Source organism: Schistocerca serialis, chromosome 4, assembly GCF_023864345.2.
Source record: "Schistocerca serialis cubense isolate TAMUIC-IGC-003099 chromosome 4, iqSchSeri2.2, whole genome shotgun sequence".
NCBI classification, from domain to species: domain Eukaryota; kingdom Metazoa; phylum Arthropoda; class Insecta; order Orthoptera; family Acrididae; genus Schistocerca; species Schistocerca serialis.
The window spans coordinates 701,764,587-701,836,675 of record NC_064641.1 but is presented as its reverse complement, the minus strand read 5'-3'; the positions used below and the strand labels follow the sequence as shown (position 1 = coordinate 701,836,675).

General features: G+C 40.5%; 1 protein-coding gene across 1 annotated transcript; it reads right to left on the bottom strand.

Moving 5' to 3' along the window:
- Positions 1-12,175: 12,175 nt before the first annotated feature.
- Positions 12,176-71,804, bottom strand: LOC126474703 (ketohexokinase-like). Its single transcript, XM_050102180.1, has 5 exons — positions 71,686-71,804; positions 32,404-32,523; positions 30,201-30,408; positions 29,838-30,067; positions 12,176-12,452 (listed from the first exon to the last, which is right to left on the bottom strand). The coding sequence occupies exons 1-5, from the start codon at positions 71,775-71,777 to the stop codon at positions 12,176-12,178; spliced, it is 927 nt and encodes a 308-aa protein (XP_049958137.1). The 5' UTR covers positions 71,778-71,804.
- Positions 71,805-72,089: the final 285 nt, after the last annotated feature.

Below are 72,089 nucleotides of genomic sequence, written 5' to 3'. Positions count from 1 at the left end.
CCTTCGGAATGAACGAAAGAGGATGCAATACCTCGTGATGAAAAGTAAATGGATCAGAATTAACAAGCATTGACAAGAATATTCTATACACATCGTATAATAGCAGTCTTAACTAATTTTTTCTTTCAGAATACGAGGCGATTGATGCAGGCTGTCAGACAGAACTACACTTCTTAGTTTTAGTGATGAAATATGCTAAAAATAAGGAATAGTTGTATAATGAACAATGAAGTGACTTTTTTGCAGATGATAATGAATGGTGATGAATAACGATGATGAATGTGCTACTATGGATAATGAAGTTTTTTCTTTACAGGTGATGATAATAATGGAGTTATGGTGATATGGATAATGAAGTTTTTTCTTTGCAGATGAAAATAATGATGAAGTTTATATATTTGCTGTTAGTTAAGAGATGCTATGTAGTTATTTAAGTATTTGTTGCAGTTCGTTTTGACAGTATGTCTTATATCGCATGGTATGATGACTGAAGGTTTTGGAAAGGACAGCTAGAGAACATATATATTTTTATACACATTTCACTACCTGTTAATTCGAAGTTCACTATTTTTCAGCATAATATGCGTTTCTTCTTTCAGTTTCATAATACATTTTGTATATTTTGCAGGAGAAATTATTCATGAAATTAATGTGGTATAAATAGTTGTTTATTAAACCTATGTCGTTTATGAATGTGATCACATATACTCTACTTGTTTCATAACCTTGCTACAACTGACGAATGACGTTACACATCTTCATTTGCAGCAATAACTCAAAAGCAAACAAAGTAATTACCAGTCCCAAATAATGCTACTAGTTTAAGAGAGTTCTGAGTAATACTGATCAGCTCTGAATAGTATGTCACTTCAATAATGACTTCTGAACAATACAAAAAAAATGCTTTGTAGCTGGCCAATGAATGCCACTGATTATTGTAATAAGATGACCTATGATGCTGATTATTACTATAATTAGATTAATTATGTATAAATGGTTTGCCAATAATTAACTCATTTTGAATAATGACCTCTGAAGAATACAAAAAAAATTGCTTTGTAACTGGCCAATGAATGCCACTGATTACTGTAATAAGATGACCTATGATGCCAATGATTACTATAATGAAGTGAATTATGTTAATACTATGCCATTCATTAGCTTCTGTTTTAAATGATGAATTCTGATGGTTTGTAACTGGGCAATGAGTGCCAATAATTACTATATTCAGTTAATTTATGAACATTATTCTGTAATACTATATACATGGTACAGAAATGTTCAGTAACTGGGCGATGAGTGCCACCAATTACTCAAATCAGTTGTTAGACTAGTGCAATTCTCGATGAAGACTACTATGTGACTTAATGTCCTTCACCTTCTGACCTAATTACCAGAAATTACTGTAATATCCATTTGTCCTGTCTATCCTCATGATCATGGAGCACTATATTTGGTTTTTGCACTAATTCTACGTTGGTCTACTTGACAAGAACATGGTGTTGACATGACATGCTGTCCACCATCTTGAGCGATGGAGATGTTATTATGGTCCCACTGTTTGGTGTACCTAGCGTACTACCAAAATGATAGCATGGAATATTATTACGACATTTCAGTGTCTTGGCTACAGTGATTAATACTTCAAGGGAAAGAGCTTCAGATTGTCTTACTTGGTGTTGTGCGCTTCTGTAGAAAGATATGGACTTTCAGTGCAGCTGCATGCAACCTAAAGTGCTACAACCATGACGCAATCCTTCCCATTCCTTTCCTAATTCTTGTAAAATGATAAAGACATATACAGTGCGTGTGCACTCTATGCCATTTGTTAATATGATTTGTACTCATTACGTATACATTTTTTTTGTGATTCCCAGATATGTTCTGTATTACAGTGCGTGTGCACTTTCGTCATTTTGTTAACATGATTTGTATGCATTACATATACATTTTTGTGATTTGCTGATATGTTTTGAACTTCAGTGCGTGTGCACTTTTGTCATTTGTCAATATGATTTGTACTCATTATGTTTATTTGTTGTAAAAAAAATGCTAAAGAGTTTTACAGTGCATGTACACTTTTGCCATTTGTTAATATGTTTTGTACTCATTGTGTATACATTTTGTCTTTACTTGATATGTCCTGAACTTCAGTGCATGTGCACTTTTGTCATTTGTCAATATGATTTGTACTCATTATGTTTATTTGTTGTAAAAATATTAGAGAGTTTTACAGTGCATGCGTACTTTATGCCATTTGTACTCATTACGTATACATTTTTTTGTGATTCCCAGATATGTTCTGTATTATAGTGCATGTGCACTTTCGTCATTTTGTTAACATGATTTGTATTCATTGTATATACATTTTGTGATTGGCTGATATGTTCTGTACTCAGTGCGCATGCACTATATTTTATTTCATGTTCTACACCTATATATATGTAAATATTTTGTGATTGTAAACTTAGTTAATTATGAAAAATTTGTTGCTTATGGCAAGTCTAATTGACTCACCATCGCTGCCAAATTTTTGCCCCCCCAGTGGAAGGTTATGTAAGGTGTATGCTTCGCCGGCGATGGGCGAAGCATGACAGAATCTCTGACCAGAGAGTAGTTTATTGTTAGTTGTTGCTTGTCACGAGTCTGCACTAGTCTGCGAGAGTCGACAGTAGTAGTCAGTCGGATACAGTAGTAGTCGATCGGCTTTAGTAGCGAGTGGACGGTAGTAGTCTGCGGGAGTCGGCATGCATCGGCTGTGCGCTCTGCTCGCGACTCTGGTCAGGACTCTGGACGATGAGTATTGTTGTAGAAGGTAAAGAAGCAGCATTGCACATATCTAATAATATATGTTAATTGTAATTAATTTGTTCAAAAAATGCCCCAATAATAATTTTTTTTATAAAGTAACTCTTTTAAAGAAAAACATTCATTTCAATTTAAAGAATATTTCCTATGCATTCCCTCCAAGAATCAAATATATATATATATATATATATATATATATATATATATATACGCCAGCATTGCACGAAGCTGTGTCGAAGAATGTATAATTAAGAGCAGATATAGATGCAGTTTTTATTGAGGTAAGAATTTTTGCTTTTTATTCAGAATACAGGGCCGAAGGTCAGCACTGCTGTCCTTATAAAATTTACCCAGATATTATTATTTCTGTTGAGAGGTTACATTTGGTTCATGGTTCATTATCTAATTATTATTATTATGGGCTCATGGTCAATTTTCATTCATTAATTTTTGTGTGGGGAGTTTACGCTTGACTCCATTCCCATTAATATTTAATATTTTCTCTTGTTGGGAGGTTACACTGTTCTCATGGGAAGGTTGTCGAATCAAAATATTATACTTCTGATTTTCAGGCATACAGAACTGACACTATGTAAATAACTCCCATTTCTCTTATGATGAGCTGAATCAAATAGGATATTGGCCTCAAGAGTAACTTGTAAAGTAAAAATTGAACTAAAAGAGATGACAGCATTATGATGTTTGGCTCAGTGAGCTTCCTTTCCGAATTCGTTCGTTTATGTTAGTTGTAAGATTACCAATTTCGTTCTTCATTTTTCTGCAATAATACGAGATCTCTTTGGCAAGTAAGTTCCGATGCTGTATAGTGTGCGAAGAAGTGGGGGTAGTACGTAATAAGGTTACTGAACTGTTGTTTGTGCCGCCAACTGTGAATCAAAATGGCCGCTATCATCGAAAGTCCCACCGCCTTTGAATTACATGTTGTTTTGCATTACGTGTGGGAAACACATGAAAGCTGTAATCATTCATCTCGTACTTTGTGCAATGTACGCAGAGAACATTATGAGTAAATGGTTCAAATGGCTCTGAGCACTATGGTACTTAACATCTATGGTCATCAGTCTCCTAGAACTTAGAACTACTTAAACCTAACTAACCTAAGGACATAACACAACACCCAGTCATCACGAGGCAGGGAAAGTCCCTGACCCCGCCGGGAATCGAACCCGTGAACCCGGCATTATGAGTAACAGCAATGTTCAAAAAATTGGTAACATTCTTTAGGAAGGTCACATGAACGCCCATGATGAAGAAAGAAGTGGACCGCCATCTGATGTAACAAATGAATTTGTTGCAAAGATTAATGACAGCACCGAAGAAAATTGTCGATTCACGATTACAAAATTGCATCTTCGTGTGGACAATCCCGTCTTCCAATAAGACAACAGCCTTGTTAACAGGATTTCACGCTTGTATTTCTTGTTGACGACCGACCATTCACTCACTATATTACTCTTCGACTAGTCCGCTAAATCACTTGACTTTAATCCCACATAAAATGTCTGGAACAGTAGACGAATCTTAGCAAATCAACGTCATCGCAATTTGATTTCTCTATGGGATCTAATCATCAGTGATTGGCTTCAGACGGATGTAGCAGAACTGAATAAAAAGGTGGACTATCTTTCTCGCGGAATTAAGACCATCATCGGGTTTTGAGATGATGCTACACGGCCTTAGAGTGAGGTCTGCTGAGGGCGACCAATTATATTTGTACAGTGTAGTTATGTATGATTTTCCCATGGGCTTCGTCGTGGCACCTAATAGATCACGGATACTAACAGATGCTGACACCTCAAACGAATGCGCCAGCGTTAACCTACAGACTCATAGTTCTCGCGTTGGGAAACTGTCCGTTACTGCATTGGGAGAGTCTTTGATAAAGATGCTTGCGAGTTACCACTGTCAAACTTTTCTGCTGTCAGCCGACGTCCGTTAATCACGTACAAATTACGTAGCGACTGTCACTGATTAACAGCTCCCAGAAAAATGCAGATACGAAGAACTCCACCAGTTAAGTCCAGAGTACGGTGGGACCGACATTAAGATCCAGAAAGTAATATATGGGTTTTTTGTCTGATGGCTAATAATATAAAATTTCTTGACACCATTTTATAACATGATCCAACCCTTCGATCGGCACTGGAATTAAGAGCCGACCAATGAAATGACACAGATATGCTTGTGGACCTGTGATGCATTTTCTTGACATTGGACAGTCCCCGTTTGTACGATCTACAGTACTTTTCATTTGTTCAAATAACTTAGACTAATGCAACCGGCTGACATCTACGACAATCGCCGATATTTCGGCAGGAGCCCACCCTGCCATTTTCAATGCATTAAGTAGGGCAAGTAAGCGCTGTGCAAGCCCGCCCGGCTAGCCGTGCAGTCTAACGCACTGCTTCCCGAGCGGGAAAGCGTGCCGGTCCCCGGCACGAATCCGCCCGGTGGATTAGTGTCGAGGTCCGGTGTTCCGGCCAGCCTGTGGATGGTTTCTAAGGTGGTTTTCCATCTGCCTCGGCGAATGCGGACTGGTTCCCCTTATTCCGCCTCAGTTACGCTACGTCGGCGATTGCTGTGCAAACACTGCCTTCACGTACTCGTACACCATAATTACTCTACCACGTAAACACTGGGGATACACTCATCTGGCATGACACGTTCCCGGGGGGATCCACTGGGAGCCGAACCACACAGTAACCCTGGGTTCGGTGTGGGGCGGCGGTGGGGCAGTGGACTACTGTAGCCTGTTGTGGGGTTGTGTGCCACTGAGGGCTACGGCGGGCGACGAACCCTCTCCATCGTTTCTAGGTCCCCAGTTCAATACATACATACATACATATATACATACAAGTGCTGTGCAGTCATGCCTTGAAAATGGCAGGGCGTGGTCCTGTCAAAATACCGGCGATTGTTGACGATTCCTGTAAGTTATTTGAACATTGCTTACGCCAGAAGAAACTTACGTCTCACATTACTTGCTATTTGCCCTTCCTGTCTTTACGATGCTGACAGACTTTGGCTATTCCCACTATATGTCTGGCTCTGTTGTTTACTTAAGCACTTACAGTGTTCATATTGAACTTGCTTGACTATTTACGTTCGAAACGAGGCTCTTTTATTTGCCGTGATAATTTTCAGCTAGTTTTGGCCATAAATGTTAATGAAGTTGTGAATTTGTTAAATATACTCAATCCCTGTAGAATCGATACAACCATCTATGATAGATGGTATGGGTGTAAACAAGTCATAACATTGATTAACAATGAAGTTTTTTCCTCAAGGACAAGAGGTTTTTCTGGGGTATTTTTGGGAGCTGATTTCAGGTAAAGTACTTAGCATGTTCAGTCCATGTAGTTTTGACGCAAATTTAGAATTTATCTCAGACTTTGACAAACGCTGTGGATCAGGACAAGCCATGGGCCCCACATCGAGTGTCTTACAATCGATTTCTAAACAAATTGCGTGCCTACGGAGTATCCCCTCAGCTGTGAGATTGGATTCGTGATTTCCTATCAAAAATGTCACAGTTCGTAGTAATTGAAAAAAGTCATCGAGTAAAACAGAAGTATCAGCTGGCGTTCCCCAACGAAGTGGTACAAGTACTCTGCTGATCGTGATCTATACAAACGAGTTAGGAGACAATCTCAGCAGCCCTCTTAGTTTGTTTGCCGATTATACTTTCTTTTATAGTCTTGTAAAGACATCAGATGATCAAACCCAATTGAAAAATGATTTATACAAGATATATGTATGGTGAGAAGAGTGCCAATTGACTAAATAACGAAAAGCGTCAAATTGTCCACGTGAGTACTAAAAGGAATAAATTTCGGTTACACGATAGATTACACTAATTTAAAGGTTGTCAGTTCAACTAAATGCCTAGGAATCACAGTTACGAATAACTCAAATTGGAATGATCACATATATAATATGGGGAAAGAGACTCAAAGACCGCCCTTAATTGACAGAACACTTAGAAAATGCAACAGGTCTACTAAAAAGACTGCCTACACTTCTCTTGTCTGTCCTCTTCTGGAGTTTGGCTGCACGGTTTTGGATTAGTATCAGATGGTATTGACGAAAAATTTTAAAGAAGGGCAGCTCGTTTTGTATTATCGCGAAACAGCAGGGAAAGTGCCACGGACACGATATGCGAACTGGAGTGGTAATCATTTAAAAAAGGAGTTTTTCTTTGCGGTAGGATCTTGTCATGAAATTTCGATCACTTACTTTTTCCTCTGAATGCGAAAATATTTTGTTCGCGCCCACCTACAAATCGAGAAATGTCATCATAATAAATTAATTAGAGTTCGCACAGAAAGATTTAAGTGATTGTCTTTTACGCTCGTTGTTCCGGATTGGAACGGTAGAGGAATAGCTTGAAGGTGTTTCGATGAACCCTCTGCCAGGCATTTAATCGTGAATTACAGAGCAATCATGTAGATGTAGATAAAGATGTAGTTGAATATGAAGGTTGCTGGTATCTCCATTCAATATGTATCCCCTAATTAATGGTAAATGCCTTTTCTGATCTTAGTAATTTCTATCTCAATAATTTGTATAACTGTTGTTCTCGTTCGACGCATATGTAAATTTCTACTAGGAAATCGTCTTCTTTTCCGCTTTTTTTTCGTTTACTTATCTCATCTTGTTTCTCCTCCCTCTTCAAAATTTCCATTTCGCTGTTTTTGCACGGTCCCCTATCTTTCTTCTATCGTGTTCATTCCCTCCACACCATACAATGTAAATCTATCTACTTCAATAAAATCCCTTTTCATTCTCTCTTCACATTTAAACGTAAACTGTAGCTGTTTATAGTACAGCTAATACTGTTATTATCTTTCTGTATTTCAGTCCTTAATAAAAATAACAACTATTCTAACATTTGTGCCGTAAAACATGAATAATGTGCGATTCTTTATTAGAAAAGGACTCACGGTCCTAATCATGATAAATAAATTCAAAATGCGTCAAGTTACATAATGTGAAAAAGTACGAAATCTACTAGGTGTTATCCAGTGTCAACAAAATTCACACCAATAAACAGGTTATTTGTTAGTTCTCTGAATAGACTGCACAAGACATATTTTCTCACGGGAAGTAAACACACACTGGAATTTTGTATTCCTTGCTTGAGAGACACTTGTGCCGAATAGGTTGCATCAGTGCTAGACCGCTTTCGAGGCAAAAATCGGAGTAGTGGTGCCTTCGGGGAATAGTAATCTGCTGTCCGTACTAGCTATTTTGTCGATTAATATAACTATCTAAGGCAAGCCTAGAATCATTTATAGTTTTAAAATTTCACTGTATGTTAAGCCCACATGCATAAAGGGAGAAGAAAACATCTTTCTGAGCTGTAACAAAGCATTAGCACGTACCATTGTAATCTCTGGGTTCTACGCACAGTGCTAAGTAGACAGGGGCACATACAACTCGATATGCCCTGGAATCCAACTTGCACAACGAGCAGGGGCAAATTCACGGGGGAGAGCACATTTTCCTAAAAGCAATAATATTATCACATATACCAATTCCAGTATTTCTCAGATAAATATGGCAGAATAACGTAGCACGAAAACGTCTAGTCCCTAAAAATGGCAAGGATTCTGAACAATTATAAGCTTTTTTTTACACAGGCTTTCCTGAGGGCTCAGCCAACGATTCCATACTCGCGGGCTGACATGCTGTAGAAAGTATTCTATCCAGATTACGGAGACCATTACGTACTCACTGTCCTCGCTGACAACAAGAAATCCGAGATGGTTTGTGAGTCCACAAATAGTTCAGAAAGCCGAGGCAGAAAAAGAGAATATTAAACAAAGAAAAAATAACAGGAAGACTGACTTTCCCAAAGGTAGGTGCAAATGACGTACACAACAAACATATCCCCCTTTTAAATACTCACATAACTACAATCTGCAAACCAGACAAGCTGTGGAAGTAAGAATGTGTGAGAAAATCTTCAACCGTGACAGCGGATATAATCGTAGCAGTACTTGGAAGCGAGCTCTCGACGTAGAAAAGAGCCATATCTATTCGTCAGAATGTTCACGCTACGGCAGGACCGGTGGCATCACCAGCGCAGACGTTGACACCTTCTGCGGTAGCTTTACGTAATTACTGACCAATCAGAAGCCGTCTCTGGGCTAGATAAAGCCACCACAGCAGCATTTTTGGCGGTCAATTGTTCCTGACGAAGGCGATGGAAGTAATCGTCGAAACCTCGAGGTTTTACTCTGAACTGACGTGGAAGAAGTCCGAGAAAGTTTTATAGAACTTTGATTACGACCATTGTTCGACTGAAATGATGATAACGGTAGGTGCTTGCTACAATTTTATACCGTCTAAACTGTACACTGATCAAAGCTGATAGATTTGGTTGCTTAGCGTGTTGTTCCCTTTTCAAACATAATACAACAGAGGTTCTACTTGGCAAGGATATTACAAGTCCTTGACAGGATTCTAGTAGTATGTGGCCCCAGATGTCTACGCACAGGTCAAGCAAATCCCTCAAATTACAGGATGGTGGTTTATGGACACGCAGGTGGCGCTCGACGTCTTCTCCAATGACTACAGACCAGACACATTTGCTAGCCAAGACATGAGTTCACTATAATGCCCCTCACACCACTGCAGCACGGTTCTGACCTTGCAACACGTACTGTTTATCCTGCTGGAAGATGTCGTCGCCGTAGAGGATTCAAGCGGTCAGCAATAATGTTCACGTAGATCACTGCTACCTAGATGCCTTCGATTACCACCACAGATCCCATGGAAGCCCAACTCAATATACCTCATAGCATAATTCTGCCCTCGCCGGCCTGCGTCTGTGGCACTGTGAATGTTTCTTGCAGCCATTCGCCTGGATAACGGCGTGTTACGTCGCAGCCATCGACCTGGTGTAACAAGAGACGCGATTCTTTCGACAGGCGACACGTTGCTGTTGATCCACGATGAAAACTCAGTCATGCCTCACCCACTGTAATCATAACTGACGATATTTTTGGGTAAACACAGGAGCACGTAGGGGGTCGTGTGATGAGGAGCTGCATGTTCAACGATGGCCTTTGAACAGAGTGTTCCGAAGCATTTTTGCCTACACCAGCATTGTACTCTGTCCTCAGATCTGCTACAGATCGCTGTCTATCCTGGATTACACAGTGGGGGATCCTCAGCCCTCTACGTTTTGTGATAAGACGTGGTCGTCCAATACCATACGTCCTACTCGTTATTTCCCCATCGTTCAATCACTTTCCATAGCTGCTCACGACAGTAGTACGCCAACAGGTGACCAGCTTCGCCGTTTCGGAGATTCTTCTTTGTCAAATCCCCTTATGTCGATGGATTTCCGCATTTGCGGTCCGTATGTTCGCTATGATTGCCCATTCGTCTCTCTTACATTGTTTCCTTACTGCATCATGTGCCCGCAGCACCACCGGTAGGCGTTCAACCTAGCGGTGGGCAGTGGTCATAATGTTTTGGAAATATTAAAGTGCAATGTATGTATGTGTGTGTGTGTGTGTGTGTGTGTTTGTGTGTGTACACTCACATTATTTTAATAGATCAGCATAAAGTGTGATTAAATATTTCAATACATTCTCATCATCCTTCAAATTGATGACATTTATTTCTATTCCTTATTTTTAAAAAATGGACATAAGAAACTATGTGATACGTGTAATACCACAAGTGTTTATTCAGGTCTGAACATGTTCATTACCGACCGAAGCTAACAGCCTGATTACGAATAAACATGGTGATCTAAGTCTAGAATTATAGTAAAGAAAATAGGAAATTATTATTACATAGGACACATTAGTGTTATTTCTTCACTGAAGCTACTGTTCAACTTATATAAGTAGTCTGTCAGCTGTCTTGAAGCTCAAAGTTTGATTGTAGTTCATTTATGTATGATTCTTTCATAATAACTCTGTTTTTGTATGATTTACTTTTGTTACTTGAATGCATTCACACTTACATGTTCTAAAAGTTTTTATGTGATGGTATTAAAACAATTTAATTTGGTGACTAATCACTATCTAACGAAGAAATAATTAATGTAAAGTCTCATTCCTGCGGTGGTTTATCAAATTTTAGAGCAATATGGCGTCAGGGGTACGTTATTGGTTAGAATATAACTACAGTGAAAATGTTTTACTATCTAGGCCTGTAAAATAAGACCTTTGGGCAGTTACAACAGTAGACAAGGCACTAGTGTAGCTCTAAGTACGATGATAGTTTACACTGGAAGATAGAAGCACATGATTACTTGTATCATAAGTTACACCAAAGCGGAGCATTTCAATATTATAATTAATTATTGCAGATGTGGAACGTACAGTTTAATATATCTTTTGTGTGTATATCGCAATGTCACCTCAGAAGGCTTTAAATAGCGGAGCTCAGCGCGTACTCGCCAGTACTACTACAGTGGCATTCACCTGAAGATGGCCAGAAGACTCTGCGGCGAAATATCGTGGCAGAACGTTACTGATATCCGGCAGTTCTCCCGTGTTTTTATGGAACCCTACTGCTGTCCTCGATCAAAGCTGCACATTGAGACCAATCTTCTTCTGTAATTGTGTAACATGGTGATGTACTGAGATATGTTGTGTGGCTCCCAGCCTGGTACCAGTCTTTCTTGAGTGTCAGATTTGCTGTTTCTTCATTTGAAGCTGTTCCTCAGCTGGTCTTTCGAAGGTGGGTGGACCCTTCCCAGACGTTTTCAACTCAGGTCTGAGAAGGTTAGCGGGAACGGAACCAGAGATCTCTGCATCAGTATCCAGCAGTCCTATCTACCAGATGACAGAGGTGGAAATGGTGCACATGCTCTCACTCTTCTGTCTCGGGCACAGTAAACCAAGTTCTATATAGATGACTGTAATGAGTCCCTAGTATCATTTTTATATTATCATTGATAGGTTTGGAATGAGAGGATGTGAGCTGGTTAATGGTGGGTCCCAGATAAGAGTTACACAAAGTTAACGTTCTCCATCCAGCAGAGGAGGAACCACAAAGACTGCCATATGTCATCACATTATGATACATTGTAGAAATACCCAGAATTTAGCTCAAGGCATTGGTGCATGACCCAGTGATCGTGGACCAGATTCCACCATTCCCTCTAACCTTCCGGCGAAATATCGGTGACGATTATTTCTTGCCATCGAAACCATCTGGTTTTGAACTTTCTGACCCTGGATCGGTCGATGTTGCAACGTCATCTGTTCAGTACTTCAGCTATGAACACCAAAAAGTTCTACACCCGTAGCTAATGATTTCATGTCGCAAAAACTGTAAAAGAGCGTCTCGTGTCACCGACTTCCAAATAAAAGTCTATCTAGCTTTCACAACGTACACCGCGTTCCCTGAGGACGTCCCGAAGTCCACGGAAGCCGTGCATTCCGACCTTGGCGCCAGCAACCTGGCAGGCGTATCGCAGGCTGTGTTGCAGGGGGCATCCGCTAGACAGCGCTGACAGCAGCGCGGCGCAGAAGGCGTCTCCAGCGCCCAGCGTGTCCAAGACGCGCTCTGGAGGATAGGCGGGGGCCAAGAAGACGCCCTCAGGACCTTTTGCAGCCGCTCCTTGCTCTCCCCACGGCACCACCAAGGTCGCTCTGTAACAGGAAAGCACATCCATAAATCAGGGGAAAATCATACAACTGGTAATATTTCTAATATTTCGAAGGATCAGCCTCAGTTGCGCAATTTTTCAGGTCTTTACCAGGTTTCAGCTTAATTAATCCAGCCTTCTTCAGAAGCATAAAATTACTATAACATGTCAAAGTAAGGCACAGTCAACATTAAAATTAAAACCTTTAGTACCGTGGTACCATGTCGAATTAAAATTACTTAACTGAAGTCCGGCACTGGCATCTCTTCACCACGCGGTCGGTTGGCAGCGGCAACTACGTTGGCACTGACCGTTGCACGCGGACTTGCACTGAGCACATAGCAACTCGTGCGCGGTCCTAAAGGTTTTAATTTTAATGTTGACTGTGCCTTACCCTGGCATATTATAGTAGTTTTATGTTTCTGAAGAAGGCTAAATTAATTTAGCCGAAACCTGGTAAAGACCAGAATATTTGCGCAACTGAGGCTGATCCTTCAAAATATTAGTCTTTCACAGTAGATTAGATTAGATTACATTAATACTTGTTCCATAGATCATGAATACGACACTTCGTAATGATGTGGAACGTGTCAGGTTAATAAAAGATGTCTGTACAAGATATTACATTACACAAAATATTGCGTGACACTAATGTTTAAGTTGTTGTTTTTTTCCCTTAATTTATATCTAAAAATTCAGCCAATGAGTAGAAGTGGAGTTGTCATCTAGAAATTCTCTTAATTTATTTTTAAATGTTAGTTGGCTATCTGTCAGGCTTTTGATGCTGTTAGGTAGGTGACCAAAGACAGTTGCTGACGGGGCTGCAATATGCTAAAAATTCTTGAGAATATTCCAACTATTTATTTATCAAATTCTAATAAATTGATATTAACATGTAGAAAACATAACTGCATAAATAAAACCGTGAAACTCCATTGCAAGGCAAAACTATTGTGTCCGAAATTGCGACATACGAGGGCGTGCTGAAAAGTAATGCCTCCGAACTTTTTATGTGAAAACTCTTAAAGGTTTTTAAATCGTTATTAACGCTCTACATCTTTATTCTTCAAGTCTACATATTTGCTGCCCTCTATCGGTAGAGGGCTCCGAATTGTAGCGTGTAACATAATTATGTCGATGCGTGAGAAACATCGTGCTGTAATCGAGATTAGAATTCGAAGGGTTCGTTAACACGTGGAGCAGTTACACCTGCTGCACGGCGATGCCAGACCACACACGAGGGCTGCGACATCTGCAACAGTTCCACACCTTGGATTTCCTGTCATCGATCATCGTTTACACAATCCCAAATTGGCCACATCCGATTTCCATGTGTTTCTGAAACTTAAAGGACACCCTTGAAGACTTCACTTTAAGAGTGATGAAGCGGTGGAAGCAGAGGTGAGATTGTGATTACGTCAACTTAGTCAAACATTATGCAGTATACATTACATTAATACACTACTGGCCATTAAAAGTGCTACACCACGATGATGACGTGCTACAGACGCGAATTTAACCGACAGGAAGAAGATGCTGTGATATGCAAATGATTAGCTTTTCAGAGCATTCACACAAGGTTGGCGCCGGTGGCGACACCTACAGCGTGCTGACATGAGGAAAGTTTCCAACCGATTTCTCATACACAAGCAGCAGCTGACCGGCGTTGCTTGGTGAAACGTTGTTGTGATGCCTCGTGTAAGGAGGAGAAATGCGTACCATCACGTTTCCGACTTTGATAAAGGTCGGATTGTAGCCAATCGCGATTTCGGTTCATCGTATCGAGACACTGCTGCTCGCGTTGGTCGAGATCCAATGGCTGTTAGCAGAATATGGAATCGGTGGGTTCAGGGTGGTAATACGGAACGCCGTGCTGGATCCCAACGGCCTCGTACCACTAGCAGTCGAGATGACAGGCATCTTATCCGCATGGCTGTAACGGATCGTGCAGCCACGTCTCGATGCCTGAGTCAACAGATGGGGACGTTTGCAAGACAACAACCATCTGCACGGACAGTTGCAGCAGCATGGACTAGCTCGGAGACCATGGCTGCGGTTACCCTTGAAACTGGATCACAGACAGGAGCGCCTGCGATGGTGTACTCAACGACGAACCTGGGTGCACGAATGGCAAAACGTCATTTTTCGGATGAATCCAGGTTCTGTTTACAGCATCATGATGGTCGCGTCCGTGTTTGGCGACATCGCGGTGAACGCACATTGGAAGCGGGTGTTCGTCATCGCCATACTGGCGTATGGGGTGCCATTGGTTACACGTCTCGGTCAGCTCTTGTTCGCATTGACGGCACTTTGAACAGTGGATGTTACATTTCAGATGTGTTACGACCCGTGGCTCTACCCTTCATTCGATCCCTGCGAAACCCTACATTTCAGCAGGATAATGCACGACCGCATGTTGCAGGTCCTGTGCGGGCCTTTCTGGATAGAGAAAATGTTCGACTGCTGCCCTGGCCAGCACATTCTCCAGATCTCTCACCAACGGAAAACGTCTGGTCAATGGTGGCCGAGCAACTGGCCCGTCACAATACGACAGTCACTACTCCTGTTGAACTGTGGTATCGTGTTGAAGCTGCATGGGCAGCTGTACCTGTACACGCCATCAAAGCTCTGTTTGACTCACTGCCCAGGCGTATCAAGACCGTTATTAAGGCCAGAGGTGGTTGTTCTGGGTACTGATTTCTCAGGATCTATGCACCCAAATTGCGTTAAAATGTAATCACATGTCAGTTCTAGTACAATATCGTTGTCCAACGAATACCCGTTTATCACCTGCATCTCTTCATGGTGTAGCAGTTTTAATGGCCAGTAGTGTACTTGTTCCATAGATCATGAAGACGACATTTCGCAGTGATGTGGAACGTGTCAATGATGGTATCAGCAAACGAGTCTCTCGTTGGGATAACCGTGTTTGTCGTCACGGCGACTATGTTAAGAAATAGATATGTAGACATAAAGAGTAAAGATGTAGAATGTTAATAACGTTTGTTTCGTTTAAAAAGCTTTAAGAATTTCCACATAAAAATTTGAAGGTATTACTTTTCAGAACACCACTGTATGTACTATGAGATGCACATGCAAGGACGTCCGCAGCTCGTGGCCTAGTCGCCTAGCGTTGCTGTCTCTGGATCATGTGGGTCCCGGGTTCGATTCTGCCCGGGGGCTGGGTGTTTGTGTTGTCCTCATTATTTCATCATCATTCGTGTAAGTGGCTAGATTGAACTGTGTAAAGATTGGGACCGCTGATGACCGCGCAACTGAGTGCCCACAAACCAAACATCGTCACGTGCAAGGACATAAGAGATCTGTAGTTCACGTTTTAGTAATTAGTGTTCCCGCTCTAGTAAGATGTGTGGTAGTTTCCCCCACTCGACCTCACTTTCCAGTGGCGCACCACTGGACAGTACATTAGCATACTGTCTTCGCTCCGTTGTCTCTTTCCAGTCATCTGTTAATCTTGGGTGACGACAGGAGATGAGAGAGAGGTTGCTATAGACGAACAGACAAAATGGTTCAAATGGCTCTGAGCACTATGGGACTTAACATCTGTGGTCATCAGTCCCCTAGAACTTAGAACTACTTAAACCTAACTAACCTAAGGACATCACACACATCCATGCCCGAGGCAGGATTCGAACCTGCGACCGTAACGGTAACGCGGTTCCAGACTGAAGCGCCTAGAACCGCACGACCACACCGGCCGGCGACGAATAGACAAACCGACCTTCTTGACAATTGGTTGATGTACCGTTCATCGGCCAGTGTCGGTGGCAATTTTTCACGCTCCTTATTACTTCACAAGTGAACACTCCACAAGCGAGAAAACATAAGCCACCTACCTTATGTTTACCTCTGCCCACTGCGTATCACAGCGTAAAGAGATTAGCCCGCCACTGGCCACACAAAACGCATCAAAAGGTATCGCCCGGAATGATGAGTATGAGTGCGCGTTGTTTCACCCAGTGGCAGGGTATGAGTATTATGTCGCAAACAATATGAAGATATACGACTAGATTTGACAACGATATACCGATACATCAGTTATTTTGTAGACTTAATACATTAACATTATACCGAAGGTACATTGAGAACACGATGCATTTCCCCAATATATGTACCTTATAGTTTAGTACTGAGTATATATTTTTACCTGATACTGAATGGAAGTAATTACTGTTTTTTACATATTCTCTGTGACAATATCTTATAAGAGAATCCTTACGGGACTGCATCAAAACTATTGGCAGAATGCATATTTTACATATTAGACCACGATATGTGTACAAAAATGGTGTAACCGTCACATTTATAACAGAGAAATGCACCTTCCATAGAAATAAAAAAAAGCTGCTCAATTTTAAAAGTGAATTACCACTATTTCTGACACATTAATATTTGGGAAGAACGAGTACTGTTTTGAACTGAAATTTTTTTGTTAGTATCTAAACTGACATCACTGTTTTATATTATTCCTTTGAGCTAACTGTAAGATGCTGAGCGAACTTAATAAATGTTGTTGCTGATTTCCAAACCATATTTTGACTTCAAAAGAACTTCGCTTTACTAGTGACGAAGCGGTGCAAGCAGAGGTGAGAGTGTGGCTACGTCAACATCGTCAAAGATCCTACAGGTTACATTGTTTTGGTATAATTATTTAGCTTCATAAATTTTCTGTAGTTTAGGAGTAATTAAAATGTTAAAGTGTTTTTTGCATAAAGCTTATGTTTAAATCAAGGACGACAGGCTTTTCGTTGAACCAGTTTTAGTACGAAAAGTTTCGTTTTTAAAAACCAAACAGCTTTGAAAGAATAATAAATTCTGATAAATCGAAAAGCTGAAACATTGAAAATATCGACATTTCATGTCTTATATATCTTTAGCATCGACATCTTCCAGGCGAGTTGTTAAACTTTGATACAACACTTCAGTAAATTTTACCATCTCTAAGCACGACCTGTTGGGCAACATGATGCCGCTCAGGCAGGTGGCCATTTAAAAGGACAAAGTTGGTCCCCTGGTACGTCTGCCACCGTGTCTCCTCGTCTAATAACAGAGAATCCTAGTTTCCTGAACGCTTGCATTCGATTATTCGCATGAAATACCCCACAGATAGGATAACATTCTCTCTCCTTACCCAAGTCGTTTTCGAATTGTCAGAATAGTTTGAGGAAAGCTCGACGGACATCAGGGCTCTTGCTTTAGGCCCCAGATCACCTGATATCCAACCTACTGAACACATCTGGGACGTTATTGAGAACAGTAAGTGTCTTGAATCCAACAAAGACCAATTTCAAAGAGCTGTGGACGTTACTAGAGCAGTCATGGACAATGGCTTCACAACGCTTCTGTGTCTCATGGAATCAATGGCACGGAACGTCTCCTCTCATTTTTTTCCGAGTAATCAGTCTTCTGAGCAGTGTGATGTGATCCGCCAAGGATTCCTCTCTTGTCCCAAGCTCTTCATCTCAGAGTAGCACTTGTACCTTACCTCCTCAATTAGTTGTTGGATGTATTCCAATCTCTGTCTTCTCCTGTTCTTTTTACACTCTACGGTTCCCTCTAGAACCACGAAAGTTATTCCTTGATGTTTCTACATATGTCCTATCATCCTCTCCCTTCTCCTTGTCTGAGTTTTGAATATGTTTCTTCCTTCGCCGATTCTGCACATAACCCATTCATTCCTTAATCTAACCATCAAATTTTCAATATCTTTCTGTAACACCACATCTCAAACGTCTCGATTGTCTTTTTTGCTGTTTATTAAAAACCCATGATTCAATGCTATACAATGCTGTGCTCCAAAAGTACATTCCCAGAGACAACTTCCTCAAATTAACACCTGTGTTTGATACCAATAATCTTCTTTTCGCCAGGAATGCTCTCTTTGGCTGTGCTATTCTATTTTTTTATGTCGTACTTCCGCCCCCCCCCCCCCCCCGAGGCTATGCAGTTTTACCTTATGGTTAAATGATGATAGCATCCTCTTGGGTAAAATATTCCGGAGGTGAAATAGTGAGGAGGACGTCGTTATCAGGAGAAACAAAACTAGCGTCCTATGGATCGGAGCGTGGAATGTCAGATCCCTTAATCTGGCAGGTAGACTGGAAAATTATAAAAGGGAAATCGATAGGTTAAAATTAGATACAGTGGGAATTAGTGAAGTCTGGTGGCAGGAGAAAGAAGACTTCTGGTCAGGTGAATACCGTGTTATAAATACAGAATCAAATTCGGGTAATTCAGGAGTAAGTTCAATAATGAATTTAAAAAATAGGAATGCGGATAAGATACTATGAACAGCATAGTGAATGCATTATCGTAGCCAAGATACATAAAACCCACGCCTACCTCAGAAGTACACGTTTATATGCCTACTAGATCGGCAGGTCATGAAGATATCGAAGAAATATTTGATGGGATAAAAGAAATTAATCGGATAGTAAGGGAGACGAAAATTTAATAGTCATGGCGGACTGAAATTCGATTGTAGAGAAAGGAAGAGAGGGAAAAGTAGTAAGTGAATATGGACTGGTGGTAAGGAATGAAAGAGGAAGCCGCCGGGTAGAATTTTGCACAGAGCATAACTTAATCATAGCTAAAACTTGGTTTAAACATCATAAAGTAAGATTTTGTACGTGGAAGAGACCTGGATACATGGGAAAGATTCAGACTGATTATGTATAATGGTAAGGCAGAGATTTCTAAGACATTTCCACGGACAAGTGCAGATTAAAACTGAAAAAACTGCAAAAAGGTAGAAATTTAAGGAGATGGAATCTGGATAAACTGGAAGAACCAGAGGTTCTAGAGTTTCAGAGGGAGCATTAGGGAAAGATTGACAAGAACAGGGAAAAGCAATACAGTAGAAGATGAATGGGTAGTTTTGAGAGATGAAATAGTGAATGCAGCAGAGGATCTAGTAAATAAAAAGACGAGGGCTACAAGAAATCCTTGGGTAACACAAGATATATTGAATTTAGCTGATGAAAGGAGAAAACATAAAAATGCAGTAATGAAATAGGCGAAAAGAAAACAAACGTCTCAAAAATGTGTTCGACAGGAAGTGGAAAATGGCTAAGCGGGAATGACTAGATGACAAATGTAAGGATGTAGAAGCATATATCACTAGGGGTAAGATAGGTCCCGCCTACAGGAAAATTAAAGAGACCTTTGGAGAAAAGAAAACCACCTATATGAATATCAAGAGCTCAGATGGAAAACCAGACCTAAGCAAAGAAGGGAAAGCAGAAAGGTGGAAGGAGTAGATAGAGGGTCAACACAAGGGAAATGTACTTGAGGTCAGTATTATGGAAATGGAAGAGGATGTACAGGAAGGTGAGAAAGGATATATAATACTGCGTGAAGAATTTGACAGAGCACTGAAAGACAAGTCGAAACAAAGCCTCGGGTGTAGACAACATTCCTTTAGAACTACTGATAGCCTTGGGAGTACCAGCAAATGACAAAACCGTTTCGTCTGGTGAGTAAGATGTTTGAGACAGGCGAAATACCCTCAGACTTCAAGAAGAATATAATAATTACAATCCCCAAGAAAGCAGGTGTGACAGATGTGAAAATTACCGAACTATCAGTTTAATAAGTCACAGTTGCAGAATACTAACACGAATTCCTTACAGACGAATGGCGAATCTGGTAGAGGCCGACCTCGGGGAAGACGGTTTGGATTCCGTGGAAATGTAGAAACACACGAGGCATTACTGACTCTACGACTTATGTTAGAAGATAGATTAAGAAAAGGCAAACCTCCGTTTATAGCATTTGTAGACTTAGAGAAAGCTTGTGACAATGTTGACTGGATTACTCTCTTTCAAATTCTGAATGTGGTAGGGGTAAAATACAGGGAGCGAAAGGCTGTTTACAATTTGTACAGAAAGCAGACAGCAGTTATAAGAGTCGAGGGGCACGAAAGAGAAACAATGGTCAAGGAGGGAGTGAGACAGGGTTGTAGTCTGTCTCCGATGTTATTCAATCTGTATATTGAATAAGTAGTAAAGGAAACAAAAGAAAAGTTTGGAATAGGAGTTAAATTCCCGGGAGAAGGAATAAAAACCTTGAGGTTTGCCGATGACATTGTAATTCTGTCAGACACAGCACAGGACTTGGAAGAGCAGTTGAACGGAAGGCAGTCTCGAAAGGAGGATAGAAGAAGAGCATCAACAAAAGCAAAACGAGGATAATGGAATGTAGTCGAATTAAATCGGATGATGCTGTGGGAATTAGATTAGGAAGTGAGACACTTAAAGTAGTAAATGAGTTTTGCTATTTGGGCAGCAAAATAACTGATGATTGTCGACGTAGAGAGGATATAAAATGTAGACTGGCGATGGCAAGGAAAGCGTTTCTGAAGAAGAGAAATTTGTTAACATCGAGGGGAGATTTTAGTGTTAGGAAGTCTTTTCTGAAAGTAGAAGAAGGGGTCGTTTGGTATGTCTCATTCTGGGACGTCAAGGGACCACGAATTTAGTACTGGATGGAAGTGTGGAGAATAAAAATCGTAGAGGGAGACCAAGGGATGAATACGCTAAGCAGATTCAGAATTATATAGGTTTAAGTAGTTAAACGGAGATGAAGAGGTCTGCACAGGATAGAGTCGCATCAAACCAGTCTTTGGACTGAAGACCACAACAACATGTCCTCCTTGCTTCGACTGTCACGTGTTGTTTGCTTTCGACGCGCAGAATTCATGAACTTCGCGTACTTCTTGGTCATCGAGTTTCATGTTATATTTATTGATAACTATCCGCTGCTCTCAGTTACTTTCGTCCTTTTTTATTTACTCTCAATTCATATTCAGTACTTACACGACTGTTCATTCAGCTTCTTTAATTCTTCTTCACTTTCACTGAGGAAAGCAATGTTGTCCGCGAATCTTATTTGTATCCTTTCACGATGATATTTAATCAAACTCTTGTCGTTTTCTTTCGTTTCTGTCATTGCTTCTTCGATGTATAGGTTGAAAAGTTACGAAAGACTGCATTTACATCCACATCTCCGTAACTATTCTGCATTTCACGCTTAAGAGCTCGGCAGAGGTTTCGCAGAACCACTTCCTGACTATTTTTGGAACATTCTACTCTCGAATAGTATGTGGGAAAAACGAGAATTTAATTCTTTCCGTAACAGCTCTGATTACTCTTATTTTATTACAGTGGTCATTTCATCCCATGTTAATGGGAGTCAACAAAGTATTTTCACACTCGAAAAAGAAAGTTGGTGACTGAAGTTTCGTGAAAAGATCTCACCACAATGAGAAACGCCGTTGTTTTAATGATTGCTATCCCAACTAGCTTATCATAATCCATGACACTCTCTCTCTTATTCCTGGATAATATAAACCGAGCTGCCCTTTCTGAACTCTTTCTATGTCTCCCGTCAGTCCTGTCTGCTAAGAATCCCATACCGCGCAGCAAAACTCCCCAAGTTACAGTCTCTTTAGCAAATGTGTTTCATCTTCTAAGTGTTCTGCGAATAAAACAGTTTTTGGTTCGTCTTCCCAGTAACATTTTCTATGCGAGTGTTCCAATTTAAGCTGCTCGTAACTGCAATACCTAGGTATCTAGATGAATCAACAAAACTTTAAATTTGTTTGATTTATCGTGTAACCGAAATTTGTTTTGCGCTCATGTGGAGGACCTCAACTGCCATTTTGCGTATCACACAAATATTTTGTTTAAATCATTTTTCAATCTGTTTTGATCTTCTGATGACTTTACCAGGCGGTAAATGACAGCATATCTGCTCCTCAGATTTTCTTCTCAATCTTTTACACAGATTAACAACAGCAGAGGCATACACCACATCGTTGTATAATCTCGTATATCACTTCTGTTTTACTCTATGACCTTCCGCCAGTTACTACGTACTGTAACGTTTCTAACAGGAAATAACGAATCTAATCGCACAATTGAGACGATACCCCGTAGTCATGGAAATTGTTTATAAATCGTTTGCGAGGAAGAGTGCCGGACTCTTTCAGGAAATCTAGAAGTACTGAATCAATTTCAGATCCCTTTCCGACAGCACTGATTAATTCGTGTGAATAAAGAGATAGTTGTTACCAAACAAGGATATTTCTGAATTCGGGCTATGTATCAATAGATCGGTTTTTCCCCGAGGTAATTCATAATGTTCGAACATAGCATATGTCCAAAAATCTCAATGCAATTTAGTGTCAGCGATATGCGTCTATAATTCAAATTATTACCTCTATTGCCTTTGTTGTGTATTCGTGTGACTAGTGCAACTCTCCAGTCTTTACGTACGGATCTTTCGTAGAGCGAGCGGTTGTATTTGATTTCTAAAAATTGAGCTACTTCATCAGCATACTCTGAAAGAAACCAAAATTGTATACTATCTGGTCCGGAAGATATATCTTTATTGAGTGAATTCATCTGCCTCACTACACCGAGGGTATTTGCTTCTGTTACTCATGTTAGCAGCTGTTCTTGATTCGAATATTTACTTTATTTTTGTTGAAGAAATTTCGGAAAACCATACTTAATAACTTCGCTTAAGTGGCGCTGTCATGAGTAAGATTACCACCGCTAACACGCAATGAAAGTATCGATTGTGCCTTGCCGCTGGTATACTTTACTTACGATCAGAATCTCTTTGAAATTTCTTCCCTATTTAGAGATAGAATTACATAGTGGAAACTATTTAAAGAATCTCGCGTTCTGCACAAAACTCTGAGCTTGTGCTCAACATCCCCATTCTTGGAGATTTTGTTTTCCTTTAAACCTGGTATGCCTTTACGCTCAACATCCCCATTCTTGGAGATTTTGTTTTCCTTTAAATCTGGTATGCCTTTTTCATTGTTTCTCCAACAGTCTGCTGGCGTGTTTTGTGTACCATGGATAATATGATCCGTCTCTTATTAATTTACTAGGAATGAAACTCTCAACTGCCGCCGATAATATTTCTTGGAATTTAAACCACATCTGGTGTCCTCTCTGTCTTAGAAGGCGTAAGCAAATTTTTAAAAAATGGTTCAAATGGCTCTGAGCACTATGGGACTCAACTGCTGAGGTCATTAGTCCCCTAGAACTTAGAACTAGTTAAACCTAACTAACCTAAGGACATCACAAACATCCATGCCCGAGGCAGGATTCGAACCTGCGACCGTAGCGGTCTTGCGGTTCCAGACTGCAGCGCCTTTAACCACACGGCCACTTCGGCCGGCGCAAATTTTTAAACTGCTTTTTTAAATAGATGTATTTTGCGTTTATTTTTGGTGGAGATGGATGTTACAGTTCTTAGTTTTGCTACAATGAACTTTTGGTCACTAATTCCCGAATTCGTCATGATTCTCGCTATTTGCTCAGAATTATTTGTTGCGAAGAGTCAAGTATGTTTTCGCAACCTTTTACACTTCTTGTGGACTCCTGAATTAATTGCACAAAATAATTTTTGGAGAAAGCATTCAGTACAATTTTCGACGATGATTTTAGCCTATCACCGACATTAAACAGATGTTTTCGCCAACATGAGGAGGGTCGATTGAAGTCACCACCAGCACTAGTTGTATGACTGGATACCTATTTGATATGATACTCAAGTTTACTTTGAACTTTTTAGCAGCTGAATCATCTGAGTAGGCGGTCGATAAAAGGGATCAATTATTACTCTTTTTTAATCCGATCACTAAGTTCTTGGCTTTCCACTCTTATTTTTTCCTCTTGGTTCTTATACATCTTGTACATAGCTTGACAGTTGCTGATGAACAACTGACACTTGCTAAGAAATAACTGCCAATCACTACGGAACAATCTACAATTGCTACGGAACACCCGACCAATGATACACTACTGGCCGTTAAAATTGCTACATCACGAAGATGACGTGCTACAGACGCGAAATTTAACCGACAGGAAGAAGATGCTGTGATATGCAAATGATTAGCTTTTCAGAGCATTCACACAAGGTTGGCGCCGGTGGCGACACCTGCAACCCGCTGATATGAGGAAAGTTTCCAACCGATGTCTCATACACAAACAGCAGTGACCGGCGATGCCTGGTGAAACATTGTTGTGATGCCTCGTGTCAGGAGGAGAGATGCTTACCATCACGTTTCCGACTTTGATAAAGGTCGGAATGTAGTCTATCGCGATTGCGGTTTACCGTATCGCGGCATTGCTGCTCGCGTTGGTCGAGTATTACCAGACTATGGAACGCCGCGCTGGATCCCAACGGCCTCGTATCACTAGCAGTCGAGATGACAGCCATCTTATCCGCATGGCTGTAACGGATCGTGCAGCCACGTCTCGATCCCTGAGTCAACAGATGGGGACGTTTGCGGGACAACAACCATCTGTACGAACAGTTCGACAACGTTTGCAGCAGCATGGACTATCAGCTCGGAGACCATGGCTGCGGTTACCCTTGACGCTACATCACAGACAGGAGCGCCTACATGGTGTACTCAACGACGAACCTGGTTGCACGAATGGCAAAACGTCATTTTTTCGGATGAATCCAGGTTCTGTTTACAGCACCATGATGGTCGCATCCGTGTTTGGCGTCATCGCGGTGAACGCACATTGGAAGTGTGTATTCATCATCGCCATACTGGCGTTATCACCCTGCGTGATGGTATGGCGTGCCATTGGTTACACGTCTCGGTCACCTCTTGTTCGCATTGACGGCACTTTGAACAGTGGACGTTACATTTTAGATGTGTTACGACTCGTGGCTCTACCCTTCATTCGATCCCTGCGAAACCCTACATTTCAGCAGGATGATGCACGACCGCATGTTTCAGGTCCTGTACGGGCCTTTCTGGTTACAGAAAATGTTCGACTGCTGCCCTGACCAGCACATTCTCCAGATCTCTCACCATTTGAAAACGTCTGGTCAATGGTGGCCGAGCAACTGGCTCGTCACAATACGCCAGTCACTACTCATGATGAACTGTGGTATCGTGTACCTGGACACGCCATCAAAGCTCTGTTTGACTCAATGCCCAGGCGTATCAAGGCCGTTATTACGGCCAGAGGTGGTTGTTCTGGGTACTGATTTCTCAGGATCTATGCACCCAAATTGCGTGAAAATGTAATCACATGTCAGTCCTTGTATAATATATTCGTTCAATGAATACCCGTTTATCTTCTGCATTTCTTCTTGGTGTAGAAATTTTAATGGCCAGTAGTTTAGTAAAAGGAAATGTAGAGGGCAAAAGTGTTAACTGCAGCGAAGCCTGTGGTAGAACACTGTGCGCATTCGACAGTTCATGCAGTACAGTGTTTGACGAAGGTTGTTGTGGAACTGATTAGTGCGACATTCCATGTGGTACAGAAACATGTCTGCAAGACATCATTTGAGTGCTTGCGATCGTGGGCGAGCAGTTGGATGGCTCGAAGCCAGTTGAAGTGTCACTGCTGTGGCCACAATAATGGATGTGTCCAAAAATGTCGTCTCACTATTAAAAAGGCCGTTTAAGGTGGAAATGTTATGCAAAAGTTTGCCGGTGGTCATAGACAGGTCAACATAGCCCAAGAGGATCGATATGTAGCCCTAGTTGTGAAAAGGAACAGCCATTTCACTCCTAAGCAGATCACTGCAGACCTTCTACACGCTGACGGTGCAAGTGTTTCCAGCAGAACCATGTCGTAGTGATTAAATCAGGTTGGTTTGTAAGCTCGGAAGCCCGGAGCATGTTGCTTTGGGTCAGCAACTGTGGTCCACAGTGACGTTCTTCAATGAATCCCGCTTCACTATGGGAAATGATTCTGGCAACTTGTTAGTGTGGAGAGAGAAAGGAACACGGTACACACAACAGAATGTTCCTGCAAGTCACCGGTATGGCCAAGGCATTATGGTGAGGTTAGGCATGATGTACATTGGCCTAACACTGCTGCATATCTTTGTGTGACGTACCATTATTGCACAGCGGTGTTGCAGGAATTATTGTTGATCGTGTCAGTCTGTTTAGGGATGCGGTAGGTCCCGACTTCCTGTTTATGGATGACAATGACTGCCCACATAGGGCCGCTGAGATGTCGGACGTAAACACTGCTCGTTTAGTTTTTATTGCCGTTTCAAATATACCGGTCATTTTTGAAACATATATATATATATATATATATATATATATATATATATATATATATATCCTGCGTCTAACAGTGGAAGTCCCAAGTCCCATTATGCTCTTAGTCTTGACGTTGACGCCCATTATTTTAGTTTCACTAAAGGTTATTGTAATTTTTTTATGCCGACTCAGTCCTTCCAATGACCCTTTCTTTTTCGATTTCTTCTCATTTTCCTGCAACATTTACGCCTTAGCTTACCTGCTCTTCCTATTGATTTATTCCTGGGTGACTTATATTCCTGTCTTTCGCTGAACATTTTCGTATTTCTATCTTAAGTCGATCAGCTGAAGTTTTTCTTCTGTTACCCACTGTTTAGTTGCAGTTATCTTTCTTGTTTCTACGTTTTCCGACCAACTTCTGTGATTGCTCTTTCTCGAGATGTCCATCCCTCTTCAACTGAACTGCATTCTGTGGTATTTGTTATCGTAGTATCTACAACATTTGAAACGCATCTTATCATTCTTCAATATTTCAGTGTCCTACTTCTTTCCACATTGATTCTTCTGGAATATTCTTTTAAACTTCAGTCTACTCTTCATCGCCATTAAATTGTGATCCGAGTCAGTATCTGCTCCTGGGTACGCCTTACAATCCAATATCCGTTTTCGGAATCTCTGTCTGACCATGATGGAATCCAGCTGGAATCTTTCTGTGTCTCCAGGACTTTTCCAAGTTTGCCTCCTCCTTTTGTGACTCGATTAGTCTTTCTCCTCTCTCATTCCTACTACGAAGCACATATTCGCCCATAACTCTCTTACTTTCCTTCCTCTAGGACTGTGTTCTAATCCCTCATGATTGTTAGATTATCATCTCCCATTACATACTGAACTACCCATTGTGTCTGTCTCTTTATCTTCTGCTTGTGGTGTCAGCGTCTTTAACTGAACTATTGTTTTTGTCGTTGATTTGCTGTAGACTTCATTGAGAAGAACCCTATCACTGCACTGTTCACAGGAACTCACTCTACACCCTACCTTCCTATTCATAATGAATCCCACATCCATTATACCATTTACTACAGCTGTTGATGTTATCGCCTATTCGTATGATCAGACATCCATATATTCTTTCCGTTCCACTTCACTGACTCTAGTTTAAGCATTTACATTTTCAGTTTTTCTAGCCATACTACTAACTTCAAATCTGTCACATTTCCTTGCTCCGATTCGTAGAATGATATTATTTCGTTGGTTATTCAGTGTTTATCATATGGTTAACCGCGAAAAACAGGACTTCTCGTCAGGTAATTTCAGGATTATCAATACAAAACCAAATAAAAGTAGTGCAGGAGCAAGCCTAAAAGAAAATAGGGGTGCCGGTAAACTACTACGAAAACTATCATAACAGCATCATCGTAGCCGAGACAGACACGAAGCCAACACCCACGATAGTAGTAGAGGCTCATATGCTAACTTGGTGATGAAGAGATTGAAATAATGTATGATGAATTAAAGGTAATTATTAACATAGTTAAGGGGGACAAAAATTTAACTGTGGTGGGTGACTGGAATTCGAAAGTAGGAAGAAGGAGAGAAGAAAAAATAGTAGGCGAACATGGAATGTGGGAAAGGAATGACAGAGGAACACTTCTGATAGATTTTTGCACAGTGTATAATTTAATCATGATTAACATTTGCTTTAGGAATAATGTAAGAAGACTGGATATCTGGAAGAGACATGGGGACACTGGAAAGTTTCAGGTTGATTGTATAATGCTAAGACACAAGTTTTAAAACCAGATTTTAAGCTGTAAGACATTTTCAGGTAGAGATGTGGTCCCTGGTCATAAAGTATGCACTGTAGTTTCAAACTGAAGAAATTCCAAAAAGATAGGAAATAAAGAAGCAGGACCTTGACAAAATGAAGGAACCAGAGGCTGCTGAGAGTTTCAGACTACGCATCAGGCAACGTAGGACTCAAACGGGGAAAACGGAAAAATAAAAGACGAATGGATAGCTCTAAGACATGAAGCAGGAAGGGCAGCAGATGATACATAGGTAAAACGGCAAGGTCTAATATAAATCCCTGTATAACGCAGGAGATATTGAATTTAACTGCCGAAAGGAAAAAATATAACAATGCAGCAAAAGAAGTAGACGTCAAAAAACAGAGACTGGCAGAGAAAGTGCAAACTGGCTAAGCAGGACAGGCTGGAGAAAAACTGCAAGGTTTTAGAAGTACGTATAACTAGGAGAAACATAGATACCCCCTACAGGAAAGTTGAAGAGCTCTTCAGACAAACGATAAGCAGCTTTATGAATATCAAGAGCTCAGATGGTAAGCCAGTGCTAAGCAAAGAAGAGAGGGATGAAAGTTGAAGGGAACATACAGAGGATGTATAAAAGGAAATGAGAACAATACTATAGAAAGAGAAGAGAAAAATAGATGAATATGTGATGGGAGACATGAAACTGCGAGAAAAATCTGACGGAGCACTGAAAGACCTCAGCAGAAACAGGTCCATGCATTGAAATCCTAGGGAGAGCCAATCGTGACAAAATTATTCCATCTGGAGCGCAAGATATATAAGACAACCGAAATGCCCTCATGTGAATTCTACCGAACCTTCAGTTTAATAAGTCACGGTTGCAAAATACTTACAGAAGACACGAAAAACTGGCATAAATCGATTTCGGGGAAGACCAGTTTGGGCTCCGGGGAAGTGTAGGATCACGCGAGGCAATAAGGACTCTACGACTTCTCCTTGAAGATAGGCTCAATAAACGCAAACCCATGTTTATAGCATAGTAAAGTTAGAGAAAGCTTTTGACAATGTGGACTAGAGTACATTCTAGACATTGTAGACGATTTTTATTCAAAATTTAAGATGTGATTGGGATAGAACCGGGAACCGAGAACATGACGCTTACTTGTGAAGGACGCGACGTTTTTTTCCTTTCTTTCGATCTCTTTCTTCGTCATATTTAAGTCAGTGATTCGTGGTGATATTGATTGACATCTTTCAACTTTCGTCGATGAGAACTTCAGCCGGTTTTTAAATTTCAGATGGTGCACTGTCCCCTAAGCGAACTATATACCTGCGATACCACATTGAAGGTGGGCGCTACACTAGGTAGTTGTTCGTAATTCAGTTGTTCATAATTGCATACAACTACATAAAGTATCGAATCCCTAACAAAGACTGTTAGTAATAAGATAACGAGTTGTCCGAGAACATGTAACACATTGAACGAATGTGCACCCAAGAATTCCGTAGTGAAAACTAAAATACCGAAGAAATCTGTTGGAATAACGTAGGTTACCCAGGTTTGAGGTATCCATAAAGGCCATCCAGTGTATCAGACATTGACTTATATCCGAGCGTCCTCGCGAAATCTTTGCTGACAATAATAAGATCGGCCGTGGGCATCATATCTAGACACCGGTCATCATAATCTTGCATATCTATTGACATCGGGATAGGTCTGCGATATCCGGAATTCCAAGCCAGAATCCTCTTTGTCGCTTTCTTCAGATGGTCGAAGTTTCGTGCCTGCACAAAAAAATTAAAGACAATTGTAAGTACATAGAGACAGATGTAAAATACAAAATGTTCGAAGTCTTTCAGTTCCTCTTAATGAACTTTACACAATGCACTTTGTGTTATATCTCCTAGTTTACGGTACCTCAAGGTGAATCCAAGCATACTGTGACAAATCTATTTTAAGAAAAGCTTCATACGAAACCCAAGGCCATTCGCCGCTATGATGCAATATCGTTCGTGAGCCATTACTCTTATTAATTATACAAATCGAGACAGGGAATTCTTTGTCTTCTACAATCTCACAGAGTTTCAGGTTGACACCATATGATTCCAGTTGCTGTCTGACAAAACTGCAATCAAAATAAAGAGAGGAAAGCTGAACACATTATAAGCAATTACAAGACACTGGGTAAACATCTTAATCAAGCGGACAAAATCAAGGTTATGCTAGCGCCGAGTAAATGATAAGTTACAAGGTAGTCACAAGAGTTACAATTCCTATATTGTTCGCTGTAGCTAAAGAACAGTGGGGCGTGACATGTCAAAGGATAAAGCACTCGCTTTACAACCATGGGCAGAGGGTACCACTGATTCCGTTTGTCACCATTGGATAGCGCAGTTAAGCCCGATGAACCCTTCACCGTCGCCAACGACCAGCCTCATTGCGAAGTTGATTCTATGCAGTGTGTCAGTTGTGTGAACTGTGAAATAATGTATCTTTAATTACTCTTACAATAGTATGATGTAACAACATGCAGCGTCCTTTTTTGTGACAGGGAGCGAAGCTCCATCTGAATCGAATCGAAGTGTCAGACTGATGACCGTCTACCTTGCACACCGGCAGCCAGACAGTGGATTTTAGGCGTTTTCCACATTTGCTGCTTTCCTATCTCCACCTCAGGATCACAACACACGGGTAACTATGATACGAACATACACAGAACAAAGAGTTCACGATTTACATATCGAGGCGCACATTGCTCCTTGCTCCTTCTTCAGGAGAGCTGGGGTTAATGGGTTTGTGGCGACAGGAAGGAAATCCGACCAAAGAATTAAAATAAAAAGCTTTCGCACGGCATTATAACACGCAACAAATCCACTTATCTATTTATGAATCGCAGAAGACTACAATTGTTATACTCTTGAGACGTCTCCCCTCAACTGTCAGGACTTCCACAGTTACCGCATTCCTCCATATGGGATACTTCTTTAACTAATGGTGATCGCTTTGTCCAGGTTCGAGCACTAAATTCCCCTTTATTATTCAATCAGCTTGATTCCCGTTTAATACCAGTGACGGCCCGAACACCCCCGCCCAGGGCATGCAGCTTTGTGACGAAACAGACCGCAATTTTCGCAGATCAGTTCAATCATTTACAATGTTTTTTAGGTATAGGGGTGCAAGTTCTGTGACGAAAAAAAAAAGACTTTTCTCTCGCACATACTCAGAAATAATGTGCTCAGTTTCTCGACACTATTTTGGTTTGAACGTTTGAGAGTAGCTCAACATCAATTTAAAAAAATAATAATAATAATAAAAAATTTAAAAAATTGGCAAGTAGGTCGGTGACTGTCAGATTATAAATAAAAATCATTCCTCAGCCAGCTTTACATTTTTTGTCACTTATTGCTTCTCTCCTCCCTGGTAGTGATTTGTTACCGTGAAAAATGATGAGTTCCACTGTGGTTCGAATTTCTCGTTAAGCCGCAAGTCCTATAACTGGCTGTGGAGGTCAGTTCGAAAATCAGAAAAAGGTAAGGTATGTGAGCGACTGGCTGTCGGCAAAATCTGCTATTTGGCTACCGTGTAGTTAATTATAGCTACTGAGGCTCTCGGTATTCTTGCTCTGCGTGTATCACAGCAGCTCTGCTCTCCGACTGATTGTTGTCTCGTCTAGCGAGAAGACTGGCCCATGTGAGGTGCTTTGCGCTGTACAAATAACAGAATCTCATAAAGTCAACGAGTGTACCAAACTTGGAAAGGAAAAGGCAGTCTATGGCTTTACGGCGATTTTTCTCCATTTTAGAGGAAGACAGTTAAAGCGTCAAGCGATTATTAGGCGATGAGGTGGGACAAATGGCAAGTACCTTACGTCTGGCTGTAAGACCTAGTTTTTAAACTATCCAGTTTGTAGCTCCTTAAAAAATTTTAAACACATTATAGTGTATTTACTCATATTCAATTGTTCTGATATTTCATCACTATTGTGGTTTTCTATTACTTTATATACGTGTTATGAAATTTTATATGTTAATGACACCAACGAAGTTACATATAAAAATGACGAAACTTCTGATACACGTGATATAAACACTGATAAGAAAGTTATGTATATTGGACGTACCTTCCGGATCGTGAATTAATGCTGAGAGTCCCAACCAAGTCGCACTGAACACCCAGCTCACCCAGAACTGCGCAGTCGTTGGCAGCATTTCCTCCTGGTCTCAGCTCCCGAGCTACAACCCTGTCAAGAAACTCACAAAAATACTATACAAGGAACCAGCGAAAGAAATGCGTCTCTGTATTGTGAGACGTACATGTAAGTCATCCACTCAAGTAGTAATTAACATCTGGAATAAGTGAGGATTGTTTCGAAATTTCTACAGACTGAGCATGCGTGCTTGCTAGGATGATGCTCTTTACTCCAGTATTTATACTGATTACACAACAGACATAAATTCAGAATTTTACTTTGGGTGTGTATTGAGTAACAGCGGTAAAAAATGTAGACGAAAACTGACAAGGAAATATAATATTTTTTTTGTTTCTGGTTTCTCACCGAGACAACCAGAAACTGACTAAATGAATCTTTCATTCCACAAAGAGAAAGGTGTCCTGCAGGTAGGTAGTAGTCACGGGAGAGGTGTGAGCCAAGGGCTACAGGAAAAGCTAGGTTTAGAATATCAGGTCACTAGCATTGTGAAACCTAGCGCCAAGCTTAGCCAGTGACAGAGAACATAGGGGCCTCATTCCTCCAGGAGCGCTAGTTCTGCAGGGTCTCCAGGAGAGCTTCTGTGAAGCTTGGAAGGTAGGAGACGAGGGACTGTAGAATTTAAGGCGTGAGGAAGGGTCGTGAGTCATGCCTAGGTGGCTCAGACGGTAGAGCACTTGCTTGCGAAAGGCAAAGTTCCCGAGTTCGAATCTCGGTCCGGCACACAGTTTTAATCTGCTAGGAAGTTTCATATAAGCGCACACTCCACTACAGAGCGAAAATTTCATTCTAAAAGCTCGATTGGTGTTGATGAAATTTCAAACAGAATTCTGAATATTTGTTCCAACGTAAAAAGTAATGTCCTTAGCAATATATGCATCACTTTTACAGGAAAGTTTTCCAGGCAGGTTCAAATATGCAATTATTAAACCTCTTCATAAAAAGTGACTATAAAGACTTAAACAACTATCATATAGTTCCCTTATTGATATTGTTTTCCAAAATATTCGAAGAAGTAAAGTACTCAAGAATAATCTATCACTTAAGTAGAAACAGTTTACTTAGCACATCACAGTTCGCATTCCAGAATGGTTGTTAGACTTAGCATGCTATTTATGTATTCATCCCTCAAACAGCACAAGTCATACATAATAAAATATTGCCAGTTGATATTTTTTTATCTCTCCAGGGCGTTTGAATGTGCAGATCATATCACTCTCTTAGAGAAACTTAAGTTTTATGTAACTGATTGCTCTACACAAAGGTGGTATGAATAATACTTAACAAACAGAATTCAAAAAGTTGTGTTAAATAATTTAAACAATATTGAAAGAGTAGCAAATTTTAGTGACTGAGGAGGAGTCACAAAGGGAGTCCCACAGGGTTAAATCTTAGGTCCACTTCTATTTCTTGTGTATTGTATAAACTTCCATTTAACATTCAGTAGCCAGAATTGGTACTTTTTGCAGACAATATTAATGTTATAACAAAACCCACTACAGAGAAAGTAACAAAAGAGATTGTAAATAACGTTTTCCAAAGAATTATTAAGTGGTTCTCAGAAAAAAATTGAGAAAAAACACACACTACATTCAGTTGTCTACAACAAATATAGCTCACCAATAATTGTTCTAGCACATGAGCAGGCGTCAGGAAATTGGGTGGAATGCTGTGAATTTTTGGGTGTTGTTATGAAACTGATCTGACTACATCATGTTCCATGTACCAAGTGTAATTTCCGATTCAAGGTGTTTTATCAAGCATTTTGCGATACACATTTTTAATTGCTATAAATTTTGTAACTATTTTTTATAAAAAGAAAAATTATCTTGATTATTGTGATAAATGTACATGTCAGAGAGGTATGTGAGCATGGAGAAATTTAACAATCTGTGTCTAATGTGTAGTTATCTACGTATTTAACAATCTAGGGATTCTCAGTGGCGGAAAACGTAAGCGAGTTGCTGTGGAGTAGTTTGCCAAAAGACGTTGTGTATGGCTGCATGCGGTCAAAGTTGGGCGAGTGTCGCCCATTATTTGTAAATAACTATGCTAAAAGGTATCTTTTAAAGCTTTGAGACACAAGAAAAAATGTTATTTAAAATTTGTGAAATTATTTCAAAAATATATCAACAAAGTCCAAACTGAAACGTGTTCATTGTTTTGATTAGAATTGATACAGCAAGATCATATCTGTGAACCTCCACAAATTCAAATATTTTACCAATATTCTACAGCGAAGCGAGAAAGAAGACCCCTAGATGCCAACCACGAGAAACAATGAACCACCGTGTTTGCTCAGTATGCTACATCTACATCTATATCTACATGGTTACTCACCAATACACACTTGAGTGCCTGGCAGAGGGTTCATTGAACCATTTTCATACTACTTATCAACCATTCCACTCTCGAATGGCGCGTGGGAAAAAGGAACACCTAAATCTTTCCGTTCGAGCTCTGATTGCTCTTATTTTATTATGATGATCATTTCTCTCTACTTAGGTGGGTGTCAACAAAATATTTTCGCATTTGGAAGAGAAAGTTGGTGATTGAAATTTCGTAAATAGATCTCACCACAAAGAAAACCGCCTTTGTTTCAGTGACTGCCACCCCAACTCGAGTATCATATCAGTGACACTCACCCCTATTGCGCGATAACACGAAACGGGCTGCCCTTCTTTGCACTTTTTCGATGTCCTCTGTCAATCCTACCTGGTAAGGATCCCACACAGCGCAGCAATATTCCAGCAGAGGACGGACAAGTGTAATGTAGGCTGTCTCTTTATTGGCTTTGTCGCATCTTCTAAAGTTTTCTACCAACAAAGTGCAGTCTTTCTTTCGCCTTCCCCACAATATTATCTACGTGGTCTTTATAATTTAAGTTGCTCGTAATTGTAATTCCTAGGTATTTAGTCGAATTGACAGCCCTTAGATTTGTGCGATTTATCGTATACCCAAAATTTATCGGATTTCTTTTAGCACCCATGTGGATGACCTCGCACTTTTCTTTGTTTAGTGCCAATTGCCACTTTTCGCACCATACAGAAATTCTCTCTAGATCATTATGTAATTGTAATTGATCGTCTGATGATTTTACTAGACGGTAAATTACAGCATCATCTGCAAACAATCTAAGGGGGCTGCTCAGATTATCACCTAGATAATTTATGTAAATCAGGAACAGCAGAGGGCCTATGACACTACCTTGCGTAACGCCAGATATCACTTCTGTTCTACTCGGTGATTTACCGTCTACCACTACGAACTGTGACATCTCTGAGAGGAAATCACGAATCCAGCCACACAACTGAGACGATACTCCATTTGCATGCAATTTGATTAATAGTCGCTTGTGAGGAACGGTGTCAAAAGCCTTCTGGAAATCTAGGAATATAGAATCGATCTGAGATCCCTTGTCGACAATACTCATTACTTCATGGGAATAAAGAGCTATCTGTGTTGCACAAGAACGATATTTTCTGAATCCGTGTTGGTTATGTATCAATAAGTCATTTTCTTCAAGGTGATTCATAATGTTCGAGTAGAGTATATGTTCCAAAACCGTACTTCAAATTGAGGTCAGTGGTACGGGTCTGTAATTCAATCGGTTACTCTTATTTCCTTTCTTGAATATTGGTGTGACTTGTCCTACTGCCGACCGGTGTGGCCGAGCGGTTCTAGGCGCTTCAGTCTGGAACCGCGAGACCGCTACGGTCGCAGGTTCGAATCCTGCCTCGGGCATGGATGTGTGTGATATCCTTAGGTTAGTTAGGTTTAATTAGTTCTAAGTTCTAGGCGACTGATGACCTCAGAAGTTAAGTCGCATAGTGCTCAGAGCCATTTGAACCATTTTTTTGTCCTACTTTCCACTCTTTAGGAACAGACCTTTCGTCAGGTGAGCAGTTGTATATGATTTCTAAGAAAGGCACTATTATGTCTGCATACTCTGAAAGCAACCTGATTGGTATACCATATGGACCAGAAGACTTGCCTTTCTTAAGTGATTTGAATTGTTTCGCAACACCTAAGCTGTATACTTTCATCTTCTTTCGTGATGGAATTACGGAAAACTGTATTTAGTAACTCCGCTTTAGTGGCACCATCATCGATACCATTTCCTTCGCTATCGCGCAGTTACGGTATTGACTGTTTTTTGCCACTGGTGTACTTCACATACGACCAGAATCTCTTTGGGTTTTCTACCCTATTTTGAAACAATGTTTCATTGTGGGAACTATTAAAAGCATCTCGCATTGACGCCCGCACTTTATTTCGAGCTTCTGTAAAACTTAGCCAGTCTTGGGGATTTTGCGTTCTTCTGAATTTGGCATGCTTTTTTCGTTGCATCTGCAACAGTGTTCTACGTGTTTAGTGTACCAGGGTGGATCAGTCCCGTCTCTTATTAACTTATGCGGTATGAATCTGTCTATTGCTGTCGATACTGTATCTTTAAATTTGAGCCATATCTGGCCTACACTTACGTGATTAGCGTGGAAGGAATGGAGACTCTCTCTTAGGAAGGTATCAAGCGAATTTTTATCTGCTATTTTAAATAGATATATTTTGCGTTTATTTTTAGTGGTTTTAGTTGATATGATTTTGAGCTGTTATGCTGTTATGAAGAATGACGTACCTGTCCTGACGACCAGCAGAGATAGAATTTAAATAATTCATTTGAATCAGTAATTATAGTATGGGACGTCAGAGTGTACATATCAATGAAAAATTGAACTGGAAGAGACGTATTAATAAGGTCGTCACAATACTTCAGTTCACATACTTTTGCTCTTCATATAATGGCCAATCATGGAAACCAACGATTTAAAGTACTGACATATTTTGCATATTTCCACTCAATAATGCTTATGAAATAATTTTCTTGGGTAACTTACCACTTACAAAAAAGTAGCGATTGCATAAAAGCGAACAGAAACAATATATGGTGTGCATCTACAGACATTATGTTGGTACCTCTTCAAGCAGCCAGGTATTTTAACTGCACTGATACAATACACGCAACCGCTAATGAAATTTGTCACAAATAATCCGTCACGGTTAGAGAAGAACAATGACATCCATACCTGTAGCACTAGCATGAATGACGACTTTCATTACATATTATTAAAGCTATCAGTGGCTCAGAAAGGAGTACAGTATTCAGAAAAAAGATCTTTGATCATTTTCCCAATAACATAAAATGTCTAACGTACAAAAGCAACTTTTAAAGCTATTCTAAAGTCTAAAGAGCTGTCCTCTACAACTCCATCTATTCCATGGACGAATTCCTATCTAAAACTGTTATCCTGTAAAACGCAAATAAATAAAGAGAAACAAAGTAAAATAAAATAAAGAATTTATAAAGGGAAACCTGCGGTAAGAATAATGAAAAACATCGAAGTATTTGGGACAGCATTTCACACAAGCAAAAAGAAAAAAAAAGTCGTACATAGAAAACAGAATTTACTTTAAAATCAGAAAGAATGTCCATATTAACAACAAACTGCAAGAAGAAATCTGCAGAAAATAGATCAGTTTGGAATTTAATGGAGTCTGAAATCACCAACATATCTAAAAAGACGTTGAAATATTTTCTGGCGACTTCAATGTGCAAGTTGGGACGTAAAAGAAACTTAAGAATATTTAGGCGAATGTCTAGAAAACTTAATAACAAACAAAAATGATGAAAAATGAGCAACATGTGTAAAATGTACCACTTAAAACTGATGCCCGCACACTTTTGCAGCCTACCAAGAAAAGCCAAAACCTGGAGACCTGCAAATCCAAACCTATGAGAATTTCTGCCAGATCAAATTGCCATATCTAAAATGAACATCAAGGAAATTGTGAATGCCAAAGTAATAAGCATTGAGGGATTTGATTCAGATCATTATCTCTCTAAGATTAAAACACGATTTCTTCCATCTAAAACAAAAAATATAACCAAGAAAGTAATCAGCTATAACTCTACAATAATTAATATTACAATAGACAACACAGAAAAAGTCAGAGAGGAATTTGAGATAGCAAAAGAAAGGTGACTGGTCTGAGTTCCAGTTACAAATTACTATAGAAGCAGAGAAAATTTTAGGATTGGCCAAGAGTAAAAAGAAGACATGGTGGAATGAAGGGTGTGAAAAAGCACTAGAACAAAGAGCTCAAAATGGAGAAATGGAGATGTTCAAAAAAAGAACACCGTTTAGAAGAATTCAGACAACAAAGAAAAGACACGAAATAAATCCGAAAAATCAAAAGAACCTTTGAAAAACTCAGGTTCTGGAAATACAAGAAATTTTTTGACTGGCTCCTAAACTGTCCAGTTCCAAAAGTTAGATTCGAATTTCCAGCAATATCATATAATCTGGAGGAAGATTTCCCACCAACAGAGCCAGAAATTCATGAAGCCATCAAGTCACACAAAAACAAGCGGTGTAGAATCCATTATAGCAGAGGTACTGAAAAGGTCAGAATCAAAGACTATAAAATATCTACAAATCCTTTTTGAGAACATTTGGAAAACTGAAAAGATTCCAGAAGAGTGGAACTAGTGTTAACCCACACGCTACATAAAAAGAGAGACAAACAAAACGTCACCAATTACAGAGGTGTGTCACTTCTGCCAGTGGCATACAGAACATTATCAATGATTCTCATGGGTAGAGTTATAGAAACTTTAGACAAATGATTGGGTGAATACCAGGGAGGTTTTCAAAAGGAGAGATTCTGCACAGAACAAATTTTTAACTTAAAGTCAATAATTCGCCACAGAATGTTAACCAGCAAACCTATAACAGTGTCATTTATTAATGTCAAACAAGCATTTGTTTCGGTAGACAGAGGAACAACTGATAAAGTCGTTAGAGAATTTGGTGTTAAAGCAAATCGAGCAAACATGATCCATAAAACTCTAACGCAGACGATATGTTAAATTAAATTTATGGAAGAAGTATCTCAGCCATCTGAAATAGAAACTGGTGATAGAAAAGGGAATGATTGTTGGATGTGAGTTCCGCCAGTTATGCAAAACATCGTTTTTTCTCAGTACCCAAACATATTTCGGCACCACTGTTCCACTACAGGTAGCTTTGGTGAAATGAATAGTGTTTTACTACGTTATTTGTGGAAAATACTCGTTATACTTACGTGTGCATCACAACACCTCACCATGATTCGGAGAACGAAAGTGCTTGCCACACGAAAACGTAAGTAAAAACGAATATAGGCGCGAAAACATCGCGACAAACTAAATTACATTCTAGAAGATAGTTTAACTCCCAGCAAAAAACTTTCTCATCAACATAGTTTGGTTGCAGATGACAAGCTACCTGTAGTAATTAACACACAAGTGATACGGAAAATTCATGCACACCAAATGTAAAGGTATTTACAAAAAGAAACGATCTATTGTTTGAACTAAACATCCACATAATTTTATAATCATTTACAAATATATTCACATTACAGAATAAATGAAAACGAAAACCCACTGATGATGGCACAGTGGTGCCGAAACATGTTTGGGTACTGAGAAAAAACGGTGTTTTGCATAACTGGCGGACCTCACATTCAAAAAATTTAACTGTAAACACGGCCGACACAAGGAGCTGCAAATAAAATTGACGAAAAGGGAATGGTTTATCATCTTTACTGTTTAGCTGCGTTCTACAAAAAATTGCAAGGATCTGGAATTTGGAGCTAAAAAATGACAAAATTGAACCAATAATTCTAGAAAGGAAAACAAATGGAAATTAATTCGAAAAATCTGACAGACACAGTTATTCAAACAAATCTTCTGGAAGAAATAGAAAATAGAAGAATTAAATACTAAACTTAGTATGCTTTCCACCCAGAAAGAATAAGAAATCGGGAACAACATAGGCAGAAGAAAGGAAAATACATCATGGGAAGAAGATGAAGGAGTATTAGAAAACACAGAAAACAACAAGGAAGGAAGAGGAACTGAAGTTGTTACGTGATCACAGTTGGTAAATACGAAAATTTAAAAAAATAATAAAAACTTGAGACTTTTAGGTGCAATTTCATGAGTAGGACTAAGTGTGAACTGTTAAACTGAGTCGCTCCAAAACATTTCGATAAAAGAATCGTTTAAATGATCTATGGAACATGCAACTAACTAACTAACGACCAGGTGACCAGTGGAGGTGCCGCCCCACCAGCAATCATTGTCATGATCAAGGGTTCACATTCATCAACGTGAACACAACGAAATACCGCAAGGTATAACCACTCATCGTCATCTGCTCGCCACACATACATAAATGAAACTTCTTTGACAGGCTAGGGCATGACTCATGCACACAGTCGCCACTAGGACCTAGTCAAGAAAACTGTGAGGTACTCCCATGCTGCTAGTGAAGGTGAATGATGACTATGGGACTGATATTGATATAAAGATGAGTTATACACTGCTAGCCATTAAAACTACAGCAACGTGAAGACTGCATGCAACAAACATCAAATTAGCATGATGTGAACTGCATGCTTGACATGTAAATGACTTGTATTTCCGATCAACCACTCGAAGTACGTAGTAGAAACGCCGCCTGTATTTTGTATACAAGGAAAGTTTGCAGATCAAGTTTTCCATTCAGATTTCCATTTGAAAGTTGCGTTGTGAAACGATGGCGTAATACCTCGTGTAAAAGGGAGTCATGTCTACCAGGAAGCGTCAGAATTCAACAACGGCAAGATCGTGGCCTATCAGAGACGGTGGTTCATTTTTCTGTGATATTGCTGATCGCTTTGGTCGGAATCCCGCAACTGTTTTGAGAATATGGAATCGATGAGATCAGAAGGACCATGCTCAACGCCATTCAGGATATCAGCGGTCCAAGGCAGCCAGCTCCAGAAAGACAGACATATTGTCACGTACCTTGCGTCAGTGAACAGATCTTTTCAGCACGAAAAGTATCCGTGCGGAGAGCGCAACGCGACGCTGGAGCAGAGAGACGCGCCGACAGGGGTGTATCCAGGGTCAACACTGGACATTTTCAGACGAGTCACAGTTCTGCGTACAGCACATGATGGACGTATCAATGTGCGGTGACTCCAAGGAAAGCGACCGTTGCCAGACTGCATTCGTCTTTGTCACATGAACTCAGCACCTTGTGGCTGACATGTTATGCCATTGGGTACACAATTTGGCCACCTCTGGTTCACATATCCAGTAATGGGGACAGCAGGTGTTACATTTCTGACCCGTCAAGGATGGTAGCTGTTCCCTCTATTCGAGGTCGCCATGAAATTATCTTTCAACAAGATAATGAGAAGCTAATGACCTGACCTACGAGAATATCGATAGTGAGGGTGTTTGACTGTTGCCTGGCCAGCTCGTTCTCCAGGTTCTCGCCAGCTGGAAACATCTGACCTTGGTTACTGGCACGTCACCAGTCGCCAGCCACTGTGACTGATGTACTCCGGCGCAGAGTTCAAATAAAATGGAATGATGTACCCACATCTGTCAACCAAGCTCAGTTTAACACGGTGCCCAGCTATGGTAAAGCTGTTGCTGCAAGATGTTGCAGCTCTGTACACACAGTTTGCAGCCTCTTCTCCCAGATATCACCTACAAATTTAATCATATATTCTTCCTGTTATACTTTACGTGCAGTTGTAATGGCTATCAATGTACTTCTTTTGGAAAACACGATTCTACTAATCGTCCAATTAGGCCAATAAACACTCGTGAGTAGCTGACGCACACATGCCTGCAGCATGTAGCATTCCTTACCTTCTGACAACAGAGTCGATGCATCGTAGTATGACTCCACGAAATATCGATCACGTTGGCAGCCATCCTCGTCTATGACCACTCAAACACAGTCCATAATTTATGGCGATTGCTGGGAGTCGATGGCGAAGGAGTACAACATACCCTCAATAGTATTTATGAGTAGCGCACTGTTTTTCAGAGGGGACAGTCCATCAGCGGAGAACTGTCGGCGAACAAACAGTTGCACATGATCAAAAAATAGTTTCCTCTATCATTCACCTGTTGTAGTAGAAGGCCACAACTTTACGGTCTCCATTTCATCCCTTACAACCCCCAGCTGAACGAAAGCACCTGTATTCCGGTCTGAGAGACACGGAGGATTCATATCCTAATGATGTTCTCCGCTTGTTCGTTTCCTGCTGTCGGCTTGTACATCCGCACTTAAATCTATACTCCACAAGCCACATTACAGTACGTGATGCAAGGTACTTCTTAAGAGATTGTTATTTCCCTTCTACTCTTTTCCATTCATGGGGGGGGGGGGGGGGGGGGGGGGGGGGAATGGCTGTGGATAAACCTCTGTACGAACTTACTTTCTTCAATTTTCTCGTCGTTGCCATTTCACGAGAGATATGTTGGAGGAAGTAATACACTATCTCATCAAAAGTATCTGTACACTACCTATTAAAGGACATTAATATGAGATGTGTCTACCTTTCGCCTTTATGGCGGCATGAACTCTGCTGGGGACAGTTTCAGTGAAATATATGATTGTCTGTGGAGGAATGACAGCCCATCCTTTCGCGTGAACTGAAACCAGGGTCTGGAGCCGAGTCGACCTTGGTAACTCATTCCAAAAGTATTACATTGGATTCTGGTTGAGATTCTGGGCACACCAATCAATTTCAGGAATTTTATTGTCCACAAATATTGCCTCAAAGATGCTGCTTTATGACAGGCTGCGTTGCCATGCTGAAACAGTCGTTGTCATCGAACTATTCCACTACTGTACACGCTGCACAGTTCTGTAAAACGTGTTCGTATCTTTAACTGTAACAAGGGGATCACACCCTAATCAAGAAAATCTCTCCCATGACGTAACACAACCACCTCCATACTTCACTGTTGGTTCAAATGGCTCTGTGCACTATGGGACTTAACATCTGTGGTCATCAGTCCCCTAGAACCTAGAACTACTTAAACCTAACTAACCTAAGGACATCACACACATCCATGCCCGAGGCAGGATTCGAACCTGCGACCGTAGCAGTCCCGCGGTTCCGGACTGAGCGCCTAGAACCGCTAGACCACCGCGGCCGGCTTCACTGTTGGCACTACACATGATGGAAGGTAAGTTCTCCAGGCATTCGCTAAACACGAACCCTTCCATTGGATTTCCTCGGGGTATAGCATTATTCATGACTCCAAATTATTCGTTTCCAGTCATCCACTCTCCAGTGGCGACGGTCTTCACACCATCTCAGGCGTCGCTCAGCAGCGGAGAAACGTGCAGCATATGAGCAGCTACTCGACCATTGTACCCCATAATTTTTAACTTCCTGGCTGTTGCTGGATTGCTGGTAGCACTTTGAAACTTAAGAGTGATTCCCAAAGCCGGTTTCAATGAATATTTTACAACCGACCTCCACAATGCTCACGGTCTGTGTCAGTCAGTACATGAAATCTCTCTCGTATTGGATTAGCTATGCTTTGTCCCTTCGCGTTTCCACTTCACAATCACATAACCAATAGTCGACTTGGGCAGCTGTAGAAGAATGGAAATGTCCCTGATGGAGTCGTTACTCAGGTTGCATCCAGTGACTAGTCCATGTTCGAAGTTACTGAGTTCTCTTGACCAACCCATTCTGCTGTTATTGCCTCTCTAATGACAATGTAATACATCCTACCTCCTTTTTTAGTGGCGGGTCCGTCTCTCCTGACATCTAGCGGTAAACTGAGCAATATTTATTAGTATTCAATGTGCTCCGCATCTGTTTGTTTAATTAATGTACAACTGCTCCAGTTGCTCAGTAGAGCTTTATTTAATCAGCTTCTCTGCTAAGTCCATTTTCAAGTGGTTCTTTCAACTTCCGTAAATGTGATAAGACAGGAGATGAAAAAGTAGGGTTTACTTATATATAAGTATAGACATTATGCTGTGCAGAAGTAACATCCAAATGATAAAAGTACAATTGTGGTGGATTTAAAACCTGATGTACCCAATCATATCGTGAGAAATATTGGATTCTCTGGGTTTAAAAAAAAATACTTTTTTGATGTATTCAAAAATTCCAAATTGTATGTTTCACAAGTAAGAGGCTAACATTAGCTTTTAGATTTAACGGAAGTGTAATATAGTTGCATTGGACAGGGCATCCAAGTCAAACGTAGAATTACGTCTGTAGCTCGCAAAGCTTGAACCACAGGTGTGAGGTGTCGGTTGAGAAGTTTAGCATACACGTAAGATGCTATAAATCCAATCCTTGATGCTGTATAGGGAAAAGAAGCTCACCAATAGATCATGCAAATTTAAGGAAAAACAGTCTCATGCAACAGAAACGTCTTACAGTAGGAGAACTAGTAGAGGTGGCTCAATTAAAGACGGAGGCATGTACACCATACCACAAATGCACGTATTAATGAAGGGTTCATCTAACTACAAAAGAAACTAGCGTTTACTATAACAGTTTCGCTTATTACCATAAAACATAAAAAAATGAGCTACCCACTGAATTAAGTACGTAAACTTTTATGGCAGGAAGACCACTTCCAAATCTCCTGTTGTACTGATATGGGAAATGACGAATTCTCTGATTTCTACCTAAAAATCAAATGGCTCTAAGCACTATGGGACTTAACCTCTGAGGTCATCAGTCCCCTAGAACTTAGAACTACTTAAACGTAACTAACCTAAGGACATCACACACATCCATGCCCGAGGCAGGATTCGAAATTGCGACCGTAGCGGTCGCGCAATTCCAGACTGTAGCGCCTAGAACCGCTCGGCCACCCCGACCGGCGATTTCTACCTGCTTGGGAGATCTGCTTTCAGTTCCAAACATGTTTATGACTCCCTGATCCCGTTTTAAGTACGCTCCCATGTTGTGTGAGTCAGCTAAGAAAAACTTCAGGGCTGCAAGAAATAACAAGTCCCCACACTGTAATAAAAGGAAAGCAGCAGAAGAAGTAATTACCTGTACAATCATTGGCAGTATTAAATATGGTTTGTAGTTGGGGTACGGTGTTAAAGAATCGACTATTATCGGCTACTACGATGTGCATATTGCATTATAAAATCCCTTGTGTGACAGATTGTACGCAAGCTGCCACCTAACAGAGGGAACTGCAGAAGTCATTAGCATCACTTACATGCATCATAGACTGCCTACAAAGCACGATTACAAACATGTAGATGAACATCTAGATACAGGTACAAATTTCCAAAGTAACTTTAAGAACGTTATCGATAATGGAGTAGTAGAAACTGGTGCTTTTAAGTATGCACTGCTCATTGAGCGTATTTTGTATGGAATTTTTCAGGTGGGTGTATATTTGTGTTTCTTCACACATGTCCATTATGTACTCTCCTTCATTGTATGAAGTATTAGGAGGTTCTTTTCTACACTGTGTGATTTTGTTGTATGAGATGAGCTGTGAATGTGGCTTTCTTTCCTATGTTTTTCCTTTTTTGGTCTGTGTGTTCCTTTTAGGCTATCGCGTTTTAAAATTCCTTCTCATTTGTCCAGTGCAGCTAGCCTCACAGTCAGAACAGTAAATTTTGTATATGCCACTGTTTTGAAATAAGCGTGGCATTGTGTTAATGTCATTTATGAAAAGAAATAATAGTGAAGGCTGAGATTTGTGTTCGATGTTACAACACTCCCTGTCCAACCAGGAAGAGCAGTTACATTAGTAAACGAATTTATTTGAGAATGAAGATATGTAGACTCATACTTCACACTGCCTGGATAACAGGCCCGCAATGTCTACTTCGCGGCCTCGTGTATATTATTTATCGCGGGTGTGCCAATATTATTCACGCATGGACATCGGACTTTGTAGTGAAATAATAGTCGCAGGCTCTGAAAACGTTTACTACCATTAATACTGCTGTGCATGACACGAAGAAAATGACTGATAATTATTCGTCCGCAAGTCGATATCCCAGAAAGCATTGTGAGTACTTATAGAAACTGGAAGCTCCGGATTCTCAGCTGTGAAAATGGTGATTGTTGCTTTTTAAAAAGAAAAAGAAATGTACACCATTTCCATTTAGCTCAGTTATTATTAACTGAGAACTCCAAACGCTTACATAAGAAATAGCCAAGACAGGAGAGAAATGTAGCTTGCGTCACGTAAGACGGTGTTTCCGCGCATAGAGGTGGAGCAGTGAAGGGATGAGAACTTCGCACGTGCGGCAGCAGAGAGCACGCAAACGAAGTCCACGTTTCCAGAATGAAATTTTCACTCTGCAGCGGAATGTGCGTTGATATGAAACTTCCTGGCAGATTAAAACTGTGTGCTGGACCGAGACTCTAACTCGGGACCTTTGCCTTTCGCGGTCAAGTGCTCCACCATCTGAGCTACCCAAGCACGACTCACGCCCCGTCCTCACAGCTCTACTTCAACCAGTATCTCACCCCCTACTTTCCAAAATTCACAGAAGCTCTCCTGCGAGGTTCGTAGAATTAGTGGTAAAAAGACTAATGGAAAGACTATCATAAAAATGGTAAATAAGTTATTATATTTTTTGCTGTTAACGGGTATTATGACTGTAAACTAACTCGTTCGACGTTACAGTGAGAGATCGTATTTATAATCCACTGAATACGCAAATAATTAACCAACATCTGCGAATAACTCCAGGAAATGATGACTGATAACATCGAAAACCACCGATATCTCGACAAGTAACAGTTACTGTCATTTTAGGGCCTTATCCAGTTAGCGCCTTGAAAATGACAGGGATTTACATGTGGAAATATCCGACTTTTGACGAATTTATCCAGCTGCATGCTCGCGTATTATTGGAGCAAACAACATGGTGGGAGAAGCTTAACTTCTGCTTGGCCAATATCTTCAACATTACAGTCTCCATAATTCGAAGGATACAAAGTCCTAATCAAAAAGGCTCGGAAGTTATTATGTACGCAACTGATGTATTGACAAACGCGTTTTTTAAACCACGAGTCTTTAAAACTAAGAAATATTATTACTTTGTTCTAAAGTCTAAATCGCAATACCACCCTCACTTCTATTTGAATCTGTTTCTGAACTAACTGATTGTAAATTCACGATGATAGGTCCAAGGCTTATATCCATCATCACTTCCCCGTCTAATCATGCTTTCTGAGGCTTTTCAGCACGCCACACAGACTGTGCCCACGCTACAAGTGGGATGTTGTCTATGGCCTGATGCACAAGCGATTCAGTGAATGTTTTTTTTTCTTTTACATAGCCTTACTCTTTGCCCAAATTAATTCCATAGAGCTACACTAACAGTGGCACGTGAGTAAACGCAAAACTGTGTGACCCCTTTCACGTGCAAGGAAGTCAAGTTTGTACGTTCTGTCAAGTGACTTGTATAAATTAATGAGCTGCAGGAGATCGGCACGAGTGTGGTTTATACTGTGTTTAATATTTTTATTTTTAAGCCAAGGAAAAATATCCGGTTTTCTAGTGTTTATACTCGGTGTTTTCTCTATACTCGGTGTTTTCTCTATAGCAAAAAAATGGTTCAAATGGCTCTGAGCACTATGGGACTCAACTGCTGTGGTCATAAGTCCCCTAGAACTTAGAACTACTTAAACCTAACTAACCTAAGGACATCACACACATCCATGCCCGAGGCAGGATTCGAACCTGCGACCGTAGCGGTCGTGTCTCTATAACAGTTGAATTATAACTGGCAATGACCGACTTCGAAACAAGGAATGACAAAAAATTGTGAATCACGTCACGAAACTGACAGCGTTCATTTCCGAATCGTAATTAATGCTGTTTTTCTTACGCATACATACAAGTTTACTCTTGGAAACAAAACCAGAAGAAGAGTCAGCATGCAGAATAATTATCCAAGAATCTATTCCTATGAAAATTTCAAAACCGCCAGTGCCATCACTCATTTTCCAGCAGATCTTCCTGGAATGATTCTGATTGACCCATGTTTCATCAAGGTAATATACTATTGAACTAGCTCCTTCTCTTGTACTGTGAATCTTTATGTGGGATGTAGTTCGTGCTGCACCGATGTCAGTACTTCTTTACATTGACGAAGCACTTACCATTGCAGTTAATTTTCTCTTTCATTATGGAACACGTTTTTGTTCAAAAATGGCTCCAAGCACTATTGGACTTAACATCTGAGGTCTCAGTCCCCTAGACTTAGAACTACTTAAACCTAACTAACCTAAGGACATCACACACATCCATGCCCGAGGCAGGATTCGAACCTGGGACCGTAGCAGCAGCACGGTTCCGGACTGAAGCACCCAGAACCGCTCGGTCACAGAGGTCGGCAACGTTTTTGTGATGTCGGGCATTCATCATTTACATGGAGGACTCTAAAACATCGTTGTTAAAACCGTCCATTTGTTACAGGTTCGTTGCGATTTTGATGTTTTCCGGGCGGCACAAAACCAACTTTTTCTATGGTTCTTACAGCTCTGACACTTTCGTTTACAATTCTCTTTACAGTTCTCTTGCCGACACCACATGGTTCTGGAGTCCGTTCTTGTGTCTTCTAATGTCAACAGTAGGAGACCTGCTTTCAGATTCACATTTGAAAAAGTTATAAATGCGGAAAATAATCCCCCTCGCCTGCTTGTGAAGCACTTCACATTTATTGCCATCACCTGGCTTTTTTTTAAAATCACACTTAAACATTTATAGATACACAGTCCCACCTATATTGCTGCAAGATGGAAAAGAATACAAAAAAACGGACAATGGAATGGATAATTCGGTTGTCGTGAAGTACGGCAACAGTGCAGCATGAAGGAGCGAGATTCTCGCTGTCTAGCTGTAACTCGCTGTTAGACGCGCGGAAAGGGAATGAATGTTATTGGCTGTCAGTGGCTACTGGAGGGGGATGCGCAGAACCTTCCAACATGACGCGCACTTAAGTCTAGCTGAAGCAGACAAAAAAAAAAAAAAAAAAAAAAAAACAATATAAAAACAAGTGATAAAAAAACTTACAAAAATTCAGAGATAACAGTTTTGTTGATTTTTATCGCAATGACTGATACATATTAAGGTCACCTTCTCTGGCCATGCATATAAACGGTCATTCAATTACAGCCTTATAAATCATTTGATATATTCTATCACTGCCCCCTTTGACTGAGGCTAGGAATTTTCTTTATAAAATTACTCAGTGAAATCAAATGTTTCTTTCACTGCTAGGAGAATCTCTATGGGACATTTATTTCGTTCTTGAAGTCACTTTTATACAAATCACACATAGGCTTCATGCATTGCACTCGATTTTAGTCTGTTCACTTAAAATATAATAGAAAGTTACAAAAAGTTACTTCTAATGTTTTTCTAGAAAGAGAAAAAATGAGAAATAGTCACTTTATCATTTATTTGAGGTAAAATGTAGTTCATTCAAACCGGATTGTGGTGATGCTTGTGGTAGACGTGAAAAAATAGCAACACCAAGAAGGCGCTGCGCGACATAAATGGAAGTTGGTAAGCGTGTTTCTACATCTGAAATTTGAGGTCTATACAAATTCCGAGGCAGTCGCATAAGACTGGCGCTAATAGCGCCATTATGATGGCGCAAATCGGCTTTGCTTTAAATACACGCTGTAATGGTCGTGAGCGCTAGTTGCCTCTGAGACTGGGCATGGTGAGTCGATGCTAGTCAACAATGCCTTTAAGGCGACAAAGATGCTGTTATCAACAACGCACTGAATTTGAACTAGGTCGTGTAATAGGGCTACGAGAAACAGGGTGTTCCTTCTGCTATAATGCAGAAAGACTTGGCAGGAATGTGGCCACTGTACATAAGGTACGGTCGCAAGAAGACCGGGCTCTAGACGGCCATGTGCCACTACCGAGAGGGAAGACTATAGCGTTTGGCGTATGGCTCTGGTGCATCGTACTGCATCTGCAGCAGCAGTTTGAGCAGCAGTTGAGCAAGACGTCCTTCACTGATCCCAAACTACCGCCATTTGCGACTTCAGAGGTGTCAAGTGAGAGCTCATTGCAGGGAAGAGTGCATGCCTGTTGTGTTTTCTGATGAAAACTGGTTCTGCCTTGAGTTTTATGGACGTGACGTTTCGACAAGTTCGTACAAATTTTTGTCAACAGTTTTACTCTATAGAATTGCTGGAGGCTCCTTTTCAAAGAGTTAGCTGCATCTGTATTATTGCTGATGCCACAATCTATTTCTATTGCTGTAGTGAAAAGTGTTCTGCATTATGAATGCAACAAAAACAAAAGTGAGAAATAGAATGAAAACAGAAATACTTAGTGCATTGTTACGAATTAAAGTCCATCTCAACCCCAAGTGGTGTATTGATTTTGGTGTACTACAGAAATGTTTGCCGCGCGGGGTAGCCGTGCGGTCTGAGGGGCCTTACCACGGTTCGCTCGGCTGCCTCCCTCGGAGGTTCGGGTCCTCCCTTGGGCATGGGTGTGTGTGTTGTCCTTAGCGTAACTTAGTTTAAGTTAGAGTAAGTAGTGTGTAAGCCTAGGGACCGATGACCTCAGCAGTTTGGTCCCATAGAACTTGCCACAAATTTCCCAATTTTCCAGAAATGTTTGAAAGATTCAATAGCTCAGTTTATTCAACAGCTGTAAACAGCAGTACCGATGAGGATGAAAGTGACTGTTCTGTAGTCGAAGCTAAGCATGAGAATATTCCTTGCGCAAGTTTGGTATACTTACTCAAGAACCATTTCATTTTATGTGTTATAAGTTCTCAGTTTAATGAATATGATAATTAAATGTAACTACATTTGAATTTAGCAGCTAGTATACCTTCCAGATTCTCACTATTGCATTTATGATGTGACTATATTTTGACGGGCCTCATAGCTCACTCGGTAGTGTGCCTGGGTTCAATGAGGGCTAGAATCGAGAATCTTTATTTGAAGGAGAAGGTTCCTCGGTATGAACAGTCTGTTGTGTGTGAATGACAGCGTGCTGGAGTGTGTGTCAGCGGTTACTGGGTAACGAGCAGCTCAATGAACTTCTTTCAGGATTGCCACTGTCGAATCATATGACAGTTTAATCTAGAATTAGCACAACTAAGTCAACTGATTAAAAATGGCGATAGTTTGTTATTTTTATCGATAAAAGATGGCCATATTTTGGCTGTGTTTTTCTTCGGCAATTGGCTACGGAGAAATGGAGAACTTGGTAGCCCTACACGCTACCCTGTTGCTAGTCAGTAGTAGCGCCCGGACTGTGTGAAACACTCGTGGAGTTTAGTAGACCTTTAGTAGATTATTTTGTAAGGATATAGCATTTGGCTGACTATCGTGTTGCATATGAAGTTCTTACATACACTCGTTCACTTACTATACAAAACACTTCTATACCTTGTAAAGAGCCGCTAATTTTTCATCCCCTCTTAACCTGTAGACGTATGACTAAACAGCTTTTACTTACATACTAAAAGGGTCGTGTCCATTGACTCTTATATCCCTAATCAGTACTTAACCTAAGGTCGCAGAGGTCGTACTACGCAGACATTCTCCTCTGACACACGAAGTGCATGTTTTCACTTAAATGGGAGACTGGTCCTCTGTTTCCTAGCTCCTGTTGTTACACCAATAACATTTGCATACGTATTAGTTATACATTTTGACATACTTGCACCACTAACTTAACTAAGCAGAAAATTATATTCTCTATAATTAGCGGAGTCTCATTACTCACGCCTATCCTCATCTTATTTTATGGGTTCTGTCAATATATGCATTCAGTTATTGGAAATACCTCAACGAGTCATAATGAGGGTACAGACCTTTAATTTTCCACGTAGTCGGCTATGCCAATTAGTAATATAATAAATTTAACGTCCCACTCCATCCTATGGTCAACATAGGAGCCACAAATGTGGCTGACAGTAATTTGTTGAACTAGCCACTACAGGACGAATCTCATTTGTGACTCCGACAATATTCAGTGATTAGCCAAAGACTGTCAACATCAAGATTTACTTCAGGATTATGTTGTGGGTAAGAATTACTGTTTCCATTACTAAAGGGTGTCTGATTCTGCTGTTTGGAATGCCATTGATTGTTTGAATTACTTTGTGTTCAAAAATGGTTCAAATGGCTCTGAGCACTATGGGACTTAACATCTGTGGTCATCGGTCCCCTAGAACTTAGAACTACTTAAACCTAACTAACCTAAGAACATCACACACATCCATGCCCGAGGCAGGAATCGAACCTGCGACCGTAGCAGTCGCGCGGTTCCGGTCAGAGCGCCTAGAACCGCCAGACAACCGCGGCCGGCTACTTTGTGTTGTACTGAACTTTTGTGTGTTTTGAGCGTTGGAATACAACTGATTGCGATTATTATGATCATTCCAGTAGCGTACTCCTTTATTTTGGTAACCCGACCTGATATCTGTGGAGCCGGGAGTGGCTAACAAATTCTGCGTGAGCGTCAGCTGATCGGTCCTGCTTGTTGTCATGTTGCTGATGTGGCGGCATGCCTGATTCATTCCGTTCCCATTACTACGATTATTTCCATTATTACTAGCACTTGCATCTTCACCTATTAAATCAATGGAATCGAGTACAGATAAAAAGTATTTCAGATTGGATTCAGGTACCTGCACTATCTTTCCCCTAATATGAATCAGCACCTTGCCTTTCACGACACGTAACACATCTCTATCTGATATAGGTTTATCCCAGAAGCGAGTCTTGTTCAAACATTTCAAAAAAAAAAAAAAAATTCTTGGACTTCCTTATCTAGGATTGTATAATTCTAGATTAAAGAGTTCTTATCTCTGTTTTTCTTAAGCGCTTTTCGACCTTAAAGGCATTTTGCAAATATTCATACGTGTGGCAACGTTCTGCAGTCGCGGTAGCCTTTAGGCTGAATCTTTTGTATGTCACACCACGTCTAAGGCAATAAATTTCAAAGAGAATTAATGAAAATAACAGGATATACAGTTTTCTTTTGTAGTATGAACACCCGTAATTATTTATGTTTGAGGAGACTTTCCTCCAACAAAGCAGACATAATGGTGGGTCCTTCCACTAAACTCCTAGTAGTATAGTTCCGTAGCGATTGTCTATCTGAGCATATGTCATCAACGCATGCATTGTTTTGAGATATCAGACAACGACAGTGGTCACAGCTCCAATTGTTTGAGCTCTGTGTCATGTTTTGCCTTTTTACAGTATTTAATTCCTTTTCCACTCAGTCAATTTGACGAATTAATTTATCTTGGACTTCTTGTTGCTATTTGGACATATCTTGAGTCAACGTTTTCCTCACGAAACTAAGCTGGCTTTTGACGCTTTGCACTGGATTCCCTGTTCAGCATGTACCCCAGTGACAGCCTGATCTATCGCTTTCCTTAGCTCTACTTCGAATTTATCAGTAATTTGATTATCCTTTTCTTTTAGAAATTCCTCTGTTTTGCTTTCGGGCTCTGCCAATAGATTTTTCTATGTATGACACTACTTGTTTCACTGTGAGCTTGAGACTATTTTGTTCTGGTTGTAAGGTGTGAAAACTTTCGGACAGATCTTTTACCTTTTCAGGAAGGCCCTTAATGGTTTGCTGTAAACCTGATATTTATGTGATCCAAATCTGATCTTAATACTTCTGTTACGTGGTTAACCACTTCTACTTTCAACTGCTCTGTTTGATTCTTAACTTGTGCGCTGACTTGTTCCACTTGTCACAAAGTAGCCTTCGAGCGGACGCGCCTGTGTATAAAGTGCGCCAACCGCAAATAACACTATTGTGCACATTTCCAATATTGTTTTACAATAGCAATCTCCTATCTAATCTTGCATTATTGTTTCAGCTAGCACAATGAGAAGTTGTGTTGTCATAGGCTCACGTGAACTAAAGTAATTTAAAAGATGGCTCTGGGCACTATGGTACTCAACTTCTGAGGTCATCAGTCCCCTAGAACTTAGAACTACTTAAACCTAACTAACCTAAGGACATCACACACATCCATGCCCGAGACAGGATTCGAACCTGCGACCGTAGCGGTCGCGCAGTTCCAATCTGTAGCGCCTAGAACCGCTTGGCTACCGCGGCCGGCAGCAGTAATTTAAAATGAACTGCGAGTGTATCATCTTAGTGTACAAAGCCCGGTCATGTAAGTAACTTTTCCTTCACTTTTATTTCGTTCATTTTTATCGAATCTAAAGATAACACGTATAATTGGTACACTACCTATTCCTTAGCCAACTCCCTTTTGAAAAGGCGATTAACATGCATTGGCACGTTGAAACAAAACAAACGCGAGATCCCACAAGAATTTTTACTTGGGAAATGTAGGGCTATCCACTCATCTTTATTTGGTTTTCAGAATGATATGACGCTAGTTTTGAATGTGCCGAAATAAAACAAGACAGTTATATTACTTTCAACTATGCACGATTTTAGAACCATGGACGAAGTGAAAGGTAAACCAGAGATAGTTTTAGATAACAATGTAACAAAGGGAGAAGTCGACACAGTCGATCAACTGGGAGGTGCGTATTCCTTCGCACGCGTGACAAGAAGATGGCCATTGGTTGTGTTCTACATTGTAATGGATATAGCAGGAATCAATGCTCAAATAATTTTTCATACAAATGAGGCAAATCCAAAAAACAAGATAAGAATTTTCTTGAAAGATTTAGCACTGTCTCTTATGAAACTTCAGCTAGTGGAAAGAGCTAATATTCCTTCATTTCCTGCTGACATTTCCTCGTGAAATACAAAGATCAACGTGTTGAAAGAACCGAGGAGCCTAGCACCATGAAAAGAGGTCGGTGTGTGACATCGGGACGAACAAGAAACTCATGTCATAGCTTTGTTTGCACAGAACATGTAAAAACAGTGCATAGATGTGAGAAGTGTTAAAGCATTTCCCGAAAATGCGGAAGACAATTAATTATGTAGATGGAAGGAACTTTGTGATAACTGATACTTCTTCAATATATAAAGCCTTTGTGCTTGTATATTGCAGTGAAAGAGTGCTTTTTGTTCAGTATGCGCTTAAAAAAGTGTTGGAATAGATTGATATGTCAGCTGCTGCAATAGAATGATATGAAAGTTTCTTATTTGTTTAATCAAATAGTAAATTAGCGATGTAATGTAAGTTTCTTGTAATGCTGTTTAAATAAACTAAAATTAAACAGAGATTTAGCTCATACATGTTTCCATTGGTAGCATCATGACAGCTTTTGACTACATGTGTACAAAGTGCGCCGCGCGCCCGCTCATATTACGAAATTGACGCACCTGCTCGAGGGGTAGAAACTCATTAGACACAGTGTCTCGCTTATAATCTGTGATGTGTATTCTTTGATTCATAGAGGATAGGTTACTATTCATGACTTATTCTTTTTGATTCATGGCCTCTTGTTATTGTTTTAGTGTTGAATAGCCAGTAAACAGATTCAGTCGTGAAGGCTGATGTTACATTATCTACTCCGATTACGCGGCTACAAATAAATGCATCTGGATCAAGTACTAGATTAAAATTCATAGTAATAACTTCAGCAATAGAGCTAGATGTCATAATACTGTGTTATGTATCAAATCAGTTTCAGTTGGCAACGTAATATTACTCGCCGCAGCTGAGCCGACAGTTGTGTTTACATAGGCGGACTCCCCGTTAACCGTTTGAATATTCTCATTTACAGTATTAGTCTGTGCCATTTCCGGTTATTGCTGGGTAGTTAACACCCCAATAAGGGATAATAACTTTCTAAAACGTTGTCATTTTTACGTAATACAACAAAAAATATTACAGAGATAATGCATTCCGCTCGTTAATTCACGAAGCAAAATGTATCTTTGCTAACAGGTGACGATCACAATAATCAAGGGCTCATGCTTAGCTACGAATATCCGCCATCTTCCGGAATTTCAACAGAGTGTAATTTTAAGTACAAAGAAACTCTAAAAAGTGTACCTAAATGCAACAAAAAGCTAAGTTTCAACGCACAGGAAGCTTCTGAAGCGGATCTACAGAATTTAAAAGCATTAAGTGATCCTGATCTCTTTACCTGGTACTGTAGGCCAATACGCCAACAATCATTATGATAATAAATTTGTAACCCTCGTTCCTTTCCTTCCAGATTTTCTTGCTTTTTACAGCGTTCAGTGCTCGCAAATAATAGAGACAACAAAATTATTATAATACATACACCATAAAAATCGAGTCCTGCTTATGATGTCGCCAGTTTAACTCTCTCTGTCCATCCGAGAAGAAGAACTGCATTGGTAAAAGAAATTATTTGAGAATTAAAATATGTAGCCTCATGCTGCGCTGCGTGGATGGCAGGCTCGCAATTTCTAATTTGCGACCATGTGAATATTAATAATTAGCACATGCGCGCCAATGTTATTCGCGCTTCGACATCGGGCTTCGTAGGAAATAACAGACGCAGGCTCTGAGAAAGTTTGCTACCGTTAGTAGTGATCTGCATGACACATAGAAAACGGTTGATAATTGTTCGTTGGCAATCCGTTATTCCGGAAAGCGTTCTAATTACTTACAGAAACTGGGAGCTCTTGTTTCCCAGCTGTGAAAATGATCATAGTTACTCGTAAAATAAACACACGCACATTATCTCCAATTAATGTAATCATTATTAACGAAGAATTACACATGCTTTCTTAAGCAATGGGCAAGGCGGGAGAGAGTAGACTAGCTGAAGAAGAGGCGATAGAAAAGAGTGCATAAAAACAAGTGATGAAGAACTTTCAAAAATGCTGAGACAACATTTTTGTAGATTTTTATTTATTGAGACATATGAAGGTTGCCTTCTCTGGCCACGTATATAAAGGATCATTCGATTTCAGATTCCTAATAGTATTTACAATAGAGAATATATCATATAGGTTTGTGACTCATTTAATGTATCATTTGAATGTGTTCGTTAAGTTTATCTTTTTTTTAAAAAAAAGAAAGTGGGGGGGGGGGGGGGGTTACTGAGTATGAAACCTGACTTGGCCATAGAAGGGAAGTGATACACATTGCTTTTATATGTAGCAACTCGATTTTTGTCAATTACGTTCTTTTTAGACTTTGTGAAACTATAAATTTCATCAATGATCCTTCTGTGATAACCGTTACTCTGCGCTGTATCTCGAAACCAGCCAAGTTCCTTTTCTGCTTCATTAGCATGTAGTAACAGTTTGAGGAGCCTGTTTATTGCAGAACGAAAGAAGGCCTTATATTGAGCAGGATGTAAACTTTACTTTTGCAATTTCTATAATACACGTGGGTACGTATGTATCATATTTATGGCAGTTTCCAGAACCGTTTGAAAACGGCTTAATAGAAAAGTCGAAACTGGTGGTGAACTAAATAAAGTTCTACACAGCAACTAGAACGGTTTTACATTCATTCAGCAGTACATAGCGGTGTATGGATACTTTTTATCAGATAGTTATATTGCCCGACTTTTCCTTTAATGAGCGCTCATGGAATTTCATCAGAATGCCTTTCCGTGATGCACATTATGGTCAAAATCGACTACTCGTAGTGGGTCCGCGTCACGTGCTTGCGTGTAAATCAGCCCCAACCACGTCACTAGTGGGTCAGTAACGTCAGTGATAAACTGACTGTGCCAAGTGTGGAGCAGAAAAAGGGGACTTGTGTCGTCTGCTAACATCAGAAATCAACTATTATAATAATTTATTTTAGACTGAAAGTCGTGGTAGAGGTAGGCAACTATCATGACAAATATAATAAAAATGACTTTAAAAATGCTTGTTGGTTGCTGAAAAAAATCTCGTAGCTGGTTTTGGAGATTTTTGCGTTTCCACATTCAGACATATTTCGGTCCCAGCCCATCGTCTGGTGACCTATCAACATTTAAAATTTAGGATTACAAACTCTTCCCGTAATGCAAATGCAAGTATACACATCTGCAAGATTCATAAACGTACAAAAATAATAAAAGATCGAAGATGTCAAAATAGGCAACAGTTTACATACCATATGCAATCGCATAAGTTCTGGAGGCAGTTACAATGCTTATTAAGTTGCACGGCATTTACTGAGCTTATGCAATTGCATATCGTATGTACGTTGTTGTCTACTTTGACACCTTCGATTTTTTATTATTTTTGCATGTTGGTGAACCTTGCAATTGTGTATACTTGAATTTGTATTACGGGAGGAGTCTGTAATTCCAAATTTTAGTTGCTGACAGGTCACAATACGATGAGCTGGGCCCAAACATGTTGTGAATAAGGAAATAAAAAATCTCCAAAAACAGCTACAAGATTTTCTCAGCAACTAACAAGCGTATTTAGACTCATTTTTATTATAATTATAGTAATTGATTTTGTGTTTTTGTGTCTCCTCAGTCTTTCTTTTGGTGTTCGTTTTGAGTCACAGTGCAAAGGTCACATGAGATACTGATACGTTCCCTACTAATTTTCTACAAGAAGGACGAACTGTCTGTGAGCTAACAAGCATTTACGATTTACAAAACTTGGACGAAGAAAAAGACAACGCTATACATAACGAATAATGTACATGGATAAACGATTTTAATGAAAATTAATTCAACGTTAAAAGAGTTGGATGTATTTGGCGAAAACAGTTTCCGATGTTATTCTTCACTTTAGAAAGAAAACAAGAGGCAAAGAATAAAATAAAAAGGTTCTATTTACTGCGTTCCAATTTTGTTGTGTATGTTTGTAAGCATATATTTGGTCGATCAAATTAAAATACACTATGTGATCAAAAGTATCCGGACATCCCCAAAAACGTACGTTTTTCATATTAGGTGCATTGTGGTGCCACCTACTGCTAGGTACTCCATATCAGGGACCTCAGAAGTCATTAGACATCGTGAGAGAGCAGAATGGGGCGCTCCGCGGAACTCACGGACTTCGAACGTGATCAGGTGATTGGGTGTCACTTGTGTCATACGTCTGTACGCGCTAGGTCCACTGTTCCGACGCGATAGTGAAGAGGAAACGTGAAGGGACACATACAGCACAAAAGCGTACAGGCCGACCTCGTCTGTTCACTGACAGAGACCGCCGACAGTTGAAGGGGGTCGTAATGTGTAATAGGCAGACATCTATCCAGACCATCACACAGCAATTCCAAACTGCATCAGGATCCACGACAAATACTATGACAGTTAGGCAGGAGGTAAGAAAACTTGAATTTCATCGCCGAGCGACTGCTCATAAGTCACACATCACTTCGTTAAATGCCAAACGTCGCCTCACTTGGTGTAAGGAGCGTAAACATAGGACGACTGGACAGGGGAAAAACGTTGTGTGGAGTGACGAATCACGGTACACAATGTGGCGATCCGATATCAGGGTGTGGGTATGGCGAATACCTGGTGAACGTCATCTGCCAGCGTGTGTAGTGCCAATAGTAAAATTTGGTGTTATGGTATGGTCGTGTGTTTCAAGGAGGGGTCTTACACCCCTTGCGTGGCATTATCACAGCACAGGCCTACATTGATGTTTTAAGCATCTTCTTCCCACTGTTGTAGAGTAATTCGGGGATGGCGATTGCATCTTTCAACACGATCGAGCACCTGTTCATAATGCACGGTCTGTGGCGGAGTGGTTACATTACAATAACCTCCCCGTAGTGGACTGACCTGCACAGAGTCCTGACCTGAATGCTATAGAATACCTTTGGGATGTTTTGGAAAGCCGTCTTCGTGCCACGCCTCACCGACCGAAATCGATACCTCTCCTCAGTGCAGCGGTCCGTGACGAATGGGCTGCCATTCCCAAGAAACCTTCCAGCACCTGATTGAACGTATGCCTGTGAGAGTGGAAGCTGTTATTGAGGCTAAGGGTGGGCGTACACCATCACGATGGGCGAGACTCAATACAGATATGAAACTCAAGGAGCGCTGCAGAAGACTCACTTGCACGAATAATCGATTGAGGCAAGAAAGTCACTCGTCTAAAAGAAGCTTAACTGCTGTCTCTGACGTTTGCTGAGCACATCTGTAAACACTCGCGGTTACGGAACGATCCCGTGATGAAATGTTTCGCTTATCATTGGATGTTGTATCTCTCTGACCATTAAATCTGAAGCACAATGAAGACGAGATGTAATAGACGTCGAACTAGCATGAAGCGTGCTTCACGCTTGGATATATAGATGATTCACATTTCGGCGCAACCACATGAAATAGCTAGGAGTAGAGCCACCTACATTCTTTGTAGAGAGAAAGATTACGCGGTAGCTTTAGCAGTCAGGAATCTTATTTGAATGTTGATTGTTTGTGAGGAGATCGTGCTATTCCCCGTGCAAGAAGGTGAAACGTCAGCCAGTCAGCCAGCATTTTGCGGAATTCCACAGAGGCAGGATCTCCACCTATCAGATTGCGATTTATTGCTCCGCGATATTGCTGCTCGCGTTGATCAGGATCCCACGACTACCATGCAACTGCAGAATCGATGGGTTCAGGATGATCATTTTCAACGCCATGCCGGGATTCAGTTGTACCGACCATCTACCGGCCGAGAGGACAAAGCATACAGCGCACTCGGCCGATCAGGCCTCTGCTGCCACGTCACACACCAAGGGTCTTGCTTTCAACTATGTCTTATACTGCTCCGTCAACTTCTTCTCGCAGTATCATATTTCCCATCTCATAGTCACCAACTTCCTCTTTTTATTCTGCAACTGTGTCCTGAAGTTTGTTTCCCCCGTATAGACCACATATATATTCCTTCCACCTTTCAGCTTTCCGTTCTTTGCTTAGCACTGACTTACAATCTGAGCTCTTCTCTTTTCTCCAGTAGTCTTTAATTTTCCTATAGGCGGCTGTTATTTTCCCCCTGATTATCCACGCTTCTACAGCCTTGCGTTTCTTTTTGGAAATTTGTGGTAAGGACTATGGGACCAAACTGCTGAGGTCATCGGTCCCTAGGCTTACACACTACTTAATCTAACTTAAACTAACTTACGCTAAGGACAACACACACACCCATGCCCGAGGGAGGACTCGAACCTCCGACGAGGGGGCATTTCTTTCTAGACATTCCTGCGTAGCCATTTTGCAATCTCGTCTTTAAAAGTCTGTATTCCCTTTCGCCAACTTCATTTGCTGTATTTTAATATTTTCTCCTTTTGTCAGTTAAAATCAATATCTTCCGTCTCATCAAAGATGGCTCAAATGGCTCTGAGCACTATGGGACTTATCATCTGAGATCATCAGTCCCCTAGACTTAGAACTACTTAAACCTAACTAACCTAAGGACACCACACCTTCCCTATTCCATATCTGAAAGAGACCCATTTGTCTTACCGAGTGAGTGGTGCAGCGGTTAGCACACTTGTTTCACATTCGGAAGGACGGCGGTTCAGCTCCCTGCCGCCGATCCAGATCTAGGTTTCCGTAATAGAATGATTTAAGAAAATCAGCCAACCAGCTGCAGATAAAAACTGCCTCTATGTGGCTGGTGTCATGAGGCGACTGACAAAGTTGTTGCAGCTCCAGTGGGAATCATTTTTAATAGATTTAATATGGTTTTACTGATAGTCATACGTTCCTTGTTACTTGACATCAGCTTTCTTGCTCTGAAACTTGTCGTCATCAATATGTGATTTTACGTATAAGTAATTTTTGTTTATTATATTTTTATCCAGTGGTTTTGTAAATCCTTTACGCTTTGATAATTCTTGTTAACGATGATGTAAAAAAATTCCCTCAATAGGTGCATGTACTTCTTAAGTAGACAATTTTACAATTGATTAAACCATTGTGAAGGATTGCTAATTAACGTTTATACCCACTAATGGTTAGCTGATTTTCTTAAATCATTTATTTACATTCACCGTTGCTGAACAGCAGCTATGTTCCAAATTGTTCCTGTATTTCCCCAAAGGCCTCTGGGCAAATGACGGTATGGTTCCTTTGAAAGGACACGACCAGGTTCCTTCCCCGTCCTTGAAACAATTCGAGCTTGTGCTCTGTCTTTAACAACCTTTATGACAACAGGACATTAAACCCTAATTTTCCTTCCTTCCTCTCATTGTCTTCCACTGTATTTCATTCCCCTTCTATCAGTGAATTGTTGCTTAATGGTTTCTCTGAAATTCTCAACAACCCCTGGTTCCTTCAAATTATCCAGGTTCGATCTCCTCAGTTTCGAACCTTTTTGCAGTATCTTCACTTTTAATCTACAGTTCTTAACCAATAAATTGTGGTCGTAGTATATCATCAATCAAGACTGAGCTATAAGCGATTGGTGGAAGCGATATTTTTGATGGTCTGTAGTTTTGTTTGATATGCTTTGAAAGGCTGTAGTTCTGCTTGAAATACTGAAAAAAAAGAAAATGTGTACAATTACACCACTTCTGTACGTCGGCCAACAGCAGTTACTCAGCAAGTTACGCAACCTTGTGCAAAATCTCATATATTGGCAACATGTCAGATAACCTTGCTAAAGAGTTAGTCGCACGACTGAAGACCTGCATATTATACCACCAGCATATCAAAAATTTTTGTTCAATAGTAAATAAAAACTGCAACAGTTGACACAGAGTGGTGTTTATAAAATCATTGCGAACAGTATGGAAAAGTAGTCCGCGCACGATACAGTGACCGATGCGCAGCGACATATTTTCGTCCAAATCCTGGGCGAGTTCATTCTTTTGCTCGGAAAGGGTGACAGAATCGAGGTGCACACCCTGCAGTCTGTCGCAAACGATTTTACACAAACTACGGTAAAAAATTTCATTTCTGTGTTACTACTTTACGTCAGCTTCATGTTGACATGCCCATCATTTCGTTAATGTCAAAGTTTTGTGATATTTGCGTTGAAGTAAGACACTGAGCGACATTCGAAAAAGTTTGCAATGAAAAATAGGAGTCGATAAGTTTTTGTACTTAGTGCATATTTCATAACATGTTACTGCTTATGAAATTTGGCTAACATGTCGATATTTTCTTTAGACTAGGGTGGAGGTCTCTATCTTTCACCAGTGTCGAGAAAATTGATCTGATGTAGCCCACTCATTTGCGATCGCGTGCGCTAGCGATAAAGCAAGAACGAAATATCTGTAACATTACTCATACTTCATAAATGGTTTAAGATATCGAAATGGTATTTTGGCAAATGATAGCACGCAAAGAGGAGAGTATTTTGCAATATGGCTACTTTCCAAAAATTTATTATCTATCGTGTTATTCCAAACTAAAGACTTTTTCGATGAAGTAATATAGTATTGGGGGCCATCGATAGCTGGTGAAACGAGAAATGCTGTGGGCTTTGGAATAACATAAGTGAACACATTACACGCTTATTTTTGTATTGACGGTGTGGTTTTTCATAAGCTATTGACCTCACTTTTCCTCAGTTCGTCACTTAATAAACTTAATGAACCACTCAGTAATTAAAACTTCCGGGCTAATAGGCCGTGGTCCAATAGTAGAGATACTTCTCCCTGACGTTTCGTTGCCAGCTGCGGGCAACGAAACGTCAAGGAGAAGTATCTCTACTATTGGACCAGTCGTAGACTCACCTCAGATGATGTTGCCCGCAGCTGGCAACGAAACGTCAGGGAGAAGTATCTCTACTATTGGACCACGGCCTCTTAGCCCGGAAGTTTTAATTACTGCAGACGCCGGCCGTGAAAGCCTACATGCTATGATTAATGAACCACTGTTTCAGAACTCTCTCGCAATTGCGTTTGCAAAAAATATTTGTGAGGTGACACTGTGTAAACTCCGCTGTGTTTTTGGTAAAAAGAAGCAAATTTTAACATGGCAACAACAGCAATGTAGGTTTTGCTCAAAATTCGCCACTTATGACACTTCTCTGAATTCTACAAATGGTTGACAACTCAGCCGAAAGTAAGTCGCTGCTTTTGTTGCATTTTCAGCGGAATCCTTTCTAGATACTACCCAAAGCAGGGGTGACGACAGTAGATCTTTCCGAGTTGTCATCATGCAAGTGTGGGTGTGGAGGGGTTCCACTTAATATTTACAAAAAATGTGAGCGTAGGGTTAATTTTACAACAGCACTTACCCTCAAACGCTCGATATTTCCCCCTACTGCACCTGCCCCCCCCCCCCCAAATTACCTCTTTCCCCACGCGTGCCCTGCCGACTGCGGATCTAACGGCCATCTTATTCTGTGCACACTCTGTATATTGGTCGAGCAGCGCTGTGGCAATTAGTCTGAACTTGAGAGAAGCTGGAGATTAAGGCAGAAAGATTCAACTTATCGACGATGGGTTATCCTGGTCACAATCCATTGTAAGCGCTATTGCTACTCTCTGTTCTTCGCCGGAGCAAAGTCTCACATATTCTGCAATGTTGCCACATCTCATAACAAGCCCTTCCAGTATTGTCTTGGGCCTCAGAACAATTTCATCACAACTTCATTCTCAAAACTGATATCAGAAAGTATGGCCAACCAATCACAAAGTTTGCTAATGAAATGCCACTCTCACTGTCTGACATTTCACACGCACATGCACTGCCAGTCGATCGACGGGATCCCAGTATTGATACTGACTTGCCTGTTGTGACACATAGATTTCAGTCCCTTAATGAAGTGGTCACCTCATGGGATAGCGAGGTTGTAGTGGGTTCATTGTATCCAAAGGCATCATGCTCGTATATGGCGGTATGTGGATGCCAGCGATATCATAATCAGCAGGGCTTACAGCAGTTCATCAAAAGTCATTCCACTTGACAATGGTGAAGGGACACTTAGTCGAATGCTTGTGGCATTTTAACCACTTTTGACGGTTAGAACCCTGAGAATATATATTTTTGGGTGTACACTCCGCGAGACACTGCTTTCTTTCATTCTGTGACCCAATTTAATGTTTTATAGTGTAACCATTAGTGTTATACAGATAGCCGTACCGTAGGTGCAACCACAACGGAGGGGTATCTGTTGAGAGGCCAGACAAACGTGTGGTTCCTGAAGAGGGGCAGCAGCAGTAGTTGCAGGGGCAACAGTCTGGATGATTGACTGATCTGGCCTTGTAACATTAACCAAAACGGCCTTGCTGTGCTGGTACTGCGAACGGCTGAAAGCAAGGGGAAACTACAGCCGTAATTTTCCCCGAGGGCATACAGCTTTACTGTATGGTTAAATGATGATGTAGTCCTCTTGGGTAAAATATTCCGGAGGTAAAATAGTCCCCCATTCGAATCTCGGATAGGTTAGAAAATTTAAAAAGGGACATGGATAGGTTAAAGTTAGATATAGTGGGAATTAGCGAAGTTCGGTGGCAGGAGGAACGAGACTTCTGGTCACGTAAATACAAGTTTATAAATACAAAATCAAATAGGGGTAATGCAGGAGTTGGTTTAATACTGAATTGGAAAACAGGAATGCGGGTAAGCTACTACAAACAGCATAGTGAACGCATTATTGTGGCCAAGATAGATACGAAGCCCACGTCTACCACAGTAGTACAAGTTATATGCCAACTAGCTCCGCAGATGACGAAGAGATTGATGAAATGTATGATGAGATAAAAGAAATTATTCAGATAGTGAAGGGAGATGAAAATTTAATAGTCACGGGTGACTGGAACTCGATAGTAGGAAAAAGGAAGAGAAGGAAACGTAGTAGGTGAATATGGAATGGGAGTAAGGAATTAAAGAGGAAGCCGCCTGGTAGAATTTTACACAGAGCATAACTTAATCATAGCTAACACTTGGTTCAAGAATCATAAACGAAGGTTGTATACATGGAAGAAGCCTGGAGATACTGGAAAGTCTCAGATAGATTATATAATGGTAATACAAAGATTCAGGAACCAGGTTTTAAATTGTAAGACATTTCCGGGGGCAGATATGGACTCTGACTACAATCTATTGGTTATGAAATATAGATTAAAACTGAAGAAACTGCCAAAAGGTAGGAATTTAAGGAGATGGGACCTGGATAAACTGAAAGAACCAGAGACTGTACAGGGTTTCAGAGAGATCATTAGGGACCGATTGACAAATACAGGGGAAAGAAATACAGTAGAAGAAGAATGGGTAGCTTTGAGAGATGAAACAGTGAACGTAGCAAAGGATCAAGTAGGTAAAAAGACGAGGGCTAATAGAAATCCTTGGGTAACAGAAGAGATATTGAATTTAGTTGATGAAAGAAGAAAATATAAAAATGCAGTAAACGAAGCAGGCAAAAAGGAATACAAACGTCTCAAAAATGAGATCACCAGGAAGTGCAAAATGGCTAAGCAGGGATGGCTAGAGGACAAATGTAAGGATGTAGAGGCCTATCTCACTAGGGGTAAGATAGATACTGCCTACAGGAAAATTAGAGAGACCTTTGGAGATAAGAGAACGACTTGTATGAATATCAAGAGCTCAGATGGAAACCCAGTTCTAAGCAAAGAAGGGAAAGCAGAAAGGTGGAAGGAGTATATAGAGGGTCTATACAAGGGCGATGTACTTGAGGACAATATTATGGAAATGGAAGAGGATGTAGATGAAGATGAAATAGGAGATATGATGCTGTGTGAAGAGTTTGACAGAGCACTGAAAGACCTGAGTCGAAACAAGGCCCCCGGAGTAGACAACATTCCATTGGAACTACTGACTGCCTTGGGAGAGCCAGTCCTGACAAAACTCTACCATCTGGTGAGCAAGATGTATGAAACAGGCGAAATACCCTCAGACTTCAAGAAGAATATAATAATTCCAATCCCAAAGAAAGCAGGTGTTGACAGATGTGAAAATTACCGAACTATCAGTTTAATAAGTCACAGCTGCAAAATACTAACACGAATTCTTTACAGACGAATGGAAAAACTAGTAGAAGCCAACCTCAGGGAAGATCAGTTTGGATTCCGTAGAAACACTGGAACACGTGAGGCAATACTGACGTTACGACTTATGTTAGAAGAAAGATTAAGGAAAGGCAAACCTACGTTTCTAGCATTTGTAGACTTAGAGAAAGCTTTTGACAATGTTGACTGGAATACTCTCTTTCAAATTCTAAAGGTGGCAGGGGTAAAATACAGGGAGCGAAAGGCTATTTATAATTTGTACAGAAACCAGATGGCAGTTACAAGTGTCGAGGGGCATGAAAGGGAAGGAATGGTTGGGAATGGAGTGAGACAGAGCTGTAGCCTATCCGCGATGTTATTCAATCTGTATATTGAGCAAGCAGTAAAGGAAACAAAAGAAAAATTCGGAGCAGCAATTATAATCCATGGAGAAGAAATAAAAACTTTGAGGTTCGCCGATGACATTGTAATTGTGTCAGAGGCAGTAAAGGACCTGGAAGAGCAGCAGAACGGAATGGACAGTGTCTTGAAAGGAGGATATAAGATGGACAACAACAAAAGCAAAAAGAGGATAATGGAATGTAATCGAAATAAATCGGGTGATGCTGCGGGAATTAGATTAGGAAATGATACGCTTAAAGTAGTAAATGAGTTTTGCTATTTGGGGAGCAAAATAACTGATGATGGTCGAAGTAGAGAGGATATAAAATGTAGACTGGCAATGGAAAGGAAAGCGTTTCTGAAGAAGAGAATTTGTTAACATCGAGTATACATTTAAGTGTCAGGAAGTCGTTTCTGAAAGTATTTGTATGGAGTGTAGCCATGTATGGAAGTGAAACATGGACGATAAATAGTTTACACACGAAGCGAATAGAAGCTTTCTAAATGTGGTGCTACGGAAGAATGCTGTAGATGGGTAGATCACATAACTAATAAGGAGGTATTGAATAGAATTGGAGAGAAGAGAAATTTGTGGCAGAGCTTGACTAGGGAAGGGACCGCTTGGTAGGGCATATTCTGAGCCATCAAGGGATCACCAATTTAGCATTGGAGGGCAGCGTGGAGGGTAAAAATCGTAGAAGGAGACCAAGAGATGAATACACTAAACGGGATCAGAAGGATGTAGGTTGCAGTAAGTACTGGGAGGTGAAGAACGTTGCACAGGATAGAGTAGCATGGAGAGCTGCATCAAACCAGTCTCTGGACTGAAGACCACAACAACAACATGAGGAATGTCAAGTTAAAAGATGTATCTTGCAAGTTTTTATCCATTATCGAATAAACAGCAAGGATTAAACTTTGTTGTACTCTAGCTTCTCTTATATTGAGACAACCTAACTGCCATAACTCTGCTTGACTGGGTTATGTACAATTTTTTTGCAGCACTTGCAAGTGATTACATACACAACACTTTGTCTCGTATATTTCAATTTATCCTTACTGTTGAAGAGCATTGTATCTATTCTTTTTATGGTTATCACATATCAGGCATCTAGTTGTTTTTAGGTAATATTCGAAAAGATGACGAAATTTTAGCTTTTTTACAAGACTGTCTGAGATTCTGCAGACATTTGGGATAATTCACTATTTTTTCCACAACTGACAGGTGAGATCTAACATTAATTTTTTTGGCGGTGATATAAAGCTATGACGCTGTCTGGATGTAATGAATTCAGCAGACGACAGTGTAAGTCGACTGACTGCCCGTACATTTGCTAGAGGACAAGTGAACAACGGTTAAATTTTTATACATCGGTATCTCACTTTCAGGCACTGTAGCGCAACAAACCGAGAAAAAAGTGACTTCTCTTGGGTAGATCTTTAATGCGCTGTATCATTGAAACTGCGAATTTGCGATATTAGCAAGTATAAATACGAAATCCACCAAATACGCACGATAGCTTCGGAAACTGTGAAATCGAGATTGCGCTGTACGACGTGCTTCTGTTATGCAATTTGAGCACAGGGCACATCATCTAGTCAGCTAATTACTGCGTACATAGCAGACGTGATCTCTTCAGCCAACGGCAACGTTATTATTTCGTTACGCGCACACACAAAGTAATGTACTTATATTATAGAAATAATAGAGCTATAGCTTCGTATGTAATTTTGGTTCCGCTTTGTTTTCGTGAGAGATGTGGTTAGGTTAGGATGTGAGACGACATCTTAAACTGATGCGAATGAAGCAATGATATTGCTACTCTTGTTTTCGAGAAATATGTGGCTCTCTTATTCCGAGTATGTCGTCGTTTCCATATCGCCATTTCCGAAGGTATGGTACGTCTTGGACGTAAGAAACAGAACTTAATCCTAGAACATTAAAGAAACGGGGGACACTGTGACAGTATTACTAAACCATCTTAAATTTTACTACTCCATATTTTATTCAAAGGATGTCATAATTTATAGTTTATGCACTAGTTAATTACAGTTATAAGGTCACCAATGGTATGCCACGTAAAAAATAAGTACAATATGTCCAGTTTTACATCAAATACTGACAAATTGCTCAAAATGTTTGTGGGAACCACGAATTTGTACAAGCTGCAATTGTAAATTATTTGAGTGTTTAGTGATCTTGGGAGTGAATCGGTGTCTTTTATACTCCCTTTTGCTGCAAATACTTCGCTATTGTTTTACGAATAGGTCACGATTTCCAGGAGTGTCGTTAAGCCGCTTTCGGATGTACTTTCTGAATATAGCGCGGTTTCCTATAGTGCTGTCAGGCTGGAACATAAGAGCACAGCTTGAATTGGCAGAAAAAATCTGGTTATGGTGACAGATTGATCTTTAACGTATCCAGAGGTCTATGTTAGGTTGGAATGTAACCGTCTGGTTGTGAGTTGGCGAAGCCAACGAATATGAAAGCAAAAAGTCTGGGTGTGGTGACAGACAGATGTGTAGCGTAGCCAGAGGTCTAGGTTATATTGGAATGCAACAGTATAGCTGTGAGTTAGCGAAGCCAACAAATGTGGAAGTAAAAACCCAGGTTGTGGTGGCAGACTGATCTGTAGCGTTGCCAGAGGTCTGGGTTAGGATGGAATACAACAGTTCGGTTGTGAGTTGACGAAGCGAAATTTGAGAAAAGGAAACACAACAAAGGCCGGTGAAATTATAGGAAATTGCGAGTTCGATGGAATGCAGCGATGGTCGAAAAAACGCTTCCTTGAGCCCGCTGAATTTCGGACCAAGGTTTCCGAGGGAAACCAGCGCCTTCAGTTTGCTAAACATTACAGGAACGTTACACCATCGCTTTGCTTGGTACTGTACATTACATTGTTCAGAATAATAAAAGAAAAGTCTTCCTTGTGACGACGATCATCAGAGACTGTTTCAGTTCATACAGCACTCTAGATACTGAAGGTTTTCAGTATCTTACAGTGAACCATAGTCTGAACTTCGTGGATACGGAAGGTCTTTCCGTTCACACAGAACATGGACAAAATGTTGCGGGACGTCACAGGTGCCATCCGAAGATATGGCAAAAAGACCAAACATTTCGCATGTTACCTAGCTGAGTATATGTTCTGTCGACCACATCGCCAGAAAAAAATATTACAATACTTTTTTGTTGAAGCGAGTGAGCATTATCCGCCTAGCGGAGCTGTGATGCAATAATTCTTTCAAAATTTGCTCAAAGCACGACCAGCGATTACAATTTCGTGGCTTTCGGGGGAAACCAGCGCCTTCAGTTTGCTAAAAATTGCAGGTACGTTACAGCATCGCTTTGTTTGGTACTGTACATTGGAATACCTTTTTTGTTCTCGTTTCATTCTTAACATCTTTTCGTCGTTTGTGTATTCGCGCATTGAAAAAGTGATGACATAATTGGCTGAATATACAGCGTGTAATGTGCTCTCATTTTGTGTTCTGAGTGGCTGAGAATATCTGTCCTGTGCCCAGATATTGTAACATATCGCACAGCGCAATCTCGATTCACAGTTTCCGAAACTATAGTCCCTTATTTGATGGATTTCGTAGTTTTACTTGCTTATTGCGCAAATTTGCAGTTTCATTGCCACCTATCCAAGAAACGTCCTTTTTTTGTCGGTTTGTTGCGCTACAGTACTTGAAAGTGCGATATCGATATATAAAAATTCTACCGTGAACAAGGCAAAGGCATGTTATTCGATGTCAGTTACTTCACCAGACTTGTGGAGTTTTAACGGTAGTTCCCTTCTATGATCAATAAATTTTGATGTTCGTATCAGTGTGATGCGATTGTCGAGAATTTTTTTTTTTTGCGAATATCCTTCTCCTTAAAAGCCAGCTCTTTAGGAAGCCTTCGCAATGTTTGCTAAACTCTCTCAACAAATAGGAGCCAAATTCATCTATTTGAGTTTCAGTATTATACCTGGTTACATGTACAATTCTTAGTTACCAGAATTAAACTTAACTCCTAATCATTTGCTTGTGAGAAGAAAATATAGCTTATTCTGCACATACCACAAGAAACCTATAGTAGATGACAGATAATGGCTTTCTGTGAACATAATATAGTATAAATTACCTACTTACGATTTCTAGACATACGTACATTTCCACAGAATCCTCGACAGGATAGTTTTCACAGTACAACAATTCGTCGAGACAGATCAGTCCAACGCAGAGAATTCTTTTGTCGCTCATTGCCGTATTTATCTCTGGCCGGCGAGGCTGAATACGTAGACTTCGTTGTAAGCGATGTAGACTGCTATAAACGAGCTCTGTGCTGTGAAACTGGTCTTGAAAAGAATCTCGGGTCTCAACACATATCAGCACAAGTGTCTCACTGCCAGCAAACATCAGAATGCTATCTCATTATGTAATATTTACCACTTCTGACATAGAGGAAGGTACCTGAAGCTAGTTATTTCTGTCCGCTTGTAGGATGTGATGCAAGGGTCTGAATTTCGTGGTCATGTAATGTCATCTGTTACTCTGGTTGAAAGAAAAAGCAGA

Bases quoted from the DNA above. Each gene is read 5' to 3' on its own strand.
- LOC126474703 (XM_050102180.1), bottom strand. From the start codon at position 71,777: ATGAGCGACAAAAGAATTCTCTGCGTTGGACTGATCTGTCTCGACGAA. The intron at 32,524-71,685 runs GTACGTATGTCT...GTTTCTTGACAG, and splicing joins GTCGAGGATTCTGTGGAAAT to GGTTGTAGCTCGGGAGCTGA. The intron at 30,068-30,200 runs GTACCGTAAACT...TTTTTTGTGCAG, and splicing joins ATGCTTGGATTCACCTTGAG to GCACGAAACTTCGACCATCT.